The sequence below is a fragment of the Mirounga leonina genome, unplaced genomic scaffold, assembly GCF_011800145.1.
Source record: "Mirounga leonina isolate KUSES-001 unplaced genomic scaffold, KU_Mleo_1.0 Mir_173, whole genome shotgun sequence".
Lineage (NCBI taxonomy): Eukaryota > Metazoa > Chordata > Mammalia > Carnivora > Phocidae > Mirounga > Mirounga leonina.
This window is the reverse complement of record NW_023270447.1, coordinates 76,758,034-76,828,148: the sequence shown is the minus strand read 5'-3', so window position 1 is coordinate 76,828,148 and position 70,115 is coordinate 76,758,034. Positions and strand designations below refer to the sequence as shown.

The 70,115-nt window shown below is 48.2% G+C and overlaps 2 protein-coding genes and 2 long non-coding RNA genes across 6 annotated transcripts; 3 read left to right on the top strand and 1 right to left on the bottom strand.

The window, feature by feature from the left end:
• Window positions 1-23,996: 23,996 nt before the first annotated feature.
• Window positions 23,997-35,392, top strand: LOC118019893. Its single transcript, XR_004681771.1, has 3 exons — window positions 23,997-24,085; window positions 26,751-26,863; window positions 35,372-35,392. It is a non-coding gene; the product is annotated as an uncharacterized LOC118019893 (long non-coding RNA).
• On the bottom strand, window positions 34,998-51,683 carry LOC118019891. 2 transcript variants are annotated; one of them, XR_004681770.1, is made up of 7 exons: window positions 51,447-51,683; window positions 47,791-47,942; window positions 39,451-42,059; window positions 39,215-39,324; window positions 37,335-38,492; window positions 36,728-37,220; window positions 34,998-36,250 (listed from the first exon to the last, which is right to left on the bottom strand). It is a non-coding gene; the product is annotated as an uncharacterized LOC118019891 (long non-coding RNA). The 2 variants fall into 2 exon arrangements; XR_004681769.1 differs by lacking the exons at window positions 34,998-36,250; window positions 36,728-37,220 and having other exon boundaries at window positions 37,321-38,492.
• LOC118019890 (elongation factor 1-alpha, somatic form-like) lies at window positions 39,219-49,625 on the top strand. Its single transcript, XM_035019521.1, has 7 exons — window positions 39,219-39,385; window positions 42,244-42,423; window positions 42,522-42,818; window positions 45,936-46,086; window positions 46,169-46,425; window positions 47,745-47,979; window positions 49,473-49,625. The coding sequence occupies exons 1-7, from the start codon at window positions 39,242-39,244 to the stop codon at window positions 49,592-49,594; spliced, it is 1,386 nt and encodes a 461-aa protein (XP_034875412.1). The 5' UTR covers window positions 39,219-39,241; the 3' UTR covers window positions 49,595-49,625.
• Window positions 51,684-51,722: 39 nt separating the features above from the next.
• RPL11 (ribosomal protein L11) lies at window positions 51,723-57,852 on the top strand. Of its 2 annotated transcripts, none has more exons than XM_035019519.1 (6): window positions 51,723-51,791; window positions 52,585-52,735; window positions 53,967-54,073; window positions 54,477-54,608; window positions 55,660-55,770; window positions 56,206-57,852. In XM_035019519.1, exons 1-6 carry the CDS (start codon window positions 51,786-51,788, stop codon window positions 56,233-56,235), a joined length of 537 nt encoding a protein of 178 aa, XP_034875410.1. In that variant the 5' UTR covers window positions 51,723-51,785; the 3' UTR covers window positions 56,236-57,852. The 2 variants fall into 2 exon arrangements, with proteins under 2 accessions (XP_034875410.1, XP_034875411.1); XM_035019520.1 differs by having other exon boundaries at window positions 51,771-51,791; window positions 52,588-52,735.
• Window positions 57,853-70,115: the final 12,263 nt, after the last annotated feature.

Here is a 70,115-nt window from a genome sequence, read left to right as displayed (position 1 = left end):
CCTCTTCCCTCTCTTTGGTAGGGCGGTGAAGAGCAGACTGCTTGGTTTTGAATCCTGGTTCCCCCATTTCCTAGAGTCTAGAAGTGACACCTTGGGTAAGTTTTTATCCCAATGCCTCAACTTTCTCACCTGTAAAATGGGAATGCTAGCAGCTCCTATCTCCCAGAGTTGAGGATGGATGGGTATAAAAGCCTTTAAAGGGCTTAGCCTTTTAATCTGGCACATGGAGGAGCAGTTACTATTACCTCCCTTATGCTTGGTGTACTGTCTTCCAGAAGGTCTCTCTGCCCACTACTCCCACTCCCCTCACTGGATTGTGTCATCCAGGTATTGTACCTGTCTTGTCATCTTTCTGTCTCCATCAGATTATGTACTTCTCCGGGAAGAGGCCATCCTGCATCCCTGCATCTGAGCACACAGCAGGTGCTCAATAAATGCACAGAGAATTGACCAAGGAGATCTGGAAGGTAGAGCGTGGGGACACCTTTCACAGGACAGTCTGCCCGTCCGCCTGCAAGTGAAAGTTGCACTGTTAGTTCTGAGAGCATGAGAAAGAAAGTGAGAGCCAGAAAGAAAAAGACAGCGGGCAGGGGGCAGAAACCTGCAACCTGCTCCAGCACCCCGACCTTGCCCCCCACCCCCAGCACATCCTGCCCCCCCCGTGGTGCCCCTCCAAATGCTGTCACCCACGCACACCTACCCCATCCCCAACCAGCAGCTTCCTCTGACACACATTTTCCATTGCTGGGCGGGGTAGAGCAAGTTCCAGGTGAAAACAATCTCTGGGGGTTCCTTTTCGGGGTCCTTCCATCACGTCCATGTCCCTGCTGAACTGTCCACAGCCCCTGACTTCCGTGGCACAGAGTCAGTCTGGGGCCAGAACATTCAAAACTATGTGAGGTGTCGCCTGGTGTCTCGGATCAGGTACAGGACGGGGAGTCAGGATGCTGGCTCCGCTGAGTTTGAGCTGTGTGACTCTGGGCAAACCCCTTCCCCTCTCTGAGCCTCCTTTTCTGTAAAAGGGAGTAGTAATGCCAGTCCTCTGGGACTGCTGTGGGAATTACATGGGACAATGGATAGAGCATGAATAAACTCTACCAATCTGGTTGTTTGTGGGGACAGGGCAGGACTGCAGGGGCGACATGGAAGGTCCCCTTCTCCAGGCCCAGCACCGTGCCAGGCACTGAGGGGTTGCAAGCGTTTGGCCTCCAATGTTGTTGAGTATGCGGGAGGGGGCCTAGACTCTAGCGGAAACAACACGGGCATGGGAGTTAGAGACCTCAGCTCGCCTCCTCACCCCCAACTCTGTGACTTGGCATGTCCTTTCTCCTCTCAAGGCCTCAGTTTCCCCGATTTACAACAGCAGGACTAACTCCGATGCTCTCTAGGTCTTCCAGCTCTGAAATCTCAGACCTTGTGCTGTGCTAAGTGAAGGCATGGCCAGGGAAGGCTGATGCAGACTTCTGAGTTGTCACCATTTCTTTTCTTTTTTAAGATTTTATTTTTAAGTAATCTCTACACCCAACATGGGGCTCAAGCTCACAACCCTGAGACCAAGAGTCGCACGCTCCACTGACTGAGCCAGCCGGGTGCCCCTGAGTTGTCACCATTTTTAAGCCACTCTGGAAACCCTGGGGTGAGATCCTGGCGGGGGGCCAGTCTTCCTTCATTTCCTCCACCAGCTTCTGTTGCGGGTTCTGTTGCGTCACTGGCCAGCCTGCATCACCGCCCAACTCATCAGCCAGGCTGCCTTCTTCTGGCTTCACAAGCCACTGTTCCTCTTTCAAGACCAGCTCGGGTGTCCCTTCCTCGGGAAGCCTTCTCTGACACTCTCAGGGACATCTGGGCAGCTCCTCTTCCAAGCTCCCACTGCACCTCCGAGAACCCTCCATCACCACACTGACCTCCCTCGCTTAGACGAAGTGTCCGTCTCTCTCACTGGGTTTGAAGGAAGATCTGAGTCTTACCCATTGTTGCACACTCAGCACCCAGCACAGGACCCGGTAGAGGACAGGATGGGGAGAAATGAGTGAATGGGTGGAGGAAAGAACAAGGGAATCAAGAGATGGATGCTGGAGGAGTGGACAGGTGGACAGGGTATGGATGGATGTTTGGATGGATGGTTGATTCTATAGGCAGGTGGACAGTGGACGACAGCAAATAGGTGGGTGAATACTCAGCTACCGATCACGAATTTTAGTGTCACACGCATCTCTGCAGCCACCAGACACATAGTCTGGACTTGCCAGGGAACTCCTGTTGTTTCCAAGCCATTATTCCATGACTCTGGGTTCTCCTCCAAAGCATGGATGTGGGTCTAAGAATCCTCCCAGGACTCTCTGCACATGAGAGCCTGGGTAAGCTGCCCAACAGAAGGCCTTAACCTTTATCATCCCAACTAAATTCCCCTGTATCAGTGTGAAAATGACTGTGACTAATTCACTGTGAACTCCAAGTACCCCACTAGGCTCAGGAGTGGGTATTTCTGGACAATCCAGTGTCTCGGCTGGGAAGGGACTGCTGAGTGCGGTGCAGGTGAAGACACCGAGGTGACTTGCTGTCCAGCATACCTAGTCCATTACCACGGCAGACCTCCCGTCTGGTGCAGCCCGGGCCTTCCACCCATTCACAACTCCCCCCAAAAGAGAATTGTACAATGTACCAGCAGTGTCTGGTTCTCTCCGGCCACCCTATCCTCAGGGACCCTAGATGAACAGGGGTCAGAACCCAGTTTGAAGGGTTGTTACCTTCCCCCAATCTGTCCCATAGAATCAACTGATGTAGAAACATTACAGGATTTGGGGTCAGAGGATGTCAGTTGAAGTTTTATCTTCTCAGCACCTGTCAGCTGCTTCACTCTAGGGAACAGGGATTGGCCCCGAGGCAGAACAGGGCAGCAGGAGAGACAGGCTTTGGAGGCACAGAGATGTGGGTTCAAATGATGCCCCATCAGGAAGTGTGACCTCGGGCAAGTGACCCAACTCCTGAGACTGCTTCCTCATCTGTAAAGTGGGAGAAACAGTACCATTTGGCTCGCAGATCTGTTGTGAGGCTCAGCAGACCCTGATCCATGCCGCTCAATGAGATGCCGCTCAAGGCCAGCCACCTGCGCCTCCTGAGCACTTGAAACGGGGTCTGGCTGAATGGAGAGGGGCCGTAGGTGTAAAATCAACACCGGATTTTGAAGTCTTGGGAAAAAATGCAAAAATCCTTAAGAATTTTTATATCACTTCTTATTGATGATATTATACATTGGTAATATTTTGAAATATTTGGTTAAATAAAATACGTTATTAACAATCTTTTAATGCTGCCACTCAAAAGTCCTTCTGCTATGCAGCCTTCCCAGCCTCCCCTGGAGTGTGACTATTGCTTCTCTGCTGAACCTCAGGGTTTGTACGTGCTCCTATCATGGCTTTTGGCAAATACTGTGGTTGTCTCTTGAGGTGTCTGTCTCCTACCTAGTCCGGAAGCTCCTGGGGGTCAGGAGCTAGATCGTGGTCATCTCTGCTCCCAGCTCCCTGTACAGAGCCTGGCACACAGCAGATACTCAGCAAAAGTTACTCAAGAGGATAAATATGTATATGGGAGAGCAGTGTGGATTTTTATTATTCTACCGTACCTGGAGTCCTTGACGAATACAACAGGGTACATGTCATGCTAAAACCATGATCGGGGCCTTGGCAGGAAACAGATGGTGCACTCAAGTGGAGTTGTTTGAAGAGAGTCTAATCAGGAGACTATTAACAAAGATGTGGTCAGGATTCAGGGCTACCAAGAGGGATGGTGCAGTGTCCTCGGGCTGGCAACAACGGGGAGCTGTTACCACCTCTAGCCCGAAGGATGGAGAGGGAGAAGTTACCCAGACCCGGGGCCAGAGATGTATGCACACACGGGGCCTCCTGCAGGGGCCGGAGCCCTTGGGTGAGGGACACGGCCAAGCCGTGGCCACCCTGCAGGGAGGGGCTTGGGGAGCAACTGCATGCCCTCTGCCCTCCTGCCCTGCCCAACCAGAAGCCAAAGGGCCAAGGAGGCCATTGATGCCACCCACAAAATTCACCTATCAGGGCGCAGAACAGGATGGAGAAGGGCTGTGGGGAGTTCCAGAGGGGCAAACAGAGAAATCCGGCACTGGAGGGAACACTATACCCCCAGGATCTTTCAGGGCCTCTGGACATCCTTATAAAGTGCAAAACATGGTCACAGCCAAGCACAATCTTTAGGTAAACAACTGCTGTATGCCAGGTGCAGGGCTCCTCCATTTTCCAGGCTCAGAGAGTCCAAGGAACTCACCCAAGGGCACACAACAGGAAATGGGGCAGGAATGGGACGCAGCTTGGCCCCGAGCTCAGGTTCTCATCACCTCTTCTCAGCTACATGGCACGCACTGTGCTGAGCACTTTGTCTACATTATCTCTAATCCATCAAAACTCTGCAAGGTCGTGTCCTTTTCCTGTCTCAGAGAGGTTGAGCCATCTCTCCAGGGCCACACAGCTCGTGGGGGATGGGAGGGACGCAGAGAAGCAGGGTTCGTGACTTTGACATTAATTAGGGCAGGTGACTGGCAGATTGCCTAGTGGCAGCCTCGGGGATTTATTTAGCCCCGACGGGTGGAGCCACCTCTCACCAGGTGCCTCCTGGAGTCACTCCCCAGCTGCAACCACAGGATTTAGATTTTCAGAGCTGGGCAGGGCCCTGAGCATCCTCTAGGCTGGCTCTCACCTGTGGCTGTGAAACTAATAATAATTGCAGCAGTGATGGCCACGGGCGGCTTTCAGAGCCCCGCGGTATGTTCACTCGAGGTCTTTCCCCGCATGGTCACTAAATCTGACCACGCGTCTCCCTTAGGACTGTATAATGTCTTGTAGGCGGGTATTACAGGCTGCTCGGTTTGTAGATCAAGAACTGAGTCGGAGAAGGAAATGGCTTGTCCGTGGTGACCCGGCAAAGCAGATCCAGTGCATCCAGGGCCCCGAGGGCCAGGGGTGCAGCTAAGAGTGCTGGTCTTGGATCCGGACAGGCTGCATTCATCCTGGCTCTGCACCTACCGGAGGCAATGACCTTGGGCAGGTCACTTTTCGGTGTCCTGGTCTCATCTGTAAAATAGGGACAACAGTATCTACTCCACGTGGTGTGGTAAGGATGGAATGAGCAATTGTGGGTAAAGCCCTTACAATAGAGGCTAGAACGTGCCAGGCATTCACTCCACCTTCCATTCCACTGAGCTCTCCCACCACGTCCAGGGAGGCTCTTAAAATCGTGCTCCTGGGTGACCCCGGCTTTAGTGACCGATCGAGGAGCTGCCACCCGGCCACGCACTGTGTGTTGGGTGCTCATGCTTGCCTCCGCCAGCCCTCCCCATCCCCACTCTGCAGGCAAGGAAACTGAGGCCCAGAAAGACATAATAACCTGCCCAGGCCTTCACACCTCAGAAATCACAGCCAGGACGGCCACACCCAAGTCTAAGCCGATAACCCCCCCTCTGCCAAGTGCAGGAAACCCAGATTGTTATGATTATTGGTATTGTTGTCCAAAACAATCCTCTAGATAGTGACAATGCAGCAATCACGGAGGGTGCTTATTTCCATTGGCTCCACGATCATCCCTCCGCCCCTGCGGAGGGGGCCTGGAGCTTTAAGAAGAAGCTCCTCAAGGCAGGATGAACAAACACGCAGTGAAAAGCTCGCAGCTGGGCCCCAGGTGCTGGGAGAGAGAGTGGGGCAGGAAGCGGGCAGGCCATTTCTTTCTTTCCTCTTCTTTCTTATTTGTTTGAGAAGCAACTTTACTTTCTAAATCGGTCATTGTCACCCGTTGGCCCCCGCCCCACCTGGGCCAGGGCCTCTGGTGACAGGGGCTCAAGAGGAAGCTCGGGGGGGGGGGGCAGGAGGGACAAGGGTACTAGGTGTGGCAGAGCCCGGGGCCCAGCTGGACTTACGGGGGCCTCTTCCCCGGCAGGGGTCTCACGGACTCCCTGCAAGGGGCGGGTCCCTGCCTGTGGTGTGACCTAAGTCTTCCAGGTCCGGCTGCCAGGGGCCCCTCATAAACAGGGAGGTATCAGGGCAATGGTTAGGGGGCATGGCTCTGTCATCAGACCCACCTGGCTTCCAAGGTCTGTGACCTCGCCTCTCTGAGCCTGTTTTCTCACCTATAAAATGGGTAGGGTGGTTGTGACAATTAAACATAATTAAAGAACATGACCAATGGAAACCATGTAGCACATTTACTAGCACTTAGCATATTTACTAGCTGGAGATTCACTTGAGAAGCCAACAGCTATAGGGCATTGACTATGTGCCAGTCACTTTTAAAGCATTCTACACATATGACTGCATCTAATCAGCACAATAACTCTCTTTCCACTTAACAGATGAGAAAACTGAGGCACCGAGAGGCGAACTGTGCTGCACACACAGGAGCGGATCCACATTCTGCAGGATGTTGGTAGAGTCTAGGCGATATTGGGAAACCCCTTTAAGAAAAATAATATGAAATTATGAATGCAAAATGATACGCAAGGCCATGCAATGAGCGACGCGGGGCTTAAACTCCATGAGCCTGACCTTCGGTCTCCCTCTAAGCTTTAGGCCACACAGCTAGCACGTGGCAGAGCCCAGGTGGCCAGCTCCGGAACACGCAAGTGCTGTGAAAACGCTATTAATGGTAGACGGGACAGAACGCCACTACCAAATGCCATACATACAGCGTGCCGGCACATAAGAGGCCGATTTCCACTGCCCTCGCGGTGTGCCACTTCTAATTTAACCCTCCAGCAACCCACCGAGGCAGGTAACGTTATTACCATCCCCATTTTACAGATGAGGAAACTGAGGCTCGGAGAGGACCAGTGGTTTGCCTGAGGGCAGAAGTGGCAGAACAAGACTCGAATCCAGGCAGCCTGACTTCAAGGACTCTTCGTTGAGCCACTGTAAGAACTGTTCCCTCCCCGGTGACCGGGGATCAGAGCCTCCAGCCTGCACTCCTCACCTCCCTTGGCAGGTCCGCTCATCCCTTACCTGACAGCTGTTTGGGGTGGGGACAGGACACCCCGGCTTTGGAGTCAGAAATGACCGCACACTAATCCTCACCCTGTCGTTTCCTAGCTGTGAGCCCCCGAGGTAGACTTGTCACATCTCTAGCCTCAGTTCTCTCTTCTGTAAAATGGGATTGTGTCACTTCTAGGGTGGCAGAGTCTGGACGGATTATTACTTTACATGTTTTGTAATGTACTATCAGTAAACCATGCATTATCTCTATTTCTAGCCCCTGTGGCTACCCTGGATAGGGTAGTTTCTAGGGTAGTTGGGAGGACCAGACATAAAGACAGATGAAATGCCTGGTCCACACTAAACATTTGGCACCGGCAGAGATTGCTGGCATAGAGGCAGGGGAGAGGTCATTTGTGAGGAGTGGATTTTGGAATAGAGAAAGAGAGCAGGACCAGGTGTCAGGCAACCTGCATTCTAGATGCATCTCTACCACCAGCTGGTTGTGTGGCCTTGGACAAGTCACTTCCCTCTTTCTGGGCTCAGTTTCTCTATTTGCAAGTTACAAGCACTGTCCCACCAGTGCATGCATAACATTGTCTCTAAGGGTCTTAAGAGACTGGATTTCTGGGGCGCCTGGGTGGCTCAGTCGTTAAGCGTCTGCCTTCGGCTCAGGTCATGATCCCAGGGTCCTGGGATCGAGCCCCACATCGGGCTCCCTGCTCCACAGGGAGGCCTGCTTCTCCCTCTCCCACTCCCCCTGCTTGTGTTCCCTCTCTCACTGTGTCTTTCTCTGTCAAATAAATAAAATCTTAAAAAAAAAAAAGAGAGAGATTGGATTTCTGTATAAGAGCACAGGACTGTCTCCTAGGCTCCTCTGAGGGCTTCTCCTGTGGAGGCTCCCCGCTTCCCTTGGGGTGCTCTCTGTGGCTACCCTTGAGACAGAGAGGAGAGTTGGCAGTGAACTCCCACATCTCATCTGCTCCAACAGAACCACGGCGTTGTGGCTCAGTGTGGGGGCCCTGCAGCCAGATGGCCTTGATCTAATCTGCTTTCTCATCTGTGAAATGAGGATGAAGATAACAGACTTCCTTATCCCCATTTTACCGATAAGGAGAGTTAGGTTCCAGGAGGCACCAGACTCACTGGAGGTCATGGCTCCCATCTTGTGCTTGTCCTACTGTCCCTGTCCCACACTCTCAGAGGTGTGGCCTTTCCCTGTGTGGGAATCCTGGCTCCCCAAGCCCATCCCAGATGGCTGGGTCACACTGTCTTTTTCCCTCTGCCTGCCATCCTGTCTCTCTTCTCTCCACCTGCTAAACTCATCCAGGGGCGTCAGGCCCCTGGCCAGCCCCAGTGCCCCCACTTATAAGCATGGTGATCCTGAGCAAGCTGCCTACCCTCCCTGGGCCCCCAGTCCCTCATCCATGTAACAGGGACAACAGTCCCTACCTCATAGGCTTGGCACACCCAGTACCTGACCCACTGTGAGCACACATGCAATGTCAGCTCTCTTTGTCTTCACCCAGCTCAAATTCTGACTTCTTAGGGGGCTGCCCGGGTGCCTCCATAGGACTGAGTTTCTCTGAGCTCCCACAGCCCAGTCCCTATGGTGCTTATCACCTTAGGTCATAACTACCGGCCACCACGTCTCTATCCCGTACTACCTCAGACTCCTGTGCTCTAGCCTTCTTGACATCTGCCATGTCTGACATAGGGACTCCTATACAACCAGTACTCCGTCAAGGATTGGTGAACAAACGAATGAATGAATGAATGAATGATGCCTCAGTGGTGCTGAATTTTCTGGCTGTACTTTCCACCCTATCATGCCAGCAGGAATCTGGGTGCTATTACTCTCCAGTTTCTTCCACCAGCACTGCACACAGCTCCCATTTATTGAGCACTTACTACGCGTCAGGCACTGAGATAAGAACTTCCCAGCGCCATCTTCCTCATACCCCTCAGTCACCCTCTGGGGTGGGTGCTCTGTTGGAATCATCATTTCACAGATAAGGAAACAGGCTCTGCTGGAGGAGTGGGGAGCACCTATATTGGATGAAGCAGGGCCCACAGCCTTTCCACCCAGGTGAGGGTGGCTGGGTGGAGCCCAGAACAGTAGGAGCCTGTCACCCCTTCCAGAATTTGCCTCTGCCCATTCCCTCCTTGCAGAACTTCCCTGGAAGAGACAGAGAAGACCCTGGGAGACCCAGAACCTCTCTCATACTCCTCGGTCTCCTTCTCAAGTTCTGTCCAACTCGTAGATGTTGGTGTCTTCCGAGTTCCGCCCTCCAAGCCTTGGACTGAACCAAGGCAGGGATGCAGCTTATTGTACCTGTCTGGCATATTTCCAACCCCTCTCATTTCCTGTCCACGTGGGCTAACGGGGGTCCATCTCGGGGTCCCACATGGTGGGAAGGGCAAGGAGGCCAACCACAGTGCCACATTCTCCTTGGTACAGTGACTGGGCTGGGGCATGTGATGCTGGCTGGGTCAATCAGAGCCCTCCCTGGGACCATCGATACAGCTAGTAGGGACCACCGACCCTTCCTTCTGAAGTGTGAGCTGACAGAATGTAAACATGTGAGCATCTTTCCTGGGACTGGAGATGGTCTGTCTGCCACCGTGGGACAGAAGAAGGCCTATTCTTCAAGATAGGCAGAAACCAACAGAACTGACCGATGAGGTGGTGGGGAAATAACACAGACACGATTAGGAACCCTGGATCCAGCAGTGCCAGAAGCTGACACACCCTCTGAAACTCCAAGGTAAATGAGCCACTACATTCTCAATCTCTCCTTTTCCTTTAAAAAAATTTCCCCCCTTAACCTGGTTCAAATAGAGTTTGGGTCACTTACAACCGAAGATTCCTAATACAATATTCTCTTCTCTCTCTCTCTCTAGCCTCCCATTGGTAATGTCGGATCTTATCTCCTCCCACATCTGGGGGTCTGGGGAAGATGGCTCTTGAAGAAATGGATGTCTGACATGTACCCTGAAGGTGACCTCCCCCTGCTCCTTTCCTGGGTTCCAGAGACAGAAAATCCAGTTGTCCTTACCTCCTCTCCCTCAAATTGTTCTACCATAAGTACTGCTGTTCTGTTTCAGAAAGTCCCTTTACAGGGCGCCTGGGTGGCTCAGTCGTGGATCCTGGAGTCCCGGGATTGAGTCCCGCATCCGACTCCCTGCTCGGCCGGAAGCCTGCTTCTCCCTCTCCCACTCCCCCTGCTTGTGTTCCCTCTCTCGCTCTCTCTCTCAAATAAAAAAATCTTAAAAAAAAAAAAGTTCCATTACCTTGGTTCACGCCACTTTCAACTCACTGCAACAGCTTCAAACTGTCCCATCTTTCCTCTTCTTTTTATCCATCCTCCGTACCTGTTACCACAGTGATCTCTCTAGAACCCACACCCGACCACATGGCTCCCCTGCTTTGAACCCTGCAAGGCTCCCCATCAACGTCAGGACAAAGTCAAGCTCCCTATGGAGCCCTGCCCAATTATCTTCATCCTACACCCTTCTCTTCTTCCCACCCTGCATTTCAGACATTTCATGCCCTTCCCTGAACACACTACATACTTTCTTGTCCCCAGACTTTTCTCCTGGAACTCTCTGTGCTCGGAATGTGCCTCTCCTTCTCCCCACCTGAACTACAACCATTCCTCAAGACTGACTCCTCTGAGAAGTCCTCCTCCCTGTATCACCTACCCCCTCAGGGGGGTCCACTCCCCCCACCGTCAGAGCTCCCCCGACACCTTTGCCTCTTGGCTGACTGGACCATGAACTGCCTGAGGGTAGGATCTCCCTCTCCACCCTTGTGCCGATGAGGCAGGATGCGGTGCGCTCGGCCAGAGAAGATGAATGCCAAGTGGCCCTTCTCAAGGGGCTCCTTGAAAACTCACTGGCTAAATCTAGTTTGGTCCTGATTAATCCTTGACCCTTTAGGACAAAGAGGCACCTGGAAAAAAAATAATAATTTCAGTTCGTTTCATGTGGACAGCACTTTATAGTTTACCAAGTGTTTCTGGGTTTCTCATTTGGTCTTCACATCTCTATGGATTGTCAGGAAAAGTGTTATTAACCCCATTTCACAATGGGAAATTTGATTCAGTTAAGGATGGAACCAATCCCCAGTCTTGGGCAAGTCCCTGACTCTCTCAAACCGCCTCGGACTTTTCTGATCCAAGCCCTCCCCAACCTCCGGATTTCCCAGATGTGGGCTGCGAAGCACGGAAGGCCGGCATCCCTGGATAAGAAGAGAGAATGCGGTTTCCGGATGGAGCCAAGAGCAACATTAATGGTCACGATGACAGCTTCTGCCCTTATTGTGCACGAGTGTTCTAGGCGCTTCGCTAGCATCACGGGCTCATGATGAAGGGTTCATCTTTCTCCTTTTACAAATGAGGAAACTGAGGCCCAGAGCAGTTGAGACTTGCCTCTCTAGGGTCTTCCTGATGCCTGGGTATTGGTCCAGCACTTACTTCCACATCTCTTTCCCCGTCTCACCAGCCCGACGCCAGGAGGGTACCAAGCCTACCGACTCCCCCAAGGGCGGGGGGGGGGGGGCAGGAACGCCGCTGGCGCGGGAGGGGAGCGGGGGGCGACGGGGCCGCGAGTGCGCGCCACCTCCCCGCTGCCGCGCGAGCCCCGCTTCCCGCAGCCGAGCGCGCCAGGTGCGCTCCGGTGGCCGCGGCGCGGCGGCTGTGCCCGCGTGGGCGCGGGCGAGGGACCCGGGCGGGTGGCACCCCACGCCCATCCTCCCGCCCGCCCTTTCTCCCGTGGCTGGTGGCAGGTGAGTGGGTGTCGAGGAACCGCCAGGCAGCGGAGAAAACAGGACGCCGCAGAAATCAGATTACTCACCTGCAGCTGCGACTACCCAGGGCTAATAAAAGCTGAGCTTCCTGTTGTTTCTTTATTACCACCCTCTGCCTCCCCCAGCCCCGGCCCAGCTCCCAGCTGCAGCCAGGGCTCTAACCGATGGCCAGAAACCAGTAGCTTCAGGGTCCAGGACCACTCTGCTGCCTGAAATTCCGGGTGCGGTGCACGATTGGGTTAAGGTTGCCCCCAGAGGGGCCCCCCGTCACCGGCAGGAGAATCACCTGGGGTGCTGGTTCACCAAACAGGTCCCCAGACACTGCTTTGCACCTACTGACTCAGAATCTCTGCAGTTAGGGCCCAAGAGTCTGCGAATTCATACCAATCTCTGGTGATTTGTATGCGGGCTCAAGTTTGAGAACCACGCAGTTCAGATGTCGTAGGTTCATATGTCCTGGGTTTGTTTTTCCTGACTACCACCCACAAGTTGGGGATGGATCCTATCCCCGGTATTGGACAAGTAAGTCCCTGACCGCAGGGCTTCTGTTTGCTCCTCTGTTACGTGGGTATGAAAACAATACAGACTTCTTGGACTGAAACAGGCTCAAATGAGATAAAATGCTTAGCAGGACTTCTGGTGGTGGTTCCTGAAGTTTACAGTCCCACCAGGAATAAACACTGAGCTAATATGCTGAGGACCTAGGGGGTGGGCGGGGTGAACGGGAGCTCTAGAGGGGACATTGGAAAGGCCATAATTCACTCTAGGTACATTGGGAAAGAAAAGCCCTTCACTGTGGAGCTTCTCCAAAGTTGAGTCCTACCATGCTGGGAAAATGTTCCTGCCCAGGGCACTGACAACCCCTGATGGCTAGATCTGGTGGCTTCTTCGGTGCCTCTCTGAGACCTCTGACTTTGGGGTGGGCCACATCCTTCTCCTTCAAGCTCTCACCTCCCTCAGCTTCAGGAAAACCCCATGTTCCTATTGTGCTCCCACCTCACCATCAGCTCTTTTGCTGTCTCCCCAGCTCCTCCTCCTCTTGCCCCTGGGATCATGAGCACCTTGCACTACTGCGTGCCCTCCATACCCTTCCTGGACAACTTCACCCACTCCCAGTTACCTTCTCCAAGCTGAGCTTTGCCTGAGCGCCCAGGATGTAAATGCAGCACCTCCTAGCATCTCCACTTAGTGACCCCCCCCATACACCCTAAATCAATTCAACCAACTCTGAATGCATCATCTTGCTCTCCCCTCCAACCTGCTTGTCCTTCTGGGTTCCTGTCTCGGGATATCACACCTGGATATTGTCCCAGGTGATTTGTCTCCTTTGCCCCCACACATAGTCTTCCGGTCCAATCAGTTTTACCTTCCCAATTGTTCTAGAATCTGTCCTTTCCACTCCTCCTGTCCTTGTACACTCCAGACCTGCTAGTTCAGGACTCCTTAATCTCTCACCTGGATTATTTTAACAGCCTCTTTTTTTTTTTTTTTTTAAGATTTTATTTATTTATTTGAGAGAGAGAGACACAGCGAGAGAGGGAACACAAGCAGGGGGAGCGGGAGAGGGAGAAGCAGGCTTCCCGCCGAGCAGGGAGCCCGATGTGGGGCTCAGTCCCAGGACCCTGGGATCATGACCTGAGCCGAAGGCAGACGCTTAACGACTGAGCCACCCAGGCGCCCCATTTTAACAGCCTCTTAAACAGACTTCCTGGCTCGGTCTTGCCCCTCACTTTAGCCAGATGAGTCTTTCTGATACACAAATCCTGTCTCTGCCTTGCTTCCAACCTTCAGTGAGCCCTCGGAGCCATCAGTATTCAATGCAAATTTCTCCTCCCATTCAGTGCTCACCTGGGCAGAGTGAAACGCTCCTCTCCACGCTAACTCCTCAGCACTTCATACAAACAGGGACCTTTACTGAGCTCTTGCTCAGTGCTTAGTACCATGGCGAGCCATATCTTTAGAGCTTTAACTGAGCCTCATAGCATTGCAAGAGTGTGATTCCTGATTTACAGATGAGAAAACTGAGTAAGATAGAGGTTGGGTAACTTGTCCCAGGTTACACAACTAGTGAGTAGCAGAGCTGGGATTCATACCCAGGTCTCTCTGGTTCCAAAGAGCTGGTCCTCTTCACTACTCTGTCTTGAGCCACCTCTCCCCAATTGGATCGTGTTCTCTCTTTTTGTGTCTTCCCTTGTATCTGAGAGGGTGCCTGGCATCCGCTGGATGCTTGTGGAATGAATGAACAACTCTATCCACATTCCCATTTGATCCTTATAGCAACTCTGGGATCTACAGAAGTTCTCAATTTTTGTTACTATGTAAAATTTGATGAGTACAAAATTTGTGTGTTGAATGTCTGGTTTATGAATACAAGCATCTGTGGACCCACTGCCCCAACTTAGGAACTAGAACTTCACCAGCACCATTGAGCCCCTCTGTGTGCCTCCCAGTTCTGTTCCCTGCCTCCCTCCAGAAGTCAATACAGTACAGAATTTTGTGGTCACTGTTCACTTGGTTTGAAAAAAAATACTGTCACCATATGGGGATGGATCCTATGCAGCATATTGTTTTGTTTGGTTTTTTACCTTTATGTAAATAATACAATGCACAGGCATTTCTCTTTGGCTTGATTTTTTCACGTATCACTATGTTTCTAAATATATGACTTTGCATTTCAGCTGTCATTCATTCATTTTCTCTGCTGTCTAGTACTCCATCATCTACATGGACCTCAGCTACTTCATCCACTCTCTAGTCAATGGGCATGTAGGGTGTTTCTTGTTTTTTGCTGCCATGATGGTTCTCAGACATGTCTCTTGGTGCAGACACACCTGAGTTTCTCTAAGCAACATGCCTAAGATTTAAATCGTGGGTCATCAAGTATGCACATGGTTAGCTTTACAACAGCTGCTGAATTGCTTTCCTAAGTGCTAGTACCAATGAACAATTTTCGCTTCGTCTACCGCAACGAAGGAGAGTTCCAGTTGCTCCACATCCTCACCAATACTTACTATTATCAGACTCCCTCATTGCTCCTAATAGGTCAGTCTTCATTTGCATTTCCCTAATCAGATGAAGCATTATTTTATTTGTTCATTTTGCATCCTGGCTTCTTTGTCAGTAAATAGCCTGTTCGAGGCTTTTGTCCACTTTTCTATGAGGTTGTTAGGTTTTTCTTATTACTTTGAGGCATTCTCAGGGAGGCTTTGTGTTTCTGTTTCCTTTCTTTTCTTTCCTTTTCTTTTAAGTAATCTCATGCCCAATGTGGGGCTCAAATTCACAACCCTGAGATCAAGAGTTCCATGCTGTACCGACTGAGCCAGCCAGTCACCTGTTTTTGTTTCATAATAGAGTTAGGATCAGTGACCCAAGTTCACAGGGACAGAGCTGGGTACCAAACTCACATTCCAAGGACTTTTGTACCAATCCCTTTGGCTCTCATTCATTCATTCATTCCTGAAATGTTTACTGATGATCTTCTCAATAAATATTGGAGAGGGAGCAGAGAGTTGTGGCTAAGAGTATAGACTCTGGAGCCCCCCTGCCTGGATTTTAATCTTTTCTCTGCCACTCACTAGCTGTGACCTTGGGTAAATTTCTAACCAATCTGTTCCTTAGTTTCTTCATCTATAAAATAAGAATGATACTAACACTACCTCTCCTACAGGGTTGATGTGCGGGGACTGAGTGACGTAATTTAAATAACAGGTTTAGGACTATGTCCAGCACAGTCAGTACTGAATAAATAACCAGCACATGCCAAGCGCTATGTCAGTAGGGTTCTTGTTCTGGGGATATGGGGATGAAAAGACAGACAAGGATCCTGCCCTCATGGAACCCACTGTTCCACAGAAGGAAATGGACACAAAATAAATAAATAACGTAATGTGTCTTGTGCTAAGGGCAAGGAAGAAAACCACAAAGTGGCAAGACCGAGTGACCAGGTACTAACTCAGCTGGGTGGTCATGCAGGGAAAGCCCCCTGTAGGAGGTAACATTTAGGATGAGGCATAGAGGATGAGAAAGAGGTCATGCAGGGAAAGCCCCCTGTAGGAGGTACACCTAGGACGAGGCGTGGAGGATAAGAAAGAGTCACCTAGGCAAAGAGCAGAGAGGAGAGTAGTCCAGCAGACAGAAGGGCACATGCAAATGCCCTGAGGCAGGAAGCACTTGGCATGCTCAAGAGACTGCAAGGAGAGCAGCATGGCTGGACCCAAGTAAGCAGGGAGCTGAGGGGTATGAGAGAACGGTGGGGAAGCCACCCAGGGGGGAGAGTCTAGATTTTACTCTAAGTATAGTGGGAGGTTTTAAACAGTAAAGTGTTGTGATATGATTTATGTTTTTAAAAGCTCACTCCAACTGTTGTGTGAAGATCAACTATCTATGAATTCACCTAAATACTTCTTGTAGCCACTAGTATTTTTAGCAGTACCCTCTCTGTGCAAAACAAAACTTCCCCTTATTGGTCTTAAATTTACTGCTCTCAGGTTTCAAGGGGAGCCCGCTTCTGCCTTGTCTCATAGGGTTACCAGCCCCAGTCAGTCTCTGCCCAAGATTTTTTACAGAAGGGGTGAAAGAATGGTCCCCCAGTTTGCCTCTAACCTGCGCTGTGATGTTTGCCCACCTGTACAACAAGAGTGGCCACTTCAGAGAGGCTGGAAGGAGGAAGTGCACTCGGCAGCATGGAATGGCCAGTGCAGGCAGTGGCTATGAAAATGAAGATGATGGCAGGGGCGATGGGGATTCTGCTGCGTGATCTTGGGCGAGTCATTGAACCTCTCTACCCTGAGCTGGTAAAGAAAACGAAATAATGATGTTGTAAAATAAGGGTGTTGGCCCAGATGATGCACCATAGGCACAAATCACTACTATGCAGTTACACTCCCATCCCGCCCCATGGGCACTCACACATTGATGGGGACATGACCTCATGGGACCTGCCCCCAGTTGGCCCCAAGTCCCCCCCACCCAGCAGAGTGTGGGCTCTCACCATGCCCAGTGTGATCCTGGCGTTCAAAGGTGTTTTATACTGCGTGGCCCTAAATACAAGCCAACCTAATCATCTGGTGGTCTGCGGAAGCCATGGCCATCTGCAGCAACACCGGGGAAAGAACCTGCACTATCCACTGTCCACCGATGGATGACCCTGCTTCCTGTTTCACTGGGAAAACAGAAGCAATCAGAGGGAAACTTCCCCAGGCTCCCACCTCACCCCCTGCTCACCTGCCAGCATCTGGGCCGGTTCTCTGCGTCTCCCTGTCGCAAGGAGCCCTTGCGTGTACTCCCAAGACCACACCCTCCAGGTGGGCACCATACTGCATCCTCTCTTGTCTCCGGGGCTCATCCAGCAATTCCTCCTGTGTCTCCTGCAGCAACAGTTTTCCTCCTCTCCTGCTGGCCCTTTCCCATCAGCACACAATCATGCCATCATTCTCCCAGTCTGAACACGCACGCACGCACACACACAAACACACAGGCTCTTTTGCTTCCCTCTTACAGTAAAAGTTCTCCAAGAGTTTTCCAATTGACAGTCTTAATTGGCTTTTCCCCATTTCTTTCTTCAGTGCATTCTAGTTAGGCTTTCATCCCCTCTGATCCACTGAAAGTGCTGTTGTCAAGGTCACTGATGACCTCACACTGCCCAATGCAATGGTCAATGTCTGCTCCTTATCATCAGCATCTGACCAGGTGACTGAGCCCCCCTACTTGAACACATCCTCCCTGAAACTTCCTAGACCTTACTGTCGTGGTTCCCCTCTCACCTCATGGGACCCCTTTTCGGTCTCCTTCTCCTTCATCTCTCCAACGTCCACATGCTGGAGTTCCTTGGAAGTCAGCCCTTGGACCGCTCCACTTCCCCAGCTCACTCTGGGGTGCTCCCCTCTGGTTCTGAGGCTTTTACATGCATCCTACATGCTGATGACTGTAGATTTGTTTCTCCAGCCCAGACCTTCCCACTCAACTCTAGAATCACACATCCCTGCTCAGCTATGTAACAAGAAACCCAAACTCAATATAGCCACAACTGAAGTCTTCTTTTACCCCTAAACCTGATCCTCCCTTGGGCTTCCCATCTCAGTGAATGGCAACTCCATCCTTCCCATTGCTTGGGGAAGGTCATCTCTGACTCCTCTTTCCTATACTCACACCTGACCCAGCACAAATACCTCCAGCCCTACCTCCAAAAGATGTCCAGAATCTGACCCTCACCACCTTGATGCTACTGATTGCACTGAGGCACCATCTTTTCCTGCCCGGATCTGTATAAAAGCCTTGGGGTTCCCTTCTTCTGCCCTTGCTCCTCCCTCCACCTTCTATTCTCCATACAGTAGCCAGCAGGATCTTTTAAAAACATGAGTCAAATCACTTCCATCCTATTTTCAAATGCTCCGAAGGCTCCCTTGTCACTTGAAGAACATCTTAGCACATTTCCATGACCTAGAAGGTCCTACCTGAGCTGTGCATACTCCTCCTCACCTATTCTTCGCTTGCTTTCCCCTCCCTCCCTTCAGCCACTCTGGCATCGCTACTGATCTTGGAGCAGCTAAGCACAATCACACCTCAGGGCTTTTGCACTTGCTCTCCCCTCTGCCTGAAGGAGACTACTCTGTATCCAACCGCAGGGTTCACTTCTTCTCATCATTAAGGAGACTTTCCCTGGCCACTCCTCATAAATAAGCACCCCATCCTCCCTCCCTCACCTCTGCCACTTTCTAGCTTTCTTTTTTTTTACTTTTCTTCCTGGCATTCATCACCATCAAAGGGACATTCTCAGCATTTTATTTATTTGCTTATCGTATGTCTCTCCACTAGAATGTCAGCTCCACAAAGGCAGGGACTTGGTTTCATCCTCTGCTGTATTATCCATAACAGTTCCTGGGTCATAGTAGTTGCTGAGTAAATATACACAAAATGCATGCGAGTGTTTGAATAACTGAGAAGTTATTTGTTGGTACCCATGGTGGCATCTTCCCTAAAGGATTTTCAAGCATTTGCTTATGCAACAAACATTTTATGGGTTATTTTATTTATGTGCTGACCTTAAACCCTACCCGTCACGCTAAGATGAATTTCCACTGTATTCTCTGTGCCATGCCTCTCCCTATGCTCAGCCCTGAGATGGAGCAATTACACATTCAACATTTATTTGCTGAGCATTTATTATGTGCCAACTATTGTGCTGGGGTCTAAAATTCAAAAAGGAGCAATCAAAATAAGATCGTCTCTGGAGAGAGGCAGATATGAAAATAAATAATTTAAATACACAATTGCCCTAAAAGCAAAAGTATTGGTGAGGATGTGGTAAGTGGAGAGTCTCATGCATTATCAGTGGAAGGGGTAAATTGGCACAACCTTTGTGGATGGCTTGTCCCTTTGGTCTTGAATCTCCAGTCTAGGAATTTACTTTCAGGAGATTACCACCCAAAGGCACAAAGACACAGGGATCCTCATTGACCTTTTTTTTCCCATGATAGTGAAAAATTGGAAACACCCATGCCCAACCATAAGAGGTTGGTTATGAACAATATGATAGATCCATCCAGCTGATACTAAGAACCATTAAACATGATTCTGTGCAAGAATATTGAGTGAAACTTGAAAAGATATTTGCAATATATTATTATTACAAGTGAAAAACTTTTTTTTTTTTTTAAGATTTTATTTATTTATTTGACAGAGAGAGACAGAGTGAGAGAGGGAACACAAGCAGGGGGAATGGGAGAGGGAGAAGCAGGCTTCCCGCCGAGCAGGGAGCCCGACGCAGGGCTCGATCCCAGGACCCTGAGATCATGACCCGAGCCGAAGGCAGCCGCTTAATGACTGAGCCACCCAGGAGCCCCACAAATGAAAAACTTTTAAAAACCAGATTGCAGGGGATGCCTGGGTGGCTCAGTCTTTGAGCGTCTGCCTTCGGCTCAGATCGTGGTCCCGGGGTCCTGGGATTGAGCCCCGCGTCGGGCTCCCTGCTCAGCGGGAAGCCTGCTTCTCCCTCTCCCACTCTCTCTGCTTGTGTTCCCTCTCTCACTGTGTCTCTCTGTGTCAAATAAATAAATAAAATCTTGGGTGCCTGAGTGGCTCAGTTGGTTAAGCGACTGCTTTCGGCTCAGGTCATGATCCTGGAGTCCCTGGATCGAGTCCCGCATCGGGCTCCCTGCTCCGCGGGGAGTCTGCTTCTCCCTCTGACCCTCCTCCTTCTCATGCTCTCTGTCTCTCATTCTCTCTGTCTCAAATAAATAAATAAAATCTTTAAAAATAATAATAAATAAATAAATAAATAAATAAAATCTTAAAACAAAAAACCAGATTGCAGAACATGTAAAATGTGATGTCATTCTTACATATACATATTTGTATCTGTTTAGATCAGAAAGATGTTCAGAAATAGGGCCCCCACATGTTTAAAATGTGGTGATTTCAATTACTGAATCGAGGTGATGTGTGTACGAGTGTTTACTATGCTACTCTTTCAACCTTTCTGTATGTTTGAAAAAAAAATCTTACAATATAAAGTTAAAAGAAAATGTGGTTATTTTTGAGTAGGGTAATTTGGGGAGGGTTTTTTTTTTCTTCTTTGTACTTTATATATTTAATTTAATTTTCTATAATGAGCCTCTACCACTTTTTTTTTTTTTTTTTTTAAAGTAAGCTCCATGCCCAGCATGGAGCCCAGCGTGGGGCTTGAACCCACAACCCTGAGATCAAGACCTGAGCTGAGATCAAGGGTCAGACGCCTAACTGACTGAGCCAGGTGCCCCAACTACCACTTTTACAAAAATCATTAAGTGATTTCGAAATAAAATGCAGCTCTTGTTAGAAAAATGTTTAAATCAGTTTTGTTTTGCTTTGTTTTGTTTTAGTAAGCTCTATCCCCAACATGGAGCTTGAACTTACAACCCTGATGTCAAGAGTCGCATATTCTTCAGACTGAGCTAGCCAGGCACCCCTAAATAAGTGTAAAAAAAAAAGAATAGTTGCCCCCTTTAAAAAAGAGGGGGTACCTGGGTGGCTCAGTTGGTTAAGCATCTGCCGTCAGCTCAGGTCATGATCCCGGGGTTCTGGGATCAAGGCCCACGTCAGGCTCCCTGTTCAGTGTGGAGTCTGCTTTTCCCTCCCTCCCCCCACCCCGCTCCTGCTCTCTTGCTCTCTCTCAAATAAAATAAATAAAATCTTAAAAAAAAAAAAAAAAAGGAATAGTTGCCCTGATAGATTAAAAAAAAGGGCAGGGGGAGGCAATGCAGACACCTGGGGATAGAGAATTGGGTAAATTAATTGTGGTAGTCACACAAATACTGTGCTACTGTTTAAAAAGGTGTTACCGAAAAGATATTTGTAGTACTTTGATAAGTAAAAAAAAAAAAACAACAGGCCATAAAACAGTTTGTACAGTATTAACCCGTTTTTGGAAAAAAAACAATGCATAATGCCCACCCCTAGAAAAAACCGGAAACATCCACGCCAAAATGTCAGCAGTGGTTTTCTTTGGGAAATGGCAGTGTGGCTGGTTTCCCCCTTCCTTTTGCTTATTTGTATGTCATAAATCAGCTTTGTCCGATAGAACGTTCTGCAGTGATGGAAATGTTCTGTATCTATTCTGTCCAGTAGGGCAGCCCCTAGCCACGTGTGGCTCCTGAGCACTTTCAGAGTGGCTAGTGAGACTGAGGAGTGGAATTTTACATTTTACTGAGTTGCGTTTAATATAAATGTGAATGGCCGTGTGTACCAAGTAACTACTTACTGCGCTGAGCAGTGAGGTTCTGAATTGTTTACAGAGAACACACAGTGGCTTTGCAAAGAGGGAAAAAAAGAGCTTTTCTTTCCTTTTTTCTTGTTTGTTTATTTGTTTGGCTACTGGCAGAGCTCCTTGGAGATCTTGGTAAGAGGCGCTGAGTGTCAGGGCTTTGCAAACTGTGAAGTGCTGTACTGAGGAGGTGCTGCCGTCTTTGACTCTTCGTCCTCTCATCCAGCCCCTTTTTCGCCCTTCCCTCCTGGGCTCTGAGATAGAGCCCTGGTGGGAGGCAGCATCTCTGGATGGTCTCTGGAAGTGGGGAGAGTGTCCTAGGGCCTGGCCCTGGCCACTAAGGATGCATTCATTCGCTCATTCATTCATTCAACAGCCATTGTTAGCCCTCCCCCTCCTGGCTGGGCACTGAGCTAGCAGAGGGGACAGTGGGACAATGATGTGTATATCAGCATCCCGTGGAGATGGGGTGGGACAGGCTGGGGAGTTACGGAGTGGAAAGTGCAGGGCTGGGACATGGAGGCCTGCCTAGGTTTGAGCTCCAGCGTGGCCTCCTCGGGGCCACCACTTAATCTCCCTAAACCTTCACTTTCTCTTCTATAAAAGCCAGAAAGGAGTGACACTGCCCTGAGGAAGCACAGGGGTGGCCAGAGCTGGGAAAGTGCACTACAAAGGCTTGCAGAGATGTTCGTGGGGGAATAACCGGGTAGCGAGAGTCAGTCCAATGCCTACCATAGATATTATTATTCATATTAACCCAATGCATTATGGATTCTTTAAGCATAGTTAAGATATCAACCTTAGGGAGGAAGCCTGGGTGGCTCAGTCGTTGAGCGTCTGTCTGCCTTCGGCTCAGATCATGATCCCGGACTCCCGGGATCAAGCCCCATATCGGGCTCCCCGCTCCACGGGAAGCCTGCTTCTCCCTCTCCCACTCCCCCTGCTTGTGTTCCCTCTCTCGCTGTGTCTCTCTCTGTCAAATAAATAAATAAAATCTTAAAAAAAAAAAAAAGATCACCTTAGGGGACGCCCGGGGTGGCTCAGTCAGTGAAGCATCTGCCTTCGGCTCAGGTCATGATCCCAGGGTCCTGAGATGGAGCCCTGCATGGGGCTCCCTGCTCCGCGGGGAGCCTGCTTCTCCCTCTCCCTCTGCCTGCCACTCCCCCTGCTCACACGCTCGCGCACTCTCTCTCTTTCTGACAAAGAAATAAAATCTTAAAAAAAAAAAAGATACCAACCTTAGGAAGACCAAAAGAAGGTGTAGTCATCCACCCGCGAGATGGTTCCCCTGTGATGTTCCAGGCCAAGGGGGAGTAGGGTTCTGTCTGGAAATACGGACCCGGATTACAGTCCTCCCCTTGGGATCCTGGCAAGGGAACAGAGGGGACACATAAGGAAACAGGCAAGCTCCATGCCAATGTCCCATTGGTATACGCCTGGCCACTGGGGACACAGTGGAACAAGAGAGCCTCTGCTCTCAAGAAGCTTCCAAAGAAAGCGGGGAGGCAGATGTTCATCAAATAGCCACTCGAATATATAATTGCAAAGTGAGATAAGGGTTAAGAAGAGGAAGCCGAGTGCTGTGAAGACATGTCATGGGAGATCTTGATTTAATGGGAGTAGGAGAGTCAGAGATGATGTCTCTGAGGAGAGCAGGATCTGAAGGGGCTTAATAAGGGGTGATGGGCCTGGGGGAAGGGAGGGAGACAAGTGCTCCTGAGGCCACTGTGGCTGGAACCAGTAGGCAGAAGGGATGGGGTCTGTTACATGGCTGGGGAAGGGGCAGAGCCCGCTGGGTCGGCCGGACCATGCTCGGGAGCCCATGAACCGTGGCAGGGGAGGGCCGATGAGAACAGTTGTTCATTCTGGGATGAATGCTGATGGGGCAGGATGGAAGCAGGGTGGACACAATGTGGCTGATGTAAAGGGGTGGCCGCGGGATGCAGAGATGGGGAGAGATTTGGGAGCTGTTTGGAGACTTGGCATTGGATTCGCCCTGGGGGAGGTGGCAGGAGGGGTCTTAGTGTGATGAGCTCTGTGAAGAAGGAAGGTCTGATTCAAGCTGACTTGAGGGGCTTCGGCGCAGGCCTCCCAGATGGAGCCCATCTCCGCGGGGCTGTGGAAGGGGTTGCAGCGCCCCCCAGTGGAGACAAAGGGGAGAGCGTCTCCGCGGTCGGTCTCCACAAAGACAGTCCTCCGTGTGCTTGCGGAGCTCGGAGCTCGCAGAGAAATGAAACTAAGGTTTGTTGAGTCCTGGCCGTGTGCCAGGCCCTGTTCCAAGTGCTTTACCTTCATCGCCGGATTTAGTCCCCACAACAATCCTCGGACATCGGTGCTATTACAACCCCCATTTTACAGAGGAGGAAACTGAGGGTCAAAGAGGCATCGAGGCTGGGATGTGAACTCCAGCCCAGTCCCACCTTTTCGCTGTGCAGTCCTACTGCTCTTGTGGTTTGTGGTGACTAGAGCCCGGAAGAGTTGGAGAAGGGGAAAGGGGTGAGGCGGAGGCTGGAGAGATGGACTCCCCAAACACTGACGGGCTGCACGTGTCAGGTTAGGGGTTCTGGACTTGGCTGTGGCAGAATGGGTGGGTAGCACCTTCTTAGGGTGGAGGTGGTGAGGTCAGATGTGCTTTTTTGGAGAAGTCACTCTGGGACCAGAGAGGGGGATCAGAGGGGGAGAGACTGAGGAAGGGCATGGGGGTGTCCAGGGAAGAGGCCACCTCAACAGTGGGGGGCAGGCTGTGAGGCGGGAGCAGCAGGGCTCCCGGCGGCAGGGGTGGATTCCAGACAGACGGTTCCAAGATAGAGTCAACAGGGTGGTTGGCCGGCGGGAGTGAGGGGTGAGGATTCAAACTTGGGTCACAGGAAGATGCTGTTTATTTTATTCATGCATAGAGCAAACTTTTACCGAGCACCTACTAAGTGCCAGGTGCCGAGCAAAGTGCTGAGAACACAGAGAAAAAAGATGGAATTGGTAGGAAGCCAAGAAGGGAAATGGGAAATGCAGGAAGAGAAGAAGGAAGGGGGGAGACGGTGATGAGTTTGGTTGGGAATGTATTGAGTTGGAGGGGTGGGGACAGTTATGTGGCAATATCCAAGGGGCATTGGATAAGGGATCTGGGACTCAGCAGAGAGGCACATTTGAGATGCAGGATTTAGAAAATCAAGTCTTGAGCACAAACTTGGTAAATTTACTGAACATTATTGAACTGTACACTTAAAATGAGTTAATTTTTGTGACATGAATTATATCCCAATAAAGTTCAAACATGCAACTAGGAAAAAAACCCCAACAAGTCTCAAAAAGTCATGAAAACAGGGAAGGGGCGAACATTCCAGGGGGAAGGCAGAGGGCAGGAGTGAAGGGGGGAGGGCAGGAGGGGGCTGGGGTTATAACACGGTGTGGCTGAATTTGGGCAGCTCTGAAGGATGGGCCTGGCTCGCAGGCTATTGAGCATTGGCCCCCTGCAGGTGCTGCGGGAGGCTTTGCTTCCTAGACTGAATCAATCCTCCTGACAACCCCAGAAACGGGATGCCATCCTCATTTTACAGTTGGGGAAACTAAGGTTCAGAGAGGTTAAGAAAGTTACCCAAAGTCACATTGCCTTTATTAAAGGAGTAGAATCAGTTCAGTCCAGGTCTGTTGGTTCCAGAGTTTGGGCTTTTTTTTTTTTTTTTAAAGATTTTATTTATTTATTTGACAGAGAGACACAGCGAGAGAGGGAACACAAGCAGGGGGAGTGGGAGAGGTTCTCGATCCCAGGACCCTGGGATCATGACGAGCTGAAGGCAGTCGCTTAACCAACTGAGCCACCCAGGCGCCCCAGAGTTTGGGCTTTTAATTAACACTCTGATGTGCCCGGCTAGCTCAGTCGGTAGAGCATGAGACTCTTAATTAACACTCTGGACCAAGTTTTGCCACATATAACAAATGCCCCATCTGAGAAGAGGCAGGCACTGGGCCTGGAACCTGGGAGCCCACTGCCCGGAGACCTGGGGCGGAGACACGGCGCCACAATGGCGCCATCTGCTGGCCCAGATGTGGAGCTTAGCCGGCGATGGGCAGGTGTTCATTCCCCAGCTTGGCACAGTTCTGTTTTTCTGCCCTCTCCTCAACATTGCTTCCTCCCACCAGGCCTGAGAGCTAGTAGACAGGGATTATTGTGTGGCCTCAATTTACCAATGAGGAGACCAAGGCTTAGAGAGGAGAAGATGACTAGAGAAGTAGAGGAGGACCCAGGATTCGAGTCCATGTCCATGAGAGGCTCTCCACATCCTGTCTGTCCCCAGTGTGGGTTTGATCCCCACAGTATCCCCAAGGGCATCCAGGGGCATCTAGGTCAAGTCCCTCCCTTTCTGCTTTACTGATGCGAAAACAGCTTCAGGCAGTGGCCTGACCTACCAAGGGGTGTCTTTGTGTTGGGGTTTGGCTTGCAGAGGTTACTTCAGGATTGACAGGGAGCATGCTGGGTTCTCAGGTTCTCTCTCCACTAGGGAACCTACGCTGGGCAGCATTGCTCTTTGGAGAAATGACTGCCCTTTCTCCTTCCATAACCCCTCAGGTATTGTGAGTCTCAGGTTCAGGAAGGAGGGAGGGGAGGAAAAAAAAAAAAAGGAGGCCCGGGTAGAAGAGAGGACAATGAGCTGGGAGAGGGAGAGGCAGGACCCCTAAGGAAGGGAGAGGGTGGGGCCAGAGCAAGGCCAAGACGGATGATAAGGACAGCCAGGATCCTAAGCTGAGCCACCACTACTGAGGGACAGGCACTGAGGCAGGTACTTTACAGGGATATGACCCTTAACCCTCTCAATGACCCCAACAGACAAGAAGGATTATTACCCTCATTTACAGTTGAGGAGCAATATGAGGGAGTTTGAATAATGTGCTCAAGGTCACATGCAAGTAGATATGAAGCTGGCATCTAAACCCAGGAAGCAAGACTCCCAGGAGAGAGGGAATGATGGAAAGCAGAGAGAAAGGGGCAACAAGTTATTGGAACAGAGATCAGGCTGGGTGTGGGGCGGAAGCAAAGGGGTCCTGCTGCTGGGGGGGTCTTGTCATGGAGTGTATGAATATATATGCGTCACAGGGAAGGTGCCTGAGAGTCTCTTGTCATGTCTTGGTAACAGCCATGGCCTGAGTTGTTGGGCTGTGGCTGAGCAAGCCAGGGTTGGTGAGTGGCCTTTCTTGTCCCCCACATTTCTGGTTTGACTCCTAGTCATCCTTCCCGACTCAGCTGAGAAGTCACCTCCCCTGGGAAGCTGACCCTGCAGAGGCTGGTTAAGGCCTGCCTCTCCGTGCCCCAGCTGCTCTGGCTCAGCCAGGAATCAGGTAAGTCTGGTTCTCTGACCCGTTCTCCTGGTTGTCCCGGGAGGTGGGCACTGAGACCAGACCCAGGGGACAGGAAGAAAGGAGGACAAGGCTGAAGAAGACAGTCAGCATGTCCCCCACCTTCCCAACCACTGTCCCAGCTGGCTGGGCTCCTCTTTTCCCACCCCCTCCTTCTCTAGGAACTAAGGGGGCTAAGTAAACCATCATGGGACAGCCAGGCCAGACCACCCCACCAGGCACCTGGTTAAGGACTGCCACTGGACACCCCCCTCAACACTGTCACCCTCAGCATCCCTGGGAACAGGGGTAACAGAAATAGGAAACTCCCCCGCAGCCCCTCTACCCCCCAACTGCAGGCCTCATCCAGAGACAGGGCTTGGAAATAGTGACATGGGGGGAGAGGGCGCGGGAGAGCCTTGGACGGACTCTGCTACCTACCTGGCAGAGGCATGCGAGCCTCAGCCTCCTCATACGGAAACGGGATGATACTAGTATGTAGAGTTTGCCGTGAAGATTACATAAAGTTCTGGAACACAGTTGGGTGTCCAGTAAATGGTAGATGCCCCCACTACCGATACTAAATAGTGAAGAGTCCTCCTTCATATTTCATCCCTCACTAACGTTAATATCTCACATTTACTGAGCACTTACTATATGCCAGATACCATTCTTAGCCCTTTACCTGCACCAAGCCATTTAATCCCTACTACACTGTTGTGCCTGTTTGAGAACAAAGACGGGGGTCTCAGGCATGGCGGGGTGCACAGCTGGTAAGGGGTGGAGCTGCGGTTTGAACCAGACGGTCTGGCTCCAGAATGGGTGTCCCTAGCCACTGTCGGGCTGTCAGCAGTTTTCATGTGACTCGGTCATCGGGAATGATCATCCCTTTTACCTCGCTGCTGTTTGTCCAGTTCAGCATTTTCTGATCACTCATTGGTGCCAGGCCCTGTGCTGGGATAGAAAAGGAGGCAACAGAGAGCTCCCTGTCTGGTTCTGGTGGGAGATAGACACTTTAAGAAAACCCACACTAGCAAGTGATCGGTTCCATGGCAGGGCCTCTACAAGGCACAGAGGAGGGAGAAAGAAACCTCAGAACAGGTGACCAAAAGCAGAACGATCGGCTGAAAGAGAATGAGTGTTTGCAAGCTGAGCAGGGTCTTGAAGGATGAATAGGAGTTTGATAGGCGAAGAGGGAGGAAGAACATTCCAGAGAGAAGGAACAGCAGGTGCAAAAGCGAGGGGGCGTGAAACACCACAGCAAGTTCAGGGAAACAATCATTTGGTAAAACTGGAGGATAAAGAGGAGGAGGTGGTGTGGATGTTTCCAGGTATCAGGGTATTTTTTCACTGTGTAGTTAACAGTGACACTACAGAGCAATGGGTTTTTTGTTTTTGTTTTTGTTATTGTTTCTCCGACTGTGACTTTTATTTCCTTTTTTGCACATTTCTGTATTTCCCAAATTCTTGTCTTCTTTAATCATAAAAATGTATGTGAATATGATTTTTACTTTTTTAAATTATGTTTTTGTTGACGTATAGTCGACACACAACGTTACATTAGTTTCAAGTGTACAACACAGTGATTCCACAGTCTATACCTCAGGCTGTGCTCACCACCAATGTAGCTACCATCCGTCACCATAACAACTTTATTACAGTACCATTGACTGTATTCCCTATGTTGTACCTCTCATCCCCGTGACTTACTCATTCCACAGGGCAGTGTTTTAAAAGCTGGCTGTGAGGGGGCGCCTGGGTGGCTCAGTCGGTTGAGCGTCTGCCTTCGGCTCAGGTCATGATCCCAGCGTCTTGGGATTGAGCCCCAAGTTGGGCTCCCTGCTCAGTGGGGAGCCTACTTCTCCCTCTGCCTGCTGATCCCCCTGCTTGTGCTTGCTCTTACCCTCTCTCTGTGTGTGTCAAATAAATAAATAAGATCTTTAAAAAAATAAATAAATAAAAGCTGGCTGTGTGGACTTAGGTAAGTAAGTTCCTTAACTTCTCTGAGCCTCTACTTTCTTTTCTGTAAATTGGAATATAATATAAACTACCTCAAAGGACTCTAGTGAGGGTTAAATGAAATAAGATCTGTTAAGTGCCTGAAACAAAGTAAGTGCTTGCTAAATGCTAGCCACCTGTGGTCACTGTTACTGTGAACAATTACTACGAATATGTACTTTAAAAATATGCCGTTACTTAAAAAAAAAAAAAAAAGCAACAAGCAAATTTCCTTTTTTCAGATGGACTCCCAGAAGTGGACAAGGAATTTAAGAGATCAGACAGCACATGCTGAATTAATGAAGTTGGATTATTTACACAGAATCTCCCTCCCTCAAACTTAAAGGCAAAGTTCACAGTTTTATATTAACCCCCAGGAGTATGCAGAAGCAGGAAACATGGGAAGAAACCCAATGTCTCCAATCGTCCTGGGGTTTTGTTTCAAAGTGTTTCAAAGCACTGTAATCTATGGTTATATACGTGTGCGATTTATCTTAACTTTTTCTTGAAATATAACACACACGAGTCCTAAGTGCTCAGCTCAGTTCATTGTCACAAGTGAATACACATGCATAACCTGATCAAGAAGTGAACATGACCAGTCCCCAGAAAGTCCCCTTCTCTGGCCCCTCAGTCACCTCCTCTCCCAGAGGCAGCTGCCATTTGAGAATTCTTTAATTACCGATGTAGATAGTGTCTGTATCCCCCCACATAGGGTTTTCTTTGGGTTGCTGCAACAAACTGTGACTTAAAACAACAGAAATTTATATTCTCACAGTCCTGGAGGTCAGAAGTCCAAATCAAAATGCTGGTTGCGGGCTTGGTTCCTTCTGAAGGTTGACGGGGAGAATCCATCCCATGCCTTTCTCCTAGCTTCTGGTGGCTCCTGGCAAACTCGCTGGTGTTCTTGGAATGTGACAGCCCTCCAGTCTCTGCTTCTGTCTCCATAAGGCCTTTCCCTCAGTGTCCCTCTGTGTCCCATCTGTCTCCCATAAGGACATTCTCATGGATTTAGGGCCCACCATCATCCAGGATGATCTCATCTCCATCCTTAATTACATCTGCAAAGACTCAAATAAGGTCATATCCTGAGTGGATATGAATTTTGGGGGGGATACTATTCAACTCACTACACCCTACAAGCCTGCAAGCCCCAGAGAGGCCAGTGGTGTCCCTCATCTTTGGATCCCCAGAACCTAGCCCTGGGGCCTGACTTCTGTGAGCTGCTCACGAAACGCTGCTGAATGGATGAATAGCTGTGCCCTGGTATGCGGTGGGTGTCAGGCTGGTGAGTGAATGAGGAGTGACTGAGAGTGATGAGTGAATGAGATTCAGACATGGGTTGAGGGTGAATGCAGAAGGTAGAAGTGATAATGGGTGCTGTTCCTTGAGCACCTGCCTTCTGTGTGTGGTTCCATTTAATCCCATGTTATGGATAAGTAGGGGGACGGTACGTCCCGATTTACCTGGGACGATGTCAGTTTGTGCCCATCGTCCCAGGATGACGAGTATGTATTTCTTGCCCACTCTGCCCTTTTGTTCTCAGAAGTGTCAATAAACTGTGCGGTCACTCCACAGATAAGGCCGCCGAGGTCTTAAAGTGCCCTGAAGAATACACTCAGCACCTGATTTGTACCCACCTGAGGTTCTAAAGCCCTTGTCCTCACCTGCTAGTATGGTGGTTGCGAATTAGGAGGCAGGGATAAATAAGCTGATGTCATCGAACTATGTCAAGAGAGAGGGTAGAGGGTGGGCCTCCTCCTGGGACTGCCGGAGGCCAGCTCCCTCCCTGCTCTGGTCCACTGATCTGTGGAGGAGAAGAGGTGGCTCATGAGAAGGAAGGGACCCCTTGGAGGACCCCAGTTTGGAGGAGAACAACAAGACCTCAGAGATGGAGGATGAAAAGACGGGCCCCCTCCTGGCCAGGCAACCCCTTAGGAGAAAGGTCTCAAGGAAGAAAGCCCCCCAGGGGACATTGTCCCCTTTCCCTGCTGCCCAAGAAAAAGAGGCCTGCAGAAAAGACTGGAAAGTTTCTGAACATTGGCATGACAAGGAGCTCACTCTGAACTCTGCATCTTCCTCCTCAAACCTCCTCCTTTTCCAGATTCCCCATCTTGGCCCATGAACTCCCAACCACACTGACTAGCTACATAATTCACAGGGCCCAGTGCAAAATGAAAATGCTGGGTTCCCTTCTTAAAAAGTTATGAGTAACTTCAGGACAGTGACAGCCGGGCATTAAAGAGGCACTGAGCCCTTCTGAGTGTGGGATGGTGCAGGTCACACGCCCATGAAGCTGGCCCTACAACCAACCACCCATTACCCACACTGGAAACCTGGCTGCCATCTTTTGCCTCTCCCTCCCCCCACCCCGTCCATCGAGTCCTGTGATTCGAGCTCATTACACAGCTGCCCTTTTTGCACCCCAAATGCCATGCCTCCCATCTAGGCAGCATTTCTCACCCCTGGACAATCACAGCCATTCCAACAGCCTCCAGCCTTGCCTGCTCTGGCCCATCCTCCCTGCGCAGCCAGAGAGCTCCCTCCCTACAGGCCAACCCGACCCTGGCACATCCCAGCCACCCCCAGTGGCACCTGCGGTGGCTTGAATTGTGTTCCCCCCACATTCACGAGGTAAAGCCCTAAGCCCTGATGGGGACTGTATTTGGAAATAGGGCCTCGAAGAGGTAATTGGGATTAAATGAGGTCATAGGGTGGGGCCCTGGTCTGATTGGACTAGTGTCCTTATAGGAAGAGACAACAGCGAGCGGGCCCCCACCAGCATGGTCATAGAGGAAACAATGCTAGGCAAGGACCCAGCAAGAAGGTGGCCATCTACAAGCCAGGAAGAGACCATCACCAGAAACCAAATCTGTTGCCACCTTGGTCCTGGACTTCTGGCCTCCAGAACGCTAAGAAAATTAATTTCTGTTCTTTAAGATATGGAGCCTGTGGTCTTTTGTTATAGCAGCCTGAGCTGATGAATACGGTCCCCACTGCCTAAGCTCTGTTCCTGGTCCTTGTGGCCCTGCGTGGCTGGGACCTACTTCTCCGGCTCTTGCCAGAACATCTTCTTTCCTGTCTCTGGGGGCTCCACAGGCTCTCTGTCCCCTGGCTCTTCCACATGCTCTTCTTCTACCTGGGGACTGTCCTCTCTACCTCCTCAGCTGGCCAACGCCTATTCCCTTTTCAACCCCAGCTTGGAAATGAAACATCCCTGACACGCCCCACCCCTGCACAATCAAGGTGGGGCCTCTCTTCCCTGCCCCCACAGCCCCTCCAGGCTCCCCCTCTTGTCGGTTGCACTTGTTACTCATGTCACTGCATATTTTGGGCTTCTCTTGCCTGTTGTTCAGGAGCTCCTGGGGACAGGGACCGTATTCCCCAGCATCTGCTGCTCCCACGGCTTCTTGTCCCTGGCAGCCTCTCAGAAAGCTTGAGGCCGAAGAACAGGGCCAAAGGAGCAGGGCCAAGGGTGCAAGAAGAGTTCAGTTAACTTTGCACTCACCCTCCTCCAAGGGAGAATTTTTCAACTGTGTCTTTTTGGAATGGGTCATTCATTCACTGGGTCAACAAACATCCATTGCTTTCCCAGGTAGGGCGGGGCCCCAGGCCAGGTGCTGGATGCTGCTGAGAAGGTGCCTGAGTCCCCACCAGGAGACACACAGACACCAGACATCACACTGTATTGAAAGAGGGTCTCCCTGGCAAGTCGTGGGAAAGAGAGGATTCAGATCAGACAAGCCTGGATTTGCATGCAGGCTTCGCTCTTCATTAGTTGGTGACCCTGGGCAATCTGCATGCCCCACTTGTTTTACCTTGAAAATGACCCTGACATCCACCTGTTGGGATTAGCAGTTCTCAAACTTTTTGAGAACCCTGTACACTCTTAAGCATTATTGAAGCCCCTACAGATCTTTTGTTTATGTGGGTTATTTCTTTCAGTATTTACCATATTGGAAATGGAAACTAAGACGTGCTAAAAACCTGAGAACACACATACATTCCATTTTCCATCAGAGTAATGACATAATCTTGCCCCAGGACCTGTGCTCAACCAGAAGAGTGAGAAACAAAACCCCAGCTCCCAGCTCCAACTTTATGAGGAAGCAGAGACAACCTTTAAAAAAATTTTTAGGGGGGCGCCTGTCATTTGAGCGTCCAACTCTTTTTTTTTCTTTAAAGATTTTATTTATTTGACAGAAAGAGACACAGCGAGAGAGGGAACACAAGCAGGGGGAGTGGGAGGGGGGGAGAAGCAGGCTTCCCGCCAAGGAGGGAGCCTGATGCGGGGCTCGATCCCAGGACCCTGGGACCATGACCTGAGCTGAAGACAGATGCTTAACGACTGAACCACACAGGCACCCCTATGACTGCTTTTTTTTTTTTTTTTTTAAGATTTTATTTATTTATTTGACAGAGAGAGACACCGCGAGAGAGGGAACACAAGCAGGGGGAGTGGGAGAGGGAGAAGCAGGCTTCCTGCTGAGCGGGGAGCCCGATGTGGGGCTCGATCCCAGGACCCTGGGATCATGACCTGAGCCCAAGGCAGACGCTCAACGACTGAGCCACCCAGGCGTCCCAAGCACCCAACTCTTGATTTCCGGCCAGGTCATGGTCTCAGGGTCCTGAAATGGAGTCCTGAGTCGGGCTCTGAGCTCAGCACCGAGTCTGCTTGTCCCTCTCGCTCTGCTCCTCCTCTCACTTGTCCTCTCTCTTTCTCAAATAAATAAATAAAATCTTTAAAAAATTGTTTTAGGGGCACCTGGCTGGCTCAGTCAGTAGAGTCTGTGTCTCTCTTTTTTTAAATTTTATTTTGCTTAAATTTATTTTATTTAAACGTAAAATTTACTTTACTTAAACTGATTAACATATAGTATTAGTTTCAGAGTTAGAGTTCAGCGGTTCATCAGTTGCATATAACACCCAGTGCTCAGTACCTCACGTGACCTCCTTAATGCCCATCACCCAGTTACCCCATTCCCTCCACCCCCCACCCCTCCAGCAACCCTTGAGTCTGTGACTCTTGATCTCGGGGTTGTGACTCGAGCCCCACGGTAGGCATAGAAATTTGTTTTTTAGGTTTTTTTTTTTTTAAGATTTTATTTATTTATTTGAGACAGAGAGAATGAGAGACAGAGAGCATGAGAGGGAGGAGGGTCAGAGGGAGAAGCAGACTCCCCACCGAGCAGGGAGCCCGATGCGGGACTCGATCCCGGGACTCCAGGATCATGACCTGAGCCGAAGGCAGGCGCTTAACGACTGAGCCACCCAGGCGCCCTGTTTTTTAGTTTTTAAAACCAGCATTACAGGTAGGCAGTATGATGGTACAATTGGTAAACTGTGGAAATATTTCTCCTTCAGTTGATACATAGCAGCTGCCCTAAACCCTGTGAGTGTCCCCAGCACCCTGGCAGCCTCAGCCCACACCAGAGACCCTTTCATTGTTATAAATAATTCTAGAAAGAATACCCCCATAATTGTACCTCCTTTTGATAAATACCTAGAATTAAATTGAATAAAAAGAATGCATATTTTAAGGCTTTGGATTCATATTTTCAAAATGCCCTGTAGAAAGTATACGTTGACTGAAACTCCCATCAATGAAGTATGAAAGTGACCATTTTTCCATATCTTCTCCAACAACGTTTTTCATAGTTTTTTTTTTTTTTTTTTGCTCGAAAACCTGAAAGGTAAAAAAATGGTACGTTGCTTCAATTTGCTTTTCTTTCATTCCTCAAAATGTTGGATATTCTTTCTTGGTTTATTGGCTATTTGCCTATTTGTGTGTTGGCAGGGCCTCTTTTTACTGTTTTATAACAGATCTTTGTATATGAAGGTGATGGAACTACAAAGTAAACATCTGGATTCCAGAACAGATTTGGGGACTGATTTTCCCTCTCCTACCCCCTCTAACGCTTTCCACGGAGTTAAGAGAGGAATAATTTTTACTCATTCTGGGAAGGCTTATTTATAAGAGAAAAGAAGGTGGAAAACAAAAGATACTGAGAATACAAGTGTTTTCATTTTAGAGGATTTTCCTCTCCAATCTACCGTTCCCCACTTCAAACTGTAGAAAGGTGGCTGTGTTCTTTGTAGCCAGAAAAACTGAGTCACACCTCATATGATCTTTCTGGCTTGCTTTACTCTCTGGGCCAAGTGGGTCCCCACCCAGGAAACCTCCTCACTCACAAGCTGTGCTTATGCAGCTAAGACCCCACTTGTCATCTCACCAAGCCCTGATGTACCAGGTCTCTGCCACTGACCAGCTGTGTGTCCTTGCATGAGTCCCTTAACCTCTCAGTGTCTCAATTCCCTCTGAAATGGGGAAAGCATTATCTCTCAAGGGTTTTTGTGAAGATTAGATAAAGTAATCCATATAAGGCACTGGGCACAGCATAAGGTGCTCAAGAAACATGTGTCAAACTAATAACTGATGATCATTTTTCTTTCAGTTTGTTCTTGGTGTCTACGTGTGGGAGATGTCCTTGTTTAGCTTTCTCTTTCTTTCAGCTGAAAGATCACTCAACTTTTCAGAACAACAATAAACCAAGCCCCTTTACCTTAACCCACAAGGGTTAGGAGACTTTGGTGACAAGCACTGGAAATTAACTGGAACTTAATAGAAAAGAAGGAAGTGGGGAGAATTTATTACAAAGACTCAGCGGTGTCTCAAAGATCCCAAGAGCCTGAAATGGGGATCCTTCTCCCTGTTTCTCCCTGAAGGTCTGCTGTGTCCCTATCTCCCTCTAGACCGGCTTTCTCCACCACTGTAGCCACCACCAACTACTTCTCCCCATTACAGTCTCTACCACACGTAGAGACTCACTAACTGACCCTAAATCCCCAAACCAGGATCTGGTTAGGGAGATTTTGATTGGCCCAGATTTGGCCACATCCAATCAGATGCTGTCCCTTAAGAAATACACAGTAACTGCCAGAGGGCCAATGAGTTCACCAAAACTCCTCTTTATAGCAGCGCCAGCTGAGAAGCTTGAGTTTTCAGAGGGATTAGGGGAGAGGTGACCAGAAATTGAATCCAGAGCTCCCAGAACTGACCCCAGAAGGTCAGACCTTAAAAGACCTTCATGCATTACCTCGTTTAACCTCTGCCCGCATTTTATAGAGAAGGAATGAGGTCCAGAGGTATGTGTTTGTCTGAGGCAGTCTGGGCAATCAGTGACAGAGCTGGAACCAGAGCTCCTGGCACCATGGCCCAATCACATGTGGCTGTCGTAGTCGAGGAACTGAATTTTAAATTTTACTTAAGTTTAATTAATCTAAATTTAAGTCACCACATGTGGGTAGTGACTACCATATTGGACAGGATCGTCCTACAGCTTGAAGCCTTCTGATCGCTCAGGAAAGGAGTAGACATCAAATCCCCCGTAGCTAAAGAATCAAAAGATAAAAACAGAATTCAGGGCAAGAAGATGTATGGAGAAAACTATTACTTTGTAAAAGTATTTAGTAATTATGGAAATGTAAAATGAAATTGCTTTAAGCTCTCCGTTTTGCCTATCAAACAGGTAAAAATAATTAACAGCTGTAAATTATACCATTTAATCTCCCAACAACCTTGTGAAATAATAATTTTGAGTGTTCTCAGAATGCCTGGGCCAGTCATGCCTCCACCCTTTAAGACCTGTGTGTTCTTGGACAAACAACTTTGCCTTTATTTCTTTATCTGTTGTTAATATTACTACCTACCTCAGAGGGTGTTTTCTAGGGGCAAATGGAAAACTGCATGCAAACGGCTCAGCACAGTACCTGGCATGTGATAGGTGCTCGGTATATGCAAGCAGAGATTATTATCTCCATTTTGCATGAGGCCCAGAGAGGGCAACCAACTTGCTCCAAATTGCCCACCTGTTAAGTGTTGAGGCCAGGATTCACACTCAGGTGTCTCTGGTTCCAAAGCCTTCTTCTGGGCTGGCTCTTTTTTTTCTTGAAGATTTTATTTATTTGACAGAGAGAGACACAGCGAGAAAGGCAACACAAGCAGGGGGAGAGGGAGAAGCAGGCTTCCCGCTGAGCAAGGAGCCCGATGCGGGGCTCGGTCCCAGGACCCTAGGATCATGACCCGAGCCGAAGGTAGACACCTAACAACTGAGCCACCCAGGCGCCCCTGGGCTGTCTCTTTACATGGCTCAGGATCCCTTAGCACTCTCCCTCTGCCCCCACTCACCCCCTCCTTGTACCCCTTCCTTTAGAACCCTGGTGACTCTGTGTGGTCTCTAGACTCTGGTTGTCCCTCAGACCTGGCTCCCGAGTGCCCTTCCGTGCATTGGGAACCTTCTGGACTATACACACTTGTGGGGCTGCTGCGGACCGGCTGGCGTGGGGAGGAAGCTCCCCTGTCCTGGGAGCTGAATGAATGAGCTCAAGAAGAGAGGGAGAGCAAGGCTGGCCCGGTGAGAATGAAGAGGAGGTGGAGGAAGGGGGAGCAAGCCATGAAGTGGCAGAGCTGACTCACCTGGTCTTTGGATCCCAAAACCAGTTTCCTTCCCAACGCTCCACAGATACACAGAAGCAGGAGCTGAACGTCCGGGGATGGGCGATAAACACAACGATCCCAAGAGCCTCACTTTGCCTCTTAGGAACTTGTGGGACTTACAGCTAAGGAACTGTTAACCACGAAGATGCCAAATAATGAGTGAAAAACAAAGCTTAGATGAAGGTGAACTTAGCTACATGATCCAACCACTCACAAATCATTTCTCTACCGCCACCTGTATCGGAAGAGGAAGGGCCAGAGCTGGTCAGTGTGATCAGCACAGCACTGTGATAATAGCCCTCTGGCTGTCCCCAGCTCCCAACTAACTGCCCAGGTTCTAAGAACATGTTAACCTGCGGTTTATGGTTAGAGCGCCCCCGTGTGTTTCCACTTTGTCATAAGTTCTTTAAAGGACCAATTATCAGTACCATCAAGATTTATGAGGGAGGGGGCTTATCTCCTTGAATCACCACAACACCAAGAAGTTGGTGGCCACTCAGGCCCGGAGGGGCTCAAGGACCACTGAGTGGCTCAAGGACCACTGAGTGAGAGCCGCATAGCCAGGACTCCGATCTGATTAGGTCAGCCTTCTCAGAAGCCTATTCTCTCCGCCACCTTTCCCTGCATCTATCTGGTCTCCAGACACAGAGCCTGGTCCTCAGGAACTGATGTGTGGGTGGTTCCAGAACCTCTGGAGGCTGCCAGCACTGTACTAGCCTCAGACTACAGTCCAGTAGCTTGTCCTCAATTCTGCGGCCAGCCCTTCCGTGTGGGAGACTGCCCCCCCTTCCCCGCCCTCATCTTCTTCCCAGGTCCTACCCTAAACATTCATTCAGCAAGCCAGGGCTGGAGGCTGGGACCCCAGAAATGAGCAGGGTCGGACTCACATCCCTTCCTTCGGGCATGAGTTCACTGGGAGGCAGCGCTGGGCTCTGGTGGAGACTCTGAGGTCAGACAGCTTGAGTCCTGCTACTTTCTTCCCAGCTCCTGAGCCTCAGTTCCCTCAGCGCTCAGGTAGAGTTAGCAGTGGCATAAAGGTGACGATGCGTACAGGAGTCAAGCCCTGAAGGTGGCAGCAGTCATTCTGCTTCATTCACCAAACTCAGGGTTTGCCACGGGTCAGGCTGATGCAGGCGGCTGGAGACAGGGATAAATCCATGTGGTTTGTGAGGCCCAGAAAGGACCAGGAGGCACTTACGTGAAACGCTAGAGCTCCCACCCCCTTGCTCCTTCTCTCCCTACCTTTCCTATACACCCCCCTCCCACAAACACACAGACCTGAATACCCAGGGACAGCAAGTCTGGGGACCACCTCTCACCCCAGGCCCATCTTTGACCCTTGGGCCACTTCCTAGTGCCCAGCCTGGTGCTAGGGGTGATGGGAAGGGGGTATCAATCAGCATCTCAAAGCCCAGAGGAGCCTCCTTTTGGTGGACAGGAGGCTCATCCTCCTCCCAACCCGGAGAGCGAGAGCCCACCCCCTGTGAGATGGCTGCTGTGTTCTTCCCATACATCCCAGGACCAGCGGGCCAATAAGAACAAGGGATTTGAGGGGCGGGCTGGAAAAGGTGTCTGTAAAAGAGGGTGGGGCCCAGTGCCTGGTTGGTCTGTTCTAGGTGTGAGGAGGTTCAGAGGGGCTTCTCCTGGCTCTGGAGGTAGGCACATCCTCTGGCTAGGGGAGAGATCAGAGCATCCTCAGGTGTGAGGTGTTGGAGAGCCCCCCCCCCGCCCCGCCCCGCCCCGCCCTGCCCCGGCCAACTGTTTTCCTCTCCTGCCTCACCCTCTGCTGGTTGGGCTGGCCCATTCCCAAGGAAGAGGAGTTCGGGACAGCAGATGGCCAATTTATGCCCTGAGCATACCTGTCCTCTCTCTGAGCAGCTCCCAGCATGGGCAAAGAGAAGACCCACATCAACATTGTGGTCATCGGCCATGTGGATTCAGGCAAGTCCACCACGACAGGGCATCTCATCTACAAATGTGGTGGCATTGACAAGAGGACCATCGACAGGTTTGAGAAGGAGGCCTCAGAGGTGAGGCTGCTCTATCTGAGCTCCCTGCCCCTCCTTCCTAGCTGTGGTTTCCCAGGGAGGGATACCTCATTGTCGGGGAGGAGACTGCTCACTTCCGCTGAGCACCTGCTGGGCTGGTAGGTGCTTTCCCTCTCAATCATGTCAGGCAGGTGATGGCTGTCATTTTCCAGGTGAGACAAATGAGGCTCAGAAGGGTAAAACAGCTTGCCTGAGGATGGTGCCAAGGTTTAAATACCAGTGTGACACAGATGCCATGCCATATCTCAGGAACTAAAGCTGCCATTTAAAAGAGGGGAAAGGACTTATTTGTCATGCATCTACCAGGGATCTTAAGGTAGTCCCATGGGTACCATGGCAGGTGCAAGCAAGCCTTGCCCCCCAGAAACTCCTGGTCACACACCCTTCTGTCACATAGTAAGCTCAGTAACAGCATGGGTGCTGTAGGAGCCCAGGTCACGAACAATGAACACGTCCTAAGAAGCCTTGAAGGATTCCCGAAGGAATGGATCTCCTCTGAGCCTTGAGGAAATGGGGCAGGTGTCCATGAGCCGCAGGAGATTGAAACAGCAGGTGTAGAGCACCTGAGATGGAGGTCGTTGCCTGGTAGGACAGGCGACATAGGCCTTGAATGCCCTGCTAAAGAGCCTGGTCACTTTCCCTGCAGTGACTAAAGGATTTCAGGCACGGGAATGATAGGAATCAGGCAAGATCTTTTTAGGAAGAGCACACTGGCTGCAGCATGGGGAGAACAGGCCAAAGGGCCCGATGCTAGGGGCTAGAAAGCCGGTCGGGAGGTTGTTGCTGTTGACCATGGGAGCAAGGACGGTGGCCTGGGCTCAGGCAGCAGCAGTGGGCATGGAGAGTAATGGGTGGAATCCAGGGACGTGGAGGTGGGGAATCCTCAGAACTTAGCAGTTAGCTGTAGGGAAGGGGGCAAGGGAGGAAGAAGAGTTGAGGGTGGTCCCCAAGTTTCCAGCTTTGGAAATTGGAAGGTCAGGGAATACCAGGGGCAGAGCTGATCTGGAGTCCGAACAGGTCTGCTCTAGATGTGTGAAATTTGAGGTGTCCACAGGGCTTTCTGTGCTCATATCCAGGAGGGCAGCTGAATAGTGAAGTCTGGAGCTCAAGACGGAAGCCCGGATTGGGGACTAAACCACGGGAGTGAGCTGGAAAGGGTGAGGGACAGAGCCCCAGGACAGGTGAAGTAAGAGCCCAGGCAGGAGAATGAGAAGGGAGAGCCAGGGAGGTGAGTAGAAAACCTGACACTTGAAGAAGCATCGGACAAGACAGGAATAGTCTGTAGAACCAGCTGCTGCAGAGACAGAAATAGGATGGAGAAGAGAAAGCAACAGGTCCTAAATCAGTGCCATCAGCTATTCTCATCTTGGCTTCCTCAGGTATAGTCAGAATTGTTGTGGGAGTGCTTATGTGGCAAGGGCTGCCAAGTAAAGCTTTAGAACTGTGAGAAAGAGACTGGTCCATAGCCAATACGTAGAAACATAGCCAAGAAGGTTATGGAAAAACAATGGGGTGGTTCTCAAACTTTCTGGTCTCAGGAACCCTTTGAATTCTTAAAGGTACCCCAACGAGTTTGTTTATGTAAATGAGATCTATATATTTATGATATTCAAAATTAAAACTGAGGTTTAAAAATGCTTAACTCACTTAAAAATAATAGTAATATACTCTTTATATATTAATGTAAATATCACACTTTTTGTGTATGAAAAATAACTATTTTCCAAAACAAAGAATCTTGCGAGGGTGACATTTTTGCTGATATCTTTAATGTCTGACTTAATAGAAGACAGCTGGATTCTCATCTGCTTCTGCAATCAACCTGTTGCGATTTCACCTCTAGAAAGCACCACTGCACAATGATGAGAAAATGAGGGCGGGAAAAGGCAAATAATGTCTTAGCATTATAAAAACAGTTTTGACCATGCAAACTCTAAACGGTATCAAGGTCCCCAGAACACACTTTGATAGCTACTTATCTAATGAATATTCTAACCTGTAATGGACTTCATAAAATAGAAGTTCCTACAGTAGCAAAAGTTAGGATACCTGGGTTCTATGTCTGTCTTTTAGTAAACTAATTAGTTTTCTTGAGGAAGCCACCTGGTCTCTGGTCTTTCCTTTTCTTCACTCTGCCCTCTAATTAGAGCTGAAATGAACATATGCTCAGGACCCCTGAACTGGCAAGTGGTAGAGTATACCCTAGACCAGCATGTTAACTTGAATATGCTACCGACTTTTGGTCACCTTTTTACCAGTGCTGAAATCGGCTCAACTTCCCCAGGCTGCCAAGGGTAATTATCAGTCATAGATACCATTTAACATAGGTTAGCGGCTACGAGTTTGAACTTGAGTCTGATGCTTTTTGGTTCAAATCCTGACTCTGCTGTTTATTAATCCTATGATCTTGGGCTAGTCAGTTAATTTCTCTGTTACTTCATCTGCAAGATGAGGATAATACTCCACTAAGTTGTTGTGAGATTAAATGAGATAACCCATGTTAAGTGCTTAAAACAGCACCAAGTTCAAGGTCAGCATTACTTACATGTTCGCTATTACTGATTTGAGGGCTTGCTGACCCTCTGCCAGGAGGTCCACATGCTTGCCTAGGCACTTTGTCATTTGGCCCTGGGTCACTCTGACTCCCAAACCAGCGCTGAAAGACAAACTTAATTATACAAGTAATAAATTATGTTGTTTGAAATATTCAAAGGTCTCTCCATACACAGTCCTGTTACCATCCCTCTGACTCTCAACTCTTTCGTAACTTCCTTCCTGGTTGATGGACAGCTTTGGATATAGGGGTGACCCTGGGGCTTTCCCTCCTGCTCCCGGCCCAGGTGGGCAAAGGCTCCTTCAAGTATGCCTGGGTGCTGGACAAGCTGAAGGCAGAACGGGAACGGGGCATCACCATTGACATCTCCCTGTGGAAGTTTGAGACCAAAAAATATTACATCACCGTCATCGATGCCCCAGGTCACCGTGACTTCATCAAGAACATGATCACAGGGACCTCACAGGTACCACCGGAGTCGTCTTGGCTCTGCTGCAGGGGTGGGCAGTGGGTGTCCCTGGCCAAGTCTGAGTTGGGCCTTCTTCTGTCTGTCACTTGGGCCAGGCAGACTGTGCTGTGCTGATTGTGGCCAGTGGTGTAGGTGAGTTTGAGTCTGGCATCTCCAAGGATGGGCAGACCCGTGAGCATGTACTGCTGGCCTATACGCTGGGTGTGAAGCAGCTCATCGTGGCAGTCAATAAGATGGACATCACGGAGCCTCCTTACAGTAGCGCACGCTTTGAGGAGATCAGCAAGGAGGTGAAGGCCTATATCAAGAAGATCGGTTACAACTCTGAGGCTGTCGCCTTTGTGCCCATCTCAGGCTGGCATGGGGACAACATGATAGAACCCAGCACCAAGGTGAGAACTGACTGGGATGGGGCTAATTAAATGCAACATTCCCACTCAAATCTTTGAGCTTCTTCGAGAATATAATACCCAGGATTTACAGCATGCTTATGGGCCAATCACTGTGAATGATCCCCATTTTACAGGTGAACAGAGGTTATTCAAGACTACATGACTAGTAAGCATAGAGCTGCATTGAGCAATGTAGCATTTAGTTACATGTGGTTATTATTTTTTTTTAGATTTTATTTATTTATTTGAGAGAGTGAGAGAGAGAACACAAGCAGGGGAGGGGAGGGGCAGAAGGAGAGGGAGAAGCAGGCTTCCCGCCGAGCAGGGAGCCCGATGCGGGGCTCGATCCCAGGACCTGGAATCATGACCTGAGCCGAAGGCAGACGCTTAACCAACTGGGCCACCCAGACGCCCTGCCTATTAACTTTAATAATTTAAGTCAAATGAAATAATTTCAGTTCCTTAGTTGTATTAGCTACGTTTCAAGTGTTCCACAACCGCATGTGGCTACCATGTTGGACAGTGAAGTTACAGAATGTTTCCATCATTGCAGAAAGTTCTGTTGAGCAGTGCAGGTAGAGACTGTAATTCTAGTCCACGCTCACAGCATCTAAGCTACCTCTCTAGGCAGGTTAGGAAGTGTGGGGGCAATATAAATGTGTCTAAGATATAGTCACTGCGCTCATGGATCCCAGAATCTAGCCGGGTTTAAAATTCTTAAATGAGTGTCTCCCTACAAAGGAAGTCTAGTTCTCTGGCATCAGACCTGGGGTCAAGCCCCAGCTTTCTCCCTTGCCCACAGTAAAGAGGTAAGAGAGGAATTAATACTTTGGGCATTAGGACTTACTTCATGGGACTGTGAGCATTAAATGAGAGACTCCACACGGGCATCGGTTCATGCATACAGTTGGTGCTCAAATGCTAACTGCTATCCCTTACTACTTTATTGCCTAAAACCTAACTTTTCCATAACTGACTTGAGGATCCTTAGCCTTTTCTTCCACATGGACATAGCATAATCTTTTTCTGATTATAAAAGTAATGCCTAACATTTTTACAATGAGCCTTTCATGCAGATATGAAGCATAAACTTCATGGCTTATAGATAACCTAGTTTTCATGCAGTTCTTTCTAGATATTCACAGCTGGACTCAAACTGTACATAATTTTCTATAAAACTCTTTATTTTAAAAATTTTCTTTGCCATTTAAACATGTTGAATACTTAGTGGGTGTTTTATATCATAGATCACAGAGGTACATTAGACTGTGTAGCCATACCCATTATTAAGTAAAAGTGGTACTGAGAGATTTACCATGTGCCAGACACCAGACTAAATACTTTACATGCACACAACCTCATGAAGAAAACATTTTACTCCCATGTAAAATAAGAAAACTTGGACACAGTATAGTTAAGTGATAGCCCAAGATCACAAGCTTCTAAGAACACTGTTTCTAGTTTTATTAAAAATTGCCGTAAGCATCTTGCTAAATAAATCCTTGCATGTGTCCTCATTAATTTAATTAGAAAAAGCTCCTAGTGAAACAAAGGGTAGGCATTATCTTGGAGTCTTCTGACACATATGGCCCAATTGTCCTTGGGAAAGATTAGAGCTACCACTGGGCAGTGTGTTCCTTTGGATGGTACTTCAATATTTGCATGCTGGGCACTGTCCTTGGTGCTGAGGTTGTGGTAGCAAATGATAGGCAACCCCGCTCGTAGCAGTATGGTCTTCTGGGGGTAGTGGTAATATAGGGGATGATGACAAGTGCTAAGAAAAATGTAAGGCTGAGGGAGGCATGATATGAGAGTGTTACTCTATATTGGGTGGTGAAGGGGGTCTCTTCTAAAATGACAGTAGAACAGAAGCCTGAAGCTTTGCCCATTTCACCCCCACTTCCCAAGTATTACCACAGAGTTCAGCTAGTGAAATAAGGGGATTTCATTCTCCTGTCCCTTTGGTTATTTATTAGGCATCTAGGATGTTCTAAAATATTTTATTCATTTGACAGAGAGAGAGAGAGCATGCACGCACACAAGTAGGCAGAGGGGCAGGCAGAAGGAGAGGGAGAAGCAGGTTCCCCGATGAGCAGGGAGCCCAACGTGGGGCTTGATCCCTGGACCCGGGGATCATGACCTAAGCCAAAGGCAGATGCTTAACAGACTGAGCCACCCAGGTGTCCCATATCTAGTATGTTCTAGATGCTAAAAGAACAAAGCATGCACTCAGTGGACTAGATAGATTTAGGGTTTAGCCTTTGCTCTCAAGAAATACCTGTGACATCGGAGACCTCAGTTTCCCCATTTTTAAGATGGGGATGATACTGATCTCATAGGCTTATTCAGGCCTCTGAGTTGGCACAGAGACAAATTAGTTGCTAAGTTCACCAAACTAATAGAAGAACTTATCTTTACCAATGAGGCTGGTGTTTGAGTGGGAAGTTGACCCACAGAAAGGAGCCAAATGGAATTCCAGTTAACTGATACATCTCTGAAGGCAAAGATGATGTCTTTGCTGAGCTTTGGCCAAGGTTTTTAGAGAAGTAAATATAGTATCTACTTAAAAGGTGTGAATACAGTGCACTGTCATCTTTAAGGTTATCCTTCTAGAAAGCCTTATGCTCAATAATGCTGCCCCTCCTTGCCTAAGATGTTGGGGAACATCTAGTCTTTAGAAGGTATAAGTGTTAGAGTATTCGAGTCTTGTTTTCATTCTCATTCCTGATGCTTACTTAACTGTGCCGCATGTTTTCTCTGCTCCTCCTGTGTAATGAGCAGATGGAATAAGACCTAAGAGCTAATCAGATTCAAGGAATCTCTGCCCCCTAAAAATATCGGCTCAAGTGAGGGGCAACACCTACAAGATTTAGAGGAATGACCACCATTTAGTGGGTGTGTAGTACATGTCAAACATTGTGCTTGGTGGACTGTGTGTGGTCTTTTGTGTCTTCACTTGAGCCTGCAAAGTAGGTGATGGTATCTGTTTTACAGATGAGGAAGCTGAGGCTCAGAATGCATTAAAAAATTGCTTGAGGTGCCATGTTAAATCCAGGTTGGCACCTGCGACAGGCTCCCTCAAGCCTAAGCAAGCTGCACATTTGGTGGCTTTTCCAGATGTCCTGGTTTAAAGGCTGGAAGATCACCAGGAAGGAAGGAAACATGGTGGGCATGACACTGCTAGAAGCACTGGACTCCATCATGTCCCCTGCCCGCCCTACGGACAAGCCCCTGAGGCTGCCTCTGCAGGATGTATACAAGATTGGGGGTATGTGCTATGTGGGGGTGCTTGGGGTTGGGGGCTCACTGAAGGCTGGCTGCTGACCATTCTGGTTGCTCTGTCCCCCCAGGCATTGGCACTGTGCCCGTGGGCCGGGTGGAAACAGGCTTCCTCAAGCCAGGCATGGTGGTGACCTTTGCCCCCTGCAACATCACCACAGAGGTCAAGTCTGTAGAGATGCACCACGAGGCCCTGGCTGAGGCCCTGCCTGGAGACAATGTGGGCTTCAATGTGAAGAATGTGTCGGTGAAGGACATCAGGAGGGGCTACGTGGCGGGAGACAGCAAGAATGACCCGCCCTTAGAAGTGGCAAGCTTCGTCTCCCAGGTGAGGAGGCCCATTTAAGGGGTGTCTTCTGAGACAGCCATGCTGTCCTACATGCAGAATGGTTCACTGGGTCATTCAGGAAGTGGGCACTGAGCATATGCTCTATGCTGGGCTCTTGACCAGCAGTATAGGTAAAATCCGGGTTAGAATCCTGACTGCACCTTATTTGCTACTTTGCCCTTGAACAAAACAATGCAGTTCAATGGTCTTCTTAGTTTCCACAGTATGGTCTTAAAGCAGTTGTTTTCAAACCTGGTGGATTAGAATCACCTGGGAAGCATTTCAAAAATGCAGATTCCTGGGGCGCCTGGGTGGCTCAGATGGTTAAGCCTCTGCCTTCGGCTCAGGTCATAATCCCAGAGTCCTGGGATCGAGTCCCACATCCGGCTCCCTGCTCAGCAGAGAGCCTGCTTCTCCCTCTCCCTCTGCACCTCCCCCTGCTCATGCTCTCTCTCTCTGTCTCTCTCTGTCTCAAATGAATAAATAAAAAAAATCTTAGAAAAAAAATGCAGATTCCTAACATTTTTCCCAGTGGTTCTGCGGAATGATTCAGTAGACATGGGTGGAAGCTGGGAATCTGCATGTTAGAGCTCTCAGGTATTTCTTCGGCCCAGAGTTAGAATGTGGAGGCTGTTCTGAATGCAACGTCTGGCACATTCTTACTTCTGCAGGTGGAGGCTTGCACTACCTCGCAGTGAGCTTGGGAGCATTACATGAGGTGATGATATGTAAAACAGCTGACCTGGGGCCAACAGGTCATCTAACAAGTTAGTCAGCTGCTATTGTAATGCATTTTTCTAAGTGGCAGGGAAAAGTACTACATAAATAACATGTATGCTTGTAGGTTTTAGTATCACTCATCCCTAGCTCTGCCACCTCCCTGCTATTTCATCATGGGTAAATTACCCAGGCTCTTTGCTATGAAAATTAAATTGGAGTGCATGAGATATGCTTAGCACAGAACTTGGTATACTCTATAAATGTTCAAATGCTCACTATAATTTAAAGTGTGTCCAAGGTGGGACGCCTGGGTGGCTTAGTTGGTTGAGCGTCTGCCTTCAGCTCAGGTCATGATCCCAGGGTCCTGGGATTGAGTTCCGAGTCGGGCTCCCTGCTCAGCAAGGAGCCCGATTCTCCCTCTGCCTGCCGCTTCCCCTGCTTATGCGCGCTATCTCTCTCTCTGACAAATAAATAAGATCTAAATAAATAAATAAATAAGTGTGTCCAAGGTGCCTGACCCCTTAGCTGGTTAGGGCTACCTCCTCTGGAGGATGCTGGGCTAATGCCTTCCCCCGCTCCCATCCCACCCTGGGTTCCAGGTAATCATTCTCAACCACCCTGGCAGCATTACCACTGGCTACTCACCAGTCCTGGACTGCCACACGGCCCACATTGCCTGCAAGTTTGCAGACCTCAGGGAGAAGATTGACCGGCGCTCAGGCAAGAAGCTAGAAGACAATCCCAAAGCCCTGAAGTCTGGGGACTCAGCCATCGTTCAGATGATTCCACGAAGGCCCCTGTGTGTGGAAAGCTTCTCAGAGTACCCGCCCCTCGGTAAGTCCTGATAGCACTTGGCTCCTGGAGCTGCCCCTTCCTCCTCCTGGCTCTAGGGAGCCAGTGTTCGAACGGGTCACACCCAAACCAGATTGCAGAACCTGGTCAGAAGGACTGGCGTTCCAGGTTAGAGGGGCCCCCAAAAAGGAAAGTAGCTTGCCTAGTGTCACACAGCAAGGCAGGGCCATTTTAGAGCCTTGTTACTCAAAGTGTGGTCCATGGACCAGCAGCATGGGCATCCCCTGGGAAGTGGAGAACCTCAGGCTCTATCCAGACCTGCTGAACTCAAATCTTCAGTTTAACAAGATCCACAGGTAATCGGGATGCACATCAATTTGAGAAACCCTGATTTAGAGGAGGTGAATAAACCAGAGATTAGCAGGGATTTTCTTTTTCCTTCTTAATCTTCAGTGCAGTTGTTTTCAAACCTGGTGGATAATCAGAACCATTGATGGACCCTATTAAACCCAGAGGTTCAGGCCCTGACAGATTCACCTGATCAAGGCTGCAGCCTAAGAGTCTGTTTCTTAGATTTCCCCAAGTATATTCTGCATGGCTAGGTTTGAACAATTAACCTAGAAAGTTCTGACCTCAAATATATAGGGAGTAGGCATTTTTATACAGTGCCTGCTCTGTGCTAGATGATAGATATTTATAAACAAACAGGTTCTTGCCCTCAGCGCCTCCCAGTTAATGGGGAGGGGGGCGAATTTCAAAAGGCTAGTTTTATTTATTTTTTTATTATGTTATGTTAATCACCATACATTACATTTTTGTTTTTGATGTAGTGTTCCATGATTCATTGTTTGCGTATAACACCCAGTGCTCCATTCCTCCATTCAGTACGTGCCCTCTTTAATACCCATCACCAGGCTAACCCATCCCCCCACCCTCAAAAGGCTAATTTTAGAGGTGGGCCACAGATGCCGCCACATGAATCTTGCAAAGCTGGTTTAATTCTTTCTACCTCTGCCAAAAATACTGTGAGTTTGAAGCCAGATGCCAAAGCCTTGCCCTCCACAGTCTGAAGTCAGAGGAGCATTCAAGAGCCCCCAGGAGAAGCAATTGCCGGATTCACAGCTGAATGTAAATGAGATCTATCCTATGGGTTGTTGTGATGGGCACAGAGAAGGTGCTAATTGCTTGGAGGCTGGGAGCATTAGTATGTACGGTAGGGTGGTGGATGCACCAAAAGCAAAGTTTTCCCTGTGACCTTTGCTTATGGAAGTAGGACAGTCCAGTGGCTAAGAATATAAGTGCTGGTGTGAGACTTTCTGGGTTTTCAACCATCACAGCAAAGTGACCTTCTACTTCTTTGCCCCAGTTTCCCCAACTGTAAAATAGAGTGAGATCTACTTTGAGTTGTTGAGATAATTAAATGCACTCCTATGTATAATTCAGAATATCACTGATTTGACCTCCCGTGCCAGTGTCCTATAGCTGGTGCCCTGTGGTAGCATTCCCCACCTGTTTCTTCATGTCCTGTGTCCTAGGTCGCTTTGCTGTGCGTGACATGAGGCAGACCGTGGCTGTTGGGGTCATCAAGGCTGTGGAGAAAAAAGCAGCGACTGGTGGCAAAGTCACCAAGTCTGCCATGAAAGCAGCCAGGAAGTGAGTGGTGACAGCTACTCTAGGACTTTCTGGGAGAGGGGCAGCCCAGGAGGAGCCACAGCTGGAAAAGAACGGCTCAAGGAGAAGCCTTAGCTTACTCTTCTCTTGCCTGAACGGTCTTAAACCCGCCCCTGCTAATGCACTTTTCTTTTTGCTGATGAATCTGAGGCATGGGAATAAAGCACAGCAAGTCTTTTTGCCTCTGCCTCTGACCTTGATTGCAAGCAAGAAGGAAGCAGGTGGGGTGCTCAGTCTAATTCTACCCCTCACCTTCCTTCTGGTGCCTGCCTGAGCAAAACCAGAGAGCTAGGGTCACAGGGAGGAAAATGTGTAAAGGGGAAAGTGTAGGGCAGCTTTTGGCCCAGGCCAAGTTCATCAGTTCCTAGAACAGGACTCTGGTGTTTTAAACTGCCTGACTTAAATAGTGTCTATAAAAGTTACTGAATTTTCTGTGTGCCTTGCTTGTCTGTAAAATGGGAAGATAATAGTATCTGCCTCCACAGGGATGTTGAAGTTTGAGTGAGCTGGTACCTGCTGGGCATGGTAATCAGCTACTCTCATTCACATGGTGGGGGCACTGGAGGCAAGAGAGCCCTATTATGGGGACGTTCTATCGGAAAAAACTTGAGAAGGGGATGAGTCTGAGGTTTGTAGGATGAGCTGTTTTATATTTCCTAGGTATATGTTTCCCTCAGGTTACTTTTTTAACTTCAGTTTAACAATTTGAGTCACAAAGTTGCAAGAGGCAATTTCACCCAGATTCCCCAAATCTTATTTACCATTTTTTACCCGAATTATTTGAGAGTAAGCTGCAAACATGCTGGCCCTTTACAATGAATACTGTAAGTCCAAGAATATTCTCTGATATAATCAAGGTCAAGTAATCAGAATGAGGACATTAAATTAACATGGGTACACTTCTGAAATCTGCAGACCTGATTCAGATTTTGCCAATTATTCCAGAAACATGCTTTATAGCAAAAGAAAATCCAGGATCATGTGTTGCATTCAGCAGTCTTGTCTCTTTATTGCAAGTTGTGGAGCAGCCCCTCCCTTGGCTCTGTTCCTCCCAGAGGTTTGGTTGAGACATCTGCTCTGGGCTAGCTAGTTGCTGCCTGATGGAGGAAGCTCAGAGATGCGGGTTGGTAGGAGGGGGTGTCTCTTTGCTCTCCTCCATCAGCCCAGCTTTCCAGGAGTCCCTTGCATCCCTACTGGATGAAACCAGGAGAGCCCGAGGGCTTTTATCTCCCTTGTAGCAGCGGGAGAAGGGAATTACGGCAGCAGAAGTGAGAGGCTTGTCTCCTTTTCCACCCAAGACCTTTGCCCATTTATTCTGTTAAAGAAACGGCAGATTCAAGACCAAGTTCTGCCTGGGATGTGGATCCTGGCAGCCCCTCGGGTCCTGCTGCTGAGGATTAGTGTAAACCAGGAAGCCCTACTCTTGTTTGCGATTGGAGCCTGTCTGTCAGACTAATCTGCAAGCCATTTTTGTGCATGCAGGATGACTCTGTTGATTGTACACCATGTCTAACACTTTTTTTGGGGGGGGGGTAAAGGGTTGCTTGGAAACAGTGGGTTTATATTAAGAGTAACCCCTTATTGCGAGCTTAACTGTGTGCTCTACACAATTACCTCGTTTAATTTTCACAACGATCTCCTATGATATCGGTACCCATTTTAAAGCTGAGGAAAACTGAGGCTGAAAGAGGTCTAATTAGTAACCCGCTGTAGGTCGCGTGTCTATCAGCCAAGACAGGAGCATACTGTCTCCACAGCTCAGGACTCTTAAGTCATCACTGTTCTAACTATAAATTCCATTTGTTTACATCGTCACCGAGTAAATTATATACACTTACAGTTTGCATAACTGATTTCACATAGTCCTGGAAGTCTCATCACGCCAAGAACCACCAGGTACGGAGACTGTGGGAGGGAAGGGCGCCCACAGAGACCGGAAGTTCAAGGAAAAGCCCGTTCAGGGAGCTTTAAAAACCAATTTTGGAAACCGGGTCCCGGTGGCCGGCGAGCGCGGCTCACACTGGTGGGCGGCGCCCACCGAGCCGACCCCGCGCTGCGCCGCGCCGCCCCCACCCCTTTTCCTCCGCCGCAGCTCTGGGTGTCCTGCGGAAAGAGCCCGCCTCCGCACCCATAAGGCCCTGGGCCGGAAGCTTCACTTCCTCTTCCTGTTCTCCACCATGGCGGTGAGTAGCTGATGCCTGGGTTTGCTTCCCTTCATCCGCCTTCATCCACGGCGGGCGAGGCCGCGGGAGCTGTCTCGTCCGCGGCCCGAGAAGAGGGGAGCCCGCAAGGCTGGCCGTGCCGAAACTGGCAGAGCCATGCGGGCCGAGAGCGCAGAGCTGAACGTTGTCGCCTCCCCTTCCGCCCTCTTAGGAGCGGGCTCGGGGCAGCCGCTGGGAGGGCTCAGAAGCGCGGCCCGTAGGCTGCAGGGAGGGCGAGTGGAGCGAACGGAGGGGCTGGCACACGGTGTCCGGCCCTGATACCCGTCCCGGGGACTTGAGACTTGCCGCGCGGGCTAGGGAGCCTCAGCTTGTTCCTCCGCTTGGGGAAGGCGCTAGCCTTCTGCCGCGGCCACCCGGCTGCTCCGGAATGGAATGGGGGCCGTCGCAGAACCACGTGACTCCCGTTTCCCCAGCCGTTTAAATTCTGTTTTCTCCCCGGTCGGCTTCATAGTGCGGACGCGCTCCGACACCTTACACGCTGAGCCCGGTGGGGTTCGTCCTCTGCCTGTAACTTTTAACTCCCGATACCTGTCCTCGGTTTCTGATCGCCCATTCCGTGCGTGGAGGAGGAAACCAGATCCCGAGCTGTCTTCTGCCTTGGTGCCTCCCACACAAACGCCGTGATACTTTTTAAACCCTTTAGGGCTTTCGTTAGGAGCCAGGATGAGCAGAAATAGGTATGCTGTGTATGCTACTGCTGGCCTCGGGGCTGTGGCGGGGTTGTGTGTTGACTGCGGCGCTCCCCTTGTTGCAGCAGGATCAAGGTGAGAAGGAGAACCCCATGCGGGAACTTCGCATCCGCAAGCTCTGCCTCAACATCTGTGTGGGGGAGAGTGGAGACCGACTGACCCGGGCAGCCAAGGTGCTGGAGCAGCTCACAGGCCAGACGCCCGTGTTCTCCAAAGGTGAGTGGTGGCAGTCGGGGGAGGGGACCGGCGGCTGCGTATGCCTGCATTTTTCCTAATTTACCCGGCGTCCAGCCTGTTCAGTGCCCGTTTTGAAAGTGACAGTTGGTGTCCCTTAAAAGCATTACTTTCCTGAGCTACCCAAGAAGTATCTTCCTTTCAAGATTGGGTTTGGTGTTGGAATACCGGGTTTTTAAGTTAGCAGGAATTAAGCTAGGACTAGTCCCAAGTAGAGATTTTCCGGGGAGAGTTAGAAATGTTGGGAATGCAGTGAATGGTATTTGGCTTGATTCACATTTGGAATTTATAGGCTACAGTAAGAACAGAGCTGTGTGCCTGGACCAGCTGGGTTCAAATCCTGGTTCCATCATTTGCTAGTCTGACTTTGGCCTTTCTGGGTCTCAGCTTGGTTATTTACCTAAAGGGGATGATAATACTTAATAAGATTGTGAAGGATTAAATGGGTTCTATGAAGTGCCTGCTATATACCAAGCTCAGTGTAGATGCTACCATTGTTTTGTTGCCTTTTTTTTGTTTTTGAAGTTCCATTGCTTTAGGATAGTGGAATATGGCAAGTTCTTGGGTTCAGATCCTGCCTTTTATTACCAACTGTGATTTGGGGCAAGTTAACTTCCCAGAACTTCATCTGTAATATGAGGATACCATTACAATAACGCTTTAGAGAATCTTAGCTATTTTCAGTAATGTTTTGTTTTCTTTAGAACACAGTGATCCTATTTCTTTCTAGTGGCCTAGTCTGGCTGTGAACTTGGCCCATCCTGAGACTCCAACATTATGACTTTGAGCACTTTTTTTTTTTTTTTTTAAGATTTTATTTATTTATTTGACAGAGAGCACAAGCAGGGGGAATGCAGGGAGAGGGAGAAGCAAGCTTCCCTGCTGAGCGGGGAGCCCGATACAGGGCTCCAGGGCTCAATCCCAGGACCCTGAGATCATGACCTGAGCCAAAGGCGGACGCCTAACCGACTGAGCCACCCAAGCGTCCCACTTCGAGCTCTTAATTGCCTAAGTATGACTGAGGACTTGGAAGTTGAAAAATATGTTTTCTGTGTTATGGATGAAACCAGATGTAGGTGACACTGGTTAAAACGCCACCGTTTGGGATGTGGGTAGATATTTAATGTCTCCTAGGAGTTATGAAGATGATCTGGGTAAGAGGTGAGTGCAGTGGGAGTGTGATACCTGACTCCTTGTTTACCCCTGCCTGCAGCTAGATACACGGTTAGATCCTTTGGTATCAGGAGAAATGAAAAGATTGCTGTCCACTGCACAGTCCGTGGGGCCAAGGCAGAAGAAATCCTGGAAAAAGGTCTAAAGGTGAGGCTGATCCCCTCATGGGATAATAATAAAGAGTGCCAACTTAACACAAGTACATAATAACAGTGGTGGTGGTTACACTTCATGTACTGTCTTCGGTGCCTTGGCTTTTTAATTTTTTTATTATTTTTTAATCTCTAAAGGGGGTTTCCTGCACTCAGCAAGGTTTAAACCATTCTTAATGATTTCTCTGGGTTTTTCCATGCCTTTTAAATGTTGGGAAAATTCTGTGAAATTCATCGTTGGGATGTGATTTGGTGTTGTGGGGAAATGATGAGATTTTGTTCAGGATCAAATTATATCGAATTGCATCTCTGGGGTGCTGAGTGTTGAGGACTAAGCTAGGAATTTGCGGGGGGATTTGAGTTGACGAGGAGTGTGATTGCTGCATTTTTCTCCTTAGGTGCGAGAGTATGAGTTAAGAAAAAATAACTTCTCTGATACTGGAAACTTTGGCTTTGGGATCCAGGAGCACATCGATCTGGGGATCAAATATGACCCTAGCATTGGTATCTACGGCCTGGACTTCTACGTGGTATGAATATTTAATCTTCTATTCTTGGCATGTGAGGAGAGTGGATCTGCTACTCCTTTGTGTGTGCTATCTTGATGTTCAGGTGTTGGATTAAAGCTTTGAGTGTTGTCTGCCTTTGTGTTCTGCCCCTTGGGAAGATGTGCCTCGTTTGTGGCAGGGATCAGGATACAGCACTGAACTAGATGGACAAGATCCTGCTATTGCGAACCTTATAGTCTAGGATCTAGCAAGCACCAATATGGCTTAGAGGTGGAAGAAGGAACTCTTCCACCCACTGTATTGAAAGTTTGAGAGAGTTCTGGTGCTGTATTTGGTGTGTGGGTTGGCCGGACTGAGGCCGCTCTTTTCCCAGCTCCTTCCCTTAGACCTTGGGGATAGAGTGGCTTCCATCCAGAGGATGGAAGTTTGGTGAGTTTGGTGATGTGGCTGTTTGCTCAGTCAGGATAGTAGGGATTTCAGTGTAGAAATGACCATTTGTGTTACTACATGTCTGTCCAACCATGAAACCACACAGCAAAAAGCAGAAGTCCTGATTAGTGTGGAACCTGAGTCATGGCAGCACCCTCATTAGATTTGAGTATCCAAATACTAAGGAGAATTAGGTGCTCACAGGGAGTTTGGGAACAGCAAGCCTTTAAGAAGCACTTTTGAACTAAAGCAGAAGAGAAGAATAACTATTTCTTTGTGCTTCTCAGAATCTTAAGTTTTCTAAAATGCACATACTATAGTAAGATTTTTTTTTTTTAACATTACTTTAAAAATGCACTTTGGAGACTGGGGAGCCATGAGGGAGAATCCTTAGCTACCATTGGAAGTTGGGCAGGGAGGGGGGAGGTACTGTAAGTTCCAGCCTCCAGAGCAGACCTATAGTGTGGTATGTTGTCCAGGATGCTGCTAACCAGTTTATCAGACCCTGAGATCATGGGTCTCTTGCTCTGGAAATCATTGGGCTACCACGTGACTCTTGAAGATCAATCTCCAATGTGTGAGTTTTGTCCGTCTACTCTTGACTGTGAGCTGGCTAGGTGACTGTTGGTTATTCCTGGGACAGGTGCTGGGTAGGCCAGGTTTCAGCATCGCAGACAAGAAGCGCAGGACAGGCTGCATTGGGGCCAAACACAGAATCAGCAAAGAGGAGGCCATGCGCTGGTTCCAGCAGAAGGTAAAGCTGATTTATCTCAGGTGACCTGGTGGAATGTGGTGTTGGTGAATAGAGTTGGGATTTGGGGGTGCAAAATCCCGCACCATTTGGTGGGTAGTTTCTTTAAAGATAGAGTATTTGGGCACCTTGGCAAATGTGGGTTTCCAGGGTTGGTGGTTTGAACACCCAGAGTCAGGCTTTCTCCCCACCGCCATACATGCAGGTAGAGGAAGGGGAGGAATATGGCTTTAATAAGAGCCCCCTTTTCTCAAGGTATAGTGCAGTTCAGCACAGTGTAGCAGTTGTTAAAACTGGCCAGTTTCCTGTTTAGTCCAGAAGGGATGTGGGGTTCAGAGCTGAATTCACGTATCAGATGTGAATTCTCAAACGTTAGCCATTGCTGCCATCTTTGCTGTTGCCTCCTGTTGTGAAAAAATAAAATCTCTTCTCTTTCAGTATGATGGGATCATCCTTCCTGGCAAATAAATTCCCGTTTCTATCCAAAAGGCCAATAAAAACTTTTCAGTGAAATGTATATTACTGTTGTGTGTTCTGTGAAAGGAGCCTGGCCATATTCAAGTCCCTGGACCTCAAGCCACTTAAAGCTTCGATGGGAATAGCTGGTAACGACCCTGTCGTCCTCTGGATGCCAGTGTTTCCTGGCAGATTGAAGCCTGAGCTTCGCAGCATTGCCTGTGCTCCCCACACCCTTGTGGTTAGGCTGTGGTGGTGCAGTAGTCACATGGAAACTGATTTTAGAGGGGAGGGTATGATTGGGCCTGGGGTTTGAATATAGAGCTTTGGTGATAGGTGAAGGTGGGGTGCAGTGTTCCCATGTTCCAGGAGGCTCCCCTCTCTTCACTAATTCTAGAGATTATAGCAGCACTCGTGTCTGATGAAGGGAGTCACAGGCTTTGGTGTGTCATGTTTGGGATTAAATTTTGGTTTAACTGTTCAGACGCCATTTTCCTTTAAAATGAGAATGTATAGTAGGGTTGTTGAGGCAATTTATAAGCCTAGAAGAGAATGGTCTTTGAGGCAAATTGCCTGGATTTGATTCCCTGACCTGCTTTTTATCTGATATGTAACCTTAAATAAGTTAATCTCTGCCTCAGTTTCTCCTCTGTATCATGGAGGCAAGTGATAGCCCTCAGAAGGTTAATACTTGCAGAATACTTAGACTTGGACCAGGCACATAGTGCTCAAAAGGGGTTAATTTTGTATTTTGGTACATGAGAAATGTTACTCTTACCAGTTTGCTCTTCCTTTGGTGTGAAAGTAGAACTTTCTTGCCTTTTCTTGTCACTGAACCAGTGACATTCAAAAGCCACCATTTCTCTGGCCGTTAGACACAGTAGTTGGCCAATGGTTAATAGTTTTCAGTGTAGTTTACAGTTTGAGCACATGTTAATTCAGTTCAATTTACCCACTTGTGACTAATGAGTTCAGTTTTTCTTGGGCCACCTTTTCACTGCCGTTAAATGGTTCTCTTAATTTGTTAGCTACCTTTGTAGTTATTTTAAAACCCAGAAATCTCTTTGGTGTGCCTTCCTTATTATGGGAATATGACATTTTTGTCTTCCTGATAATAAAGTCTTAGCCAGTGAGATCAGATACAATTGGTTAAAGAGGAGAATCCTGGAATGTATTACCATGTACTTTTTGTTTCACTTAAAATATTAGTGTGCATTCACTTTCCAGGCTGACTGTAGGGCCAGGACTATCACGTTATAAACAGGGAAAGTTGTGAAGGAGTGATTCTTGTTCAGCTTCATTGGGGAGGGGGGTGACTTGTCTTAACTTCTATAATTACAGTAACAACTACAACTGGAGTATACACATGAGAACAAATTGTTGGTGAAGATACATAATTTGTGTTGGTGGGTGCTAGCTGCTGTGGGGAGTCAGTATATTGTACAGAGGAGACCGCGTTATGCTCGTTTTGTTTAAAGCATTTCAGAACTATGAAGTGTAGAAAGTGAAGGGCCCTCGAATACAATCACTGGCCTTCTGTACTTTACTGTTAGCCGTTTGCTGTTACCTGTATGTTTTTATGTTTGTGTTCCTGTTTAATTTTAACAATATAAACCTGTCCACCTTTCATTTGGTTCTGCCATGTTGTGTATTCAGTTGAGTTGACTCCCCATTTTTAAAAGTAAACTGCCTGAGCTCTTGGCATAGTAGAAAAAGGACTCTTGGGAGTTTGGTGATCTGACTGGATTTTAGTCCTACCTCTCAGATAGTCTGGTGAGTTCTGAAACATGTTGGGGCCTAGAGCAAATGGGGAGACTTCCCTAACCAGATTAGAGTGGTCAGGGCCAGGAAAGCTTGCCTCCTGCCCTGGTTAGAAGCATGGGTTCCAAACAGATGTCACACTGGTGTCTGAAGTACATTTGTTTTGACATCCATTCACTTGCTACAAAGTGGTTACAGTCACCTGGGGGTTTGTTACTATTGGGCCTCAACCTCAGATCTACTGAATTAGAATCTGCCTTTTAACGAGATCCATGGGTGGTTTGTGTACACACACTAAAGCCTAGAAAGTACCCATAAACTAATGCCAAAATGGGGGGAAGACCCAATACCTAAGGAGATTTCTTTAATAAATTTAGCTTTGTGAAGTTCTTGCTGTGTGGTTGTTTTTCTCATTACTTCAGCTGCTCTCCATGAAAACTTAGATCAATGTTAGGTCACCCTCTGCCCCCATGTCACACTGGTTGTCTTCAGAATAAGGTGGTGTTCCAGCAGGCATCTGTCTGTATTCCAATACCAGGCCCAGAAATACTAGATGCTACTTTGCTGAGTGAATGTTCTAGTTCCACAACTATCGTCTACAACAGAATTCTCAGTCTGGGGCAATAATCTATCCCCATCCTGGGGTATTTGAAAATTTGTGTGGATGGCCCTTCAGTTACCACTTTAACTAGGGCTGCTATTCGTATTAGTGCCTATAGGTCAGGAGTGTCAAACATTCTACGATTCAGGATGACACAAGTAGTGAGTTGCTATGTAGATGGGTACAGGATGGTCACTCATATGTGAGCAGGTAACGTGATGGGGCCAGCCAGCTGTGCAAAGGCTTGGAGGTACCATTCTGATTGAGAAGCAGCAGGGAGACGAGAGAGCAAGGGTGGAAGTCCGGAGTAGATCCGATCAGGCTAGTGAGAGCCACATCAACCCACCATTGAAGGCCACAAGCTACCATTGCTGCTGCTGCTGTGAGATTTTTAAAGGAAATTGGGGCAGAAATGGGGAAACCGCTTAGGTTGTTCCAGAGTGCTTGGCATTTTCATCCATGTAGGATGGGCAAAGGGGAGAGATCAGAATCCAGATAAGAGTAGTTGGGTTCTTTTTAAAGATGGGATCAAATTTTTTCAGGATAGTGTGTGTACATGGATAGGTTTCTATTTTGAGCTGGTCAGTATCAATCCACAGGGCTGTGTTTATGCCAAATAACTTAGAAATACATGATAATCCCAGGACTAAGGACAGTAGGTTCTCTTCCTCTATTGGAAACACTAGTTAGCAAACAGGGCTAATGTTCCCTTCTAGGCTTTTTTTTTTTTTAATGAGAAACTAGATGTAATTTTAATTTGTGCTTTTATGTATATTTTCATGTCATTATGATGGCTTTATAATATGCTGTCTTTTAGATGTATAGCTGATATTGCCTTATCTATGCAGCCCACACTAAATATCAGGAGTGTTATAGTTCAGTAGGACTGCCCCATGCGCCCTACAGGCTCTTGTTTTGGCCCTCTGTATAGTATCTGTGAGGTCCTTGCATAGTATCTTCGAGTTATCTGATGGTGTGGTGTAGTTGAAAGAACACTAAGCTGGAGAGACGTCATCTGTGTTGTTTTCTGCTCTGCTTCTCCTGTTAGCATCGTGACCCAAAGACAAGTAACCAGGCAAATTGCAAGCCCTCTGGCCCTCTAGAGCGGACTGAACTGCTAGATTTTGTCTATGACTTTTTATTTTCTGATTTCGTGCTTTTGCCTTTTTGTGCAGTTTAACCACCTGCTAGTCCCAATCTGTTAAACTCCACATGTAGGTTGAGGTGCTCCAGGCAAATGGTGGGTAAAGGCCTCAGTGAGTAGGCTGCCAGTGGCTGAGTCCTAAAGGGTTAAGGCCCAGGCTTTCTAGGTGAGTGGCGAGGTCAGGGCCCAGGAACCACCCACAGATAGTTTAAGCTGCCAGTCACCAGGGACCTAACTGGTGCCTGGGGTACAGAACCACTTGCACAGCAGCTTGTTATGGAAACCACAGTGTGGTTGTCAGGGGGGAATCCATCGTAAGGCACCCGGGGGGCACTACCAGGAGGACAGAACTTTCACTCTGCTCGAGGTGCAGGAAGGCTTAGGAAACAGATGCAGAGGTTTGTGTTTTCACAAATCTGAACAAAAATGATGAGTTGTGATTATATCAGTTGAGGACCTTATATAACTTGATTTTAAGGTGTTACATAATTATATTTATCACTATTGATTTAATTTGCTTTTAGACAAATATGTCCACAGTTACCTGGTGTCTGAAAGTAGCATGATATGCCATTTTTTAGATGTATAGGTTATATTGCCTTATCTGCAGCCAGCACTAAATGTTGAAGGCAAAGGCATTCAACAATGCTGTTCTAGGCTCCCCTCAGTTACCCTGCTGAATGTACTTCTTTGATAGCAAGACTTTTAACCCTTTTAATACCATGGTGGCTGCCTCTGAAAGGGTTTTCCTACAGTGTATTTCGGTTTTTTGCTTTTCAAGATTTGTTCTGCTTAAACATGGTATATCATGGTGTATACGAGCACAGAATTTGATTTTAAGCATCTCAACTATTTTTTTTTTTTCGAAGATTTTAATTTTTAGAGGGAGCAAGCACAAGTGGGTGGAGGGGCAGGGGGAGAAGCAGACTCCCCCCTGGGATCATGACTTGAGCCGAAGGCAGACGCTTAACCGACTGAGCCACCCAGGTGCAGGTCTCTGATGGATAGCGTAGGCTTCTTTCCCATGAAGAGCTCCGCTAGCTGCCAGCCGGCCCCTCTTCCAACTCTACTGATAGCAGATAGCTACACAATGGTGGTTGCACCCAATGTGGTCATCCAGGCAAACTCCAGGGGTGGGATATGCTTTCTTGGATGTTGGTCAGGATTCTTTTCTGACAGGCACCTATGAACTCTTTTCGTTTTCATGGCTCTGTGAGGTGCTACAATGATTAGGACCCAGAGAAAGGCACCGAGGAGGAAATGAATTTTCCAGTCACAGGAGTGGTGATGGAGCCATTCTTCAAAGGCAGGCAGATTCCAGCCTCTCCAGACCTATCTTTTTGTACAGGTTTATAGCTCTTAAGTAATAGGGCTAAACCACACATCTTCCCCTTGAAATACACTTCCGTCAGTTTTTCCCTGAAATTCAGTTGACCAACCTACAAAATGCTGTTTACCACTGTAGCTTATGCACCCCAATTCTCCAGAGAGGGTCAGCAATCAGAATTGGAGTTGGTCTTTACTTGTCAGCAGTTGACTAAAGGGCCAAACACCCAAGTAGCCACTGAATTATAACTAAAGAAAGACCGTTTTCGTCAAAATGGGAAGTGTGTGTATTTTGTAGCTGATGTGTAATGTCTCAGAAGACTGCATCTCCCTGTTCCCAGTGTCTGACCTCTGAGAGCAGCTGGTTGCTCAGATTGGACACACAGCAGGACTGCCACCTGCTACCTGGGTGAGACCGTGGGCAAATCAGCCAGCTTCTCTGGGCATCACGTCCCCCCTGCTTGTGTTCCCTCTCCCGCTGTCTCTCTCTCTCTGTCAAATAAATCTTAAAAAAATAAATAAATAAAAATAAATAAAATAGGTCAACAGCTGCCTTGCAGGGTTATTTTCAAGAATTAGAGGTAGTATATGTAAATCAGTTGACACATAGTAGGAGCTCTTGTCATATGTAAATATTATGCATTTATTGATTACACATTGTATGTGTTCTCTGGTAGGCTTAACTGTAAGTTTTATTCTGTGGCTTGAGTGCTACTCTTCTGAGACAAAAAAGATGAGGATGGGCATTATTCCCTATAACGTTACTGAGTAAGCTCAGATTCAGGGGATTGTTTGCTGGACTCCCCTTCTTTCAAGAAGTCCCTAAAATCTATGAAGAACTGGGCTTTGGAGAGCGCCTGGCCAGCTCAGATGGTAGAGTTTGTTACTCTTGATCCCAGGGCTATGGGTTCGAGCCCCATGTTAGATGTAGAGATTACTTAAAAAAGAAAAAAAAAAAAAAAGAACCAGGCTTTGGGAGTGACAGCAACTTGGAGAGGGACCACTTATAGCTTCCTGTCTGCTCGGTTCAGGATTTCTGTCTCTTTCATTCAACATGTGCTTGAGTGCTTACCTATATAAAGCACGTCCTTGAACCAAACAGATACAGTCTGCTGCTAAGTGGACAAAAAGTACATGTCCCTCCTCCTCCCCCACCTTTTCAGGTAGAAAAAAAAATCCACTGCCCTGTTACAAATAGCAAAATAGGATTCCTGCCCAATATAACAGTAGAGTGATCTTAATTATGCTTTTCCGAATCATCCCTTACTGCCTCCACAAAAATGAGGGGTTGGATTTGTTCCTCCTGAGGGCATTCCATACCGCACCCTAGCCCCCAGTATTGAAAAGCACTGGATGAGTTGGGTCCTGGGGACAGGTTTGAGTTCACAGAGCACAGTAGTCCACATGTGGTCTAGGGCCATCTGCATCAGTTACCTGTTAAAAATGCAGATTCCTGAACTCAGAGACTTGAACTTAGTGGGGCTCAGAAATTCACATTCTTACTACAAAGAAGGTTAAGGTTCATTATTCTCTCAACAGCAGTGGCTTGCAAAGTTTTTTTTTAACCACGATCCACATTAAAAACTAAATGGGGTGCCTGGGTGGCTCAGATGGTTAAGCGTCTGCCTTTGGCTCAGGTCATGATCCCAGGGTCCTGGGATCGAGTCCCACATCGGGCTCCCGGCTCAGCGGGGAGCCTGCTTCTCCCTCTGACCCTCTCCCCTCTCATGCTGTTTCTCTCTCACTTGCTCTCTAAAAAATAAATAAAATCTTCAAAAAAAAAAAAAAAACTAAACTAAATGTATTTTGTGTTACCCCTGTACATATACTCACCATTGAAAAAATGGTTCAAGAAATGATACGCTTACTATAGGCCATGCATTCGCATTTTATAGTCTTTTATGTGTAATTTTTTCCTAATGCTGGTTCTGACCCATTAAATCTGCAGTCTGAGAAACGTTGCTCTACAGTGTAGTCAATCATGTCTCAATAACAAAGGCAGAACTTCTTAGTTATAAAGCCCTCAGAAGTCATCTGATCTAGTAGTCCCTAAGACCTAACTAATCCTTGCCCAGTACTGGACTACTACAGGAAAATCACCTGAGACATTTATTTAAAATACAGAGTCTGGGCCCCACCCCCAGAAAGCTTAGAGAAGAACACAGGAATCTATTTTTAGCAAGCTTCCTAGATGATTTGTATGCATGGCCAAATTTGAAGATTCTAGGATACAACCCTTGTTTTCTGTCCCTCTAGAGTGGCAAAGGATTTGATTTGCCTGTCTCTGCTGTATAGAGGGCAGGGTTTCTCAGCTTGTATATTACCTTCAGGTTACTTAGGAAATACTATTATTTGGGGTGCCTGGATGGCTCAGTCAGTTAAGTGTATGCCTTTGGCTCAGGTCATGATCCCGGGGTCCTGGGATCGAGCCCCTTGTCAGGCTCCCTGCTCAGTGGGGTGTCTGCTTTTCCCTATGCTCATCCCTATACCCCCTCCTCCGCTCATGCTCTCTTTTTAAGAAATAACTAAAATCTTTTTTTTTTTTAAGGAAATATTATTCACCAGATGTTTTCTTTAAAAGTCCCAAAAGAACCTGTCACTACTGAACTTAGAGGCTTGCATGTTTATTAAAGGACTTTCTAGTGTGCTAAAATAAATCTGTAACTGTCTAAAAAGATTTGTCCTGCTAAAGTCATTTATTGAATAATTTTTTGAGTGCCCACTCTATGCTCGGCACTGTTGAAGGTTCTTAGGATACATCAGTGAACAAAGACAAAGACCCCTGCCTTTATGGAGCTTACATTCTAATGGAGAGAGATGGACAATAAACAAGACATGAGTAAATTGTAAAGTACATCATTAAGATGATCTGTGCTGTGGAGGAAAGAAGGAATAGGGTAAGGGGTAGGGGAGGGCTGGTCATGGTAGGCTTCGCTGAGAAAGTGAGATTTGAGATGATTGGAGGGAGGCAAGAGTTGGCCAAATGGATCCATGAGGAAGAGCTCTCCAGAGAGGGATCAGCAAGTGCAAAGGCTCTCAGGCAGCTGGAGGAGCATACAGCACAGAGACCAGTCTGGTTAGGTAGGGTGAGAGGGGATGAGGAGCTGTTTATGTAGGGCTTTGTAGGCCATCATAAAGATCCTGTCCTTTACTATGAAATGAATCACTCTTCACAGAGTTTCGAGCAGAGGCATCACATGATCTGACTTCCATTTAAAACTAATCTGGGGGGCGCCTGGATGGCTCTCTGAGTTGAGCATCAGCCTTGGGCTCGGGTCATGATCCCAGGGTCCTGGGATCAAGTCCTGCGTGGGACTCCTTGCTCAGCAGGGAACCTGCTTCTCCCTCTCCCTGTGCCCCTCCCCTCTGCTTGTGTGCAGTCTCTCTGTGTGTCAGATGGATAGATATAATCTTTAAAAAATATATAAATAAAAAAAATTAAAACTCTGCTATGTTGAACTGGAATTTGGGGGGCATGGGTAGAAGCAGGAAAACCTCTTAGAAAGTCTTGTAGTAATCCAAGCAGTCATGTTGGCTCTGGCAGGGTGGCAGCATTGGAGGTGGTAAGAAATGGTCAGGTAATGGATATGTTTACAAGGTAAACCATTAAAATGTCTTTGAATGAATGGTTGAGGAATGGGAGAGAAAGAAAAGTCAAGAATGACTAAAATTTCTGGCATAAGCATTAGGAAACACAGAGCTGCTGTTAATTCAGGTAAGGCAGTATATAAAGCAGATTTGACAGAAAACTAGGAATTCCATTTGAACATGTTTAAGATGGCTATTAATCATCTAAGGGGAGATGCTGAGTAGGCAGCCTGGAGTCTGGAGTTCGGGCTACAGATACATGTTTGGGAGTCTTCAACATAGAGCTACACATATTTAAAATCTCGAGACTGGGTGGAATCATAAGAGTGAGCATGATGAAGAGGCCTGGGACTGAACCTCCCGTTATTACGGCATGAGGACAGCTGGGAAAAGACAAGGAATTGGCAAAGGAGACCGAGGAGGAGCAACCGGGAAAGTAGGAGAGAAGAGAAGTGTTTGGTCTCCTGGGAGTCAGGTGAGCATGTGTGGTGGAGGAGGGCATAATAAACCGGGGGGTGCTGCTGATGCATCTGATAAAACAAGGCCTGAGAATCGGCCATTGGGTTTCCCTAGTGACCCAGACGAACAGTGCTGGAGGGTGACAGGCATGAAGGCCCGAGTAGAGTGGGCTGAGGGAGAGCAGGACAGTGACTGGAGACAGCTCATAGAAACAACTCTTAGGAGAAGTTCTGCTGCCAAAGGGGACAAAGATGGGAGAAACAGCTGTTTCCGGTGATTGGGAAAATCCACTAGAAAGAAAAATTGATGTGGGAGAGGGGAGACTTGTTGTAGCAACATCCTTGAATACATGGGAAGGCTTAGATTTGTATGGCAGTGTGGCTGGGGTGTGGTAGTAAGCTGAGAGGCTGAATCTCTGGGTGCAGATGTTGGTGGGTGGTGGGTGTGGGATGAAGATCCGTAGAGGTTCTCTTCTGATTTTCACAGTGAAGTGGGAAAGGGTGGAGGAAGAGGTGTTAGGGATTAGACTAGGAGGGAAAGACCATATGGGAGAGTCCACCAGGTACGGGGGACACTACCGAAGGGCAGGAGCCTCACAATGGAGCACCCATAGGTGACGAAACAGGTTTGAGAGGTAAAGGGCTGTGTTGAAGATCACACAGCTGGTTAATGGCAGAGCCAAGCCTAACCCAAATCTCCTAGTCTCCTGGCCTGGCACTTGATAGATCCACATGGAACTAATCTTTTCCAATATAGGATTCTCTTGGCTCTTCCTAGAAGCGTCTCAACCTGTAGGACTGTTCTGATAATAGAGAGCTGCCCTGTGAGCAGCTTTCTCTCATCTCTGCTCTTGGTCTCTAGATTCTGTCTTGGTTGTCTTCTAGTTCTGCTCTCTTTGTCCTCTGGATCAGTGATGATCAAACTTAAGAGTGCATCAGCATCTCCCATAAGATTTGTAAAACCTAGACTGCTGGGACCTCACTCTGAGTCTCTGATTCAATACATCTGGGGTGATGTCTGAGAATTTGCATTTCTAACAAATTCCCAGGTGATGCTGAAGCTACTGATTTAAGAGCCATTCTTTGAGAACCACAAGTTAGACCATACGCTTCTCCGTGGGGTTTAAGTTTGTGAGCTTGGAAGGCATCTGTCCTCTGTTGTGTCTTAGGAATACCTCCCACTGACTGTGTTCTAAGAATGTTTGCTGAGCTCATTCATTCAACAAATTTATATTGAAAACCCAGTGGCTATGTGTTGGGATCTGGGGGATACAGCAATGGAAGACTGTCTCTGTCCCCAAGGAACTGGCATTTTAGTGAGGGAGACAAGTGAATAAATCAAGAATATACTTCAACATTTCCCCCCAGCTTTGCTAAGGTAAAATTGACAAATCAAATTGTTTATATTTAAAGTATAGAGTGTGATGATCTGATATATGTATGTATTCTGAAATGGTTCCTACCATCAATTTAACAGCCATGATGTTAATCACGTTCATTAACAGCCATTAACTTACATAGGTACTTTTTTTTTTTTTTTTTTTTTTGCTGAGAACACTAGAGTGTGCTTCTCCACACCGCTTTTAGTGTTTTTATGTTCGCCATATCCAGGTATGACCTGTATTATTACCTAATGTTTACTTTCGGTAGACTCCTACTTTTGTTGTTGTTGTTGTTTTAGTTTTTTTATTTAAATTCAGTTAACATATGGTGTATTATTAATTTTAGAGGTAGAGTTCAGTGATTAATCAGTTGTATATAACACCCAGTTTTCATTACATCATGTGCCCTCCTTAATGCCCATCACCCTGTTACCATCCCCCCCACCTGGTTTTTGTATTTTAGAGAGAGAGAAAGTGCAGGGAGGAGGACAGAGGGAGAAAGTCTTTTTTTTTTTTAATGTTATGTTAATCACCATACATTACATCATTAGTTTTTGATGTAGTGTTCCATGATTCATTGTTTGCGTATAACACTCAGTGCTCCATGCAGAATGTGCCCTCCTTAATACCCATCACCAGGCTAACCCCCCACCCCCCTCCCCTCTAGAACCCTCAGTTTGTTTCTCCGCATCCATAGTCTCTCATGGTTCGTCTCCCCCTCTGATTCCCCCCCTTCATTCTTCCCCTCCTGCTATCTTCTTCTTTTTTTTTTTTTAAACATATAATGTATTATTTATTTCAGAGGTACAGGTCTGTGATTCAACAGTCTTACACAATTCACAGCGCTCACCATAGCACATACCCTCCCCAATGTCTATCACCCAGGCACCCCATCCCTCCCACCCCCCACCACTCCAGCAACCCTCAGTTTGTTTCCTGAGATTAAGAATTCCTCATATCAGTGAGGTCATATGATACATGTCTTTCTCTGATTGACTTATTTCACTCAGCATAATACCCTCCAGTTCCATCCACGTCATTGCAAATGGCAAGATTTCATTCCTTTTGATGGCGGCATAGTATTCCTGTGTGTGTGTGTGTGTGTGTGTGTGTGTGTGTGTGTACCACATCTTCTTTTCCATTCATCTGTCGATGGACATCTTGGCTTTTTTCACAGTTTGGCTATTGTAGACATTTCTGCTATAAACATTAGGGTGCATGTACCCCTTCGGATCCCTACATTTGTATCTTTGGGGTAAATACCCAGTAGTGCAATTGCTGGATCGTATGGTAGCTCTATTTTCAACTTTTTGAGGAACCTCCATACTGTTTTCCAGAGTGGCTGCACCAGCTTGCATTCCCACCAACAGTGTAGGAGGGTTCCGGAGGGAGAAAGTCTTAAGCGTACTCTGTGCTGAGTGTGGAGCCCGACATGGGGCTGGATCTCATGACCTTGAGATTATGACCTGAGCCGAAACCAAGAGTTGGACACTTAACGGACTGAGCCACCCAGGTGCCCCTAGATGGACTCTTGTTTGTATCTCTTTATATTCTATAAATGGAACCTCAGCATCACTAGCTGGTTAGATTCTGCTGCTTGCTAAAGGCTCTGGGCCTGAGGCTTGCTCTGCTCAAGAGTAAATAGCAGTGGCTAGAGAGGTGCTAGATAGAGCTGTGATGGCCCCCACTCCTGAGCACTTCCGTGTGCAGGCAAGCTGCCAGCAGCCCTTTTGATCCTTCACGTGACCCTGTTCACAGTATTACTCTCTAGTACAGGTGAAGAAGCTGAGGCACGGAGAAGTCAATCGGCCCCTACGTGGCATAGCAGGGGTTGAACCTAGGCAGTCTAGCTCCAGAGCCTATGTTCTTTTTTTTTTTTTTAAGATAATTTTTTTTTTAAGATTTTATTTATTTGCGAGAGAGAGAATGAGAGACATTTATTTATTTATTTATTTTTAAGATTTTATTTATTTATTTGAGAGAGAGAGAATGAGAGACAGAGAGCATGAGAGGGAGCAGGGTCAGAGGGAGAAGCAGACTCCCTGCCGAGCAGGGAGCCCGATGCGGGGACTCGATCCCGGGACTCCAGGATCATGACCTGAGCCGAAGGCAGTCGCTTAACCGACTGAGCCACCCAGGCGCCCCAGAGCCCATGTTCTTAAGCACCACCTAATCACCACCCCCACATTGAAGCTTCCCCCTTGTAGTCAGTGATTGAAAGAGAATTGGAATGACGTCCTCACCTTGTGATTCAATATTAATTAATATTATATGTGCCATCCGAAATCCTGTATGCTACCGTAGTATCCACCCCACACTTTCAGATACAGGAGATCAGAAGACTGATGTGTGGTGGGCCAGAGGTTTGCTTAGGCTGTTCTGTGAACACTGCGTGTGTGTGAGTGTGTGTGTGTGTGTGTGTAGGGGAGCGGGGTGAGGAGCAGGGAGGAGTGATGACAAAAAACTCACTTGAAGTAAATCTCAGTGTCATGAGTGAACCAGGCAAAGAAAAGGGTTGAGGAAAGTCTTTTCAGGCAAGACAACGGTGATGACTAAGGTTGCAAGACAAAGGATGTTGTTATTTGGCATGTCTGGAGCTGAGAGAGCTGTTGGGGGCATGATGTGAAAGCCTTGGGAAGACAGTCAGCTGTAATGAGGAGGACATGGGCTCTGGGGCCACAGAGATCTGGGATAAAATCCCAGATCTTGGCTCTTAATAATCTCCTAATGTTGGTGAGTGTCTTAATTTCTCTGAATTCAGTTTCTTCTTTGGTAAATGGGGATAAGTATTCCTATCTGACATGGTTACTGTGAGGAATAAAAATAATGTAAGAAGTTATTATGGCATGGGGTGCCTGGGTGGCTCAGGTGGTTAAGCGTCTGCTTCGGCTCACATCATGAACCCAGGGTCCTAGGATCGAGCCCCACATCAGACTCCCTGCTCAGCAGGAAGCCTGCTTTTCTCTCTCCCTCTGCTGCTCCCCCTGCTTGTGCCCCATCTCTCTGATAAATAAATAAATAAATAAATAAATAAATAAATAAATAAATAAAATCTTTTTTTAAAAGTTATTATGGCATGAATGGTCATTATTATATGTTACCTCTGTGTTTAGAAGCTCATGCTGGCAGCAATGTACAGGGTGAATCAAAACTGGGCAGAAGCAGGAGCTCCTGGGTGGCTCAGTCAGTTAAGTGTCTGACTTCGGCTCGGGTCATGATCCTGGGTTCCTGAGATCGAGCCCCGTGTCAGGCTCCCTGCTCAGCGGGGAGTCTGCTTCTCCCTCTGCCGCTCCCCCTGCTTGTGCTCTCTTGCTCTTTCTCTGTCAAATAAATAAAATAAAATAAAGTAAAAAGACTGGGCAGAAGCAGAGTATTTTGTCGTACTCCTGATGGAAGATGATGAAGCCTGAATTGCAGTTGGAGAGGGGATGTCAAGTAGGGATAGCTGAGTGATATCTGGTGTCGGCAAATTTTAGTCACAATTACTGCTGTTTCCAAGTAACCCTGAAAGTTCATAGCAAATTTTAATTTGTAATTTTGCTGAGATAGCCTACGAGGTATTTTTCATGAAAGTCATTTGCTGGTGAGGGTGATGGAGGTGAACAGAAAATGCTGCGGTCTCAGGAAAATGG

Bases quoted from the DNA above. Each gene is read 5' to 3' on its own strand.
- LOC118019890 (XM_035019521.1), top strand. From the start codon at position 39,242: ATGGGCAAAGAGAAGACCCACATCAACATTGTGGTCATCGGCCATGTG. The intron at 39,386-42,243 runs GTGAGGCTGCTC...CTCCCGGCCCAG, and splicing joins TTGAGAAGGAGGCCTCAGAG to GTGGGCAAAGGCTCCTTCAA. The intron at 42,819-45,935 runs GTGAGAACTGAC...TGGCTTTTCCAG, and splicing joins TGATAGAACCCAGCACCAAG to ATGTCCTGGTTTAAAGGCTG.
- RPL11 (XM_035019519.1), top strand. The intron at 52,736-53,966 runs GTGAGTGGTGGC...CCCTGCCTGCAG, and splicing joins GACGCCCGTGTTCTCCAAAG to CTAGATACACGGTTAGATCC. The intron at 54,609-55,659 runs GTATGAATATTT...TTCCTGGGACAG, and splicing joins ACGGCCTGGACTTCTACGTG to GTGCTGGGTAGGCCAGGTTT.